At 38.2% G+C, this 72,089-nt stretch overlaps 4 protein-coding genes across 6 annotated transcripts in view; 3 read left to right on the top strand and 1 right to left on the bottom strand.

Annotated features, from left to right (window-relative positions):
- Window positions 1-10,698: 10,698 nt before the first annotated feature.
- Window positions 10,699-11,837, top strand: LOC141607224 (uncharacterized). The gene is made up of 2 exons (XM_074426584.1): window positions 10,699-11,331; window positions 11,448-11,837. The coding sequence occupies exons 1-2, from the start codon at window positions 10,699-10,701 to the stop codon at window positions 11,835-11,837; spliced, it is 1,023 nt and encodes a 340-aa protein (XP_074282685.1).
- A 14,236-nt stretch (window positions 11,838-26,073) lies between these two features.
- LOC141605296 (phosphatidylinositol/phosphatidylcholine transfer protein SFH8-like) lies at window positions 26,074-34,507 on the top strand. Of its 2 annotated transcripts, none has more exons than XM_074424002.1 (15): window positions 26,074-26,367; window positions 26,465-26,589; window positions 28,334-28,643; window positions 29,966-30,065; window positions 30,197-30,463; window positions 30,543-30,620; window positions 30,713-30,814; window positions 30,895-30,944; window positions 31,051-31,150; window positions 31,242-31,313; window positions 31,425-31,532; window positions 31,800-31,935; window positions 33,200-33,600; window positions 34,012-34,086; window positions 34,194-34,507. In XM_074424002.1, the coding sequence occupies exons 2-15, from the start codon at window positions 26,556-26,558 to the stop codon at window positions 34,212-34,214; spliced, it is 1,854 nt and encodes a 617-aa protein (XP_074280103.1). In that variant the 5' UTR covers window positions 26,074-26,367; window positions 26,465-26,555; the 3' UTR covers window positions 34,215-34,507. The 2 variants fall into 2 exon arrangements, with proteins under 2 accessions (XP_074280103.1, XP_074280104.1); XM_074424003.1 differs by having other exon boundaries at window positions 26,183-26,367; window positions 31,800-31,932.
- Window positions 34,508-35,279: 772 nt separating this feature from the next.
- On the bottom strand, window positions 35,280-37,293 carry LOC141605294 (bifunctional dihydrofolate reductase-thymidylate synthase-like). 2 transcript variants are annotated; one of them, XM_074424001.1, is made up of 5 exons: window positions 37,075-37,293; window positions 36,934-36,984; window positions 36,199-36,665; window positions 35,543-35,734; window positions 35,280-35,481 (listed from the first exon to the last, which is right to left on the bottom strand). In XM_074424001.1, the coding sequence occupies exons 2-5, from the start codon at window positions 36,982-36,984 to the stop codon at window positions 35,439-35,441; spliced, it is 753 nt and encodes a 250-aa protein (XP_074280102.1). In that variant the 5' UTR covers window positions 37,075-37,293; the 3' UTR covers window positions 35,280-35,438. The 2 variants fall into 2 exon arrangements, with proteins under 2 accessions (XP_074280102.1, XP_074280101.1); XM_074424000.1 differs by having other exon boundaries at window positions 35,280-35,734.
- A 34,408-nt stretch (window positions 37,294-71,701) lies between these two features.
- The window catches only part of LOC141607223 (protein FAR1-RELATED SEQUENCE 7-like), a 3,025-nt gene continuing 2,637 nt past the window's right edge, over window positions 71,702-72,089 (top strand). The window contains exon 1 of the mRNA XM_074426583.1: window positions 71,702-72,070. Coding sequence (XP_074282684.1) covers window positions 71,702-72,070 — 369 coding nt within the window. The remainder of the gene's footprint in view (window positions 72,071-72,089) is intronic.

Here is a 72,089-nt window from a genome sequence, read left to right as displayed (position 1 = left end):
TGCTATTGATTTAAAACTATATAGTATAGGTTATGAATGGATTCGACATAAAGAACAGAAAGTGGGATGGGCTAAGTTGGTGTGGAACTCCTGGAACTTGCCTAAGCATAGTTTCTTAGCTTGGTTCATTTTCAGAAATGCTCTCAATGTTAGGGAGAAGCTGTTCAGGCATGGAATTAGTACAATGGCTGATTGCTGCATTTGTCATGCTGCAGAGGAAACTGTTACCCATCTTTTCCAGCAGTGTGAATATGCTAAGCTGATTATTGCAGGTGTGTGTCTCAGAATGAACATTCTTGTCCCTACTGGCAATGGAGTCATTTGGTTTGGACGAAGGAAGTGGACTCAGATTAAGAAGAGTGTAAGCATTGGAGGGATACTGGCAGCTTATCATGCTATATGGTATCAAAGGAATCAAGCAAGACTTGAAGGTGCATTACTGAGACCTGAGATTGTAGTTTATCAAATCATACAGCAAGTGAAGTGCAGGATTAGTAATAGGCACGAGCTGATTAGTGGTAGTAAGGATGTGGACTGGATCAAATGTATTATGGAATCCAGTCATTGAAAGAAATTGGTTATCATTCCTAATGTATTATCTATAGCTTGTAATAGTTCTTGAGCTTAATGAAATTCTTACCTTCTACCAAAAAAAAAAACTATATAATATAATTAATTTGTATAACTTTCTTTAATTACATTGAAGTCCCTTGGTTTCTGCATTTAATATATAGTATTGATTGATGTTCAGGTCCATCGCACAGTACTATTGATTTAAAACTATATAGTATAATTAATTTCTATAGATTTATTTAATTACATTAAATATATTAAAGTCCCTTGGTTTCTGGAATTAATATATAGTATTGACTGATTAACATATAGTATAATTAATTTGTATAACTTTTTTTAAAGTCCCTTGGTTTTTGAATTTAATATATAGTATTGATTGATTGATATTGATTTGTAAAACTGCTTCCAAAAGTTATAGTCTCGTTACTCTCCGGGCATAGCCCCCGCAGGCTTGGATTGAGCTATGTCTAGGTAAACTCTCGCAAGTTTGGTTATTTCATTCATTTTTTTTAATCCAAACATTCAATGTGGTAAAGGAAGTTTAGGCCTAATCTTTTGGACTTTTAAACGATGGACTGAACTGAACTGAACTTAACTTATATGTGCTGAACTTATAGAAATATGGGTGTATGGATTGAACTAAAATTTTATGAGCTAAACTTATAAGAGCTGAATTGAACTTATAAGAGTTGAACTGAATTTAAAAGAAGTGACTTTAAGTCGAAAAGAACATGGTCTAAATCAAGTAACATGATTAATTAATGGTGATCTATGATCACAATCACAAATTCTAAAATAACGCGGTATCATACCGTAAGACGGTCTAATTTTATAAAAACAATTATTCATTTATTGCTAATAAATAAATTCTTTTTTTTTTTTTTGTGATGAGGAAAATACTAACTGAAGTGTGTAAGATGGTATTTCCTAAGGAATTCTGGATCACAATGTCTTGCGTCGTGCTACACTGAAACGTAAGGTCATTACTCATTAATGTCCTAATAGCAACAGAAAGTTAGCAAATGAGATTTGGTGTGAAATTAGGTGAAGGTCTCTGTTTAAGAATAATAATTGAGGTAAAGTTGAGGAAGAGTAGGCAATCAGCCAAAGTTTAGGAATTGATGAGAGTATACGAATCTGTTACGATCATTCAAGCATTTACATTTGACTTTGGCGTGGTTTGTCGGGTAAAATTATCGACTTGTAAAAGGTTATAGTGTAATGTTAGGGTAAGATTATCAGTGAGACTTATCAAAGTCTTAAAACTCTGTCACATCAGCTTTTCACTAACTTTTATTATTTTTATATTGTTCAGACTTATCTCAGACTCACTTTAAACTCCATACATTATCAGTCAGACTTACCTCAGACTCTACTTTTCCATTTTTTTTACACTTAAAAAAAAAGAACAAAAAAATATGACACATGAGATCCACTCATTGGATAATTTCATTTGAAGGTGGGGTTAAGACTCACAAAAAGTCTTAAGTTGAGTAAGACTTTGTTAAGACTTTGGTAGATTATTGGTAGTCTTAAGTGAGTCTTGTCTTAAGAGTTACCAAAGTCTTGTCTCAAGACTACCAATAATCTTACCCTTACGTTATCGAGTGGCATGTGACTTATACCCTCCCTTCCGCTTATTTGTTTATATTTAGTTTTAGCACAATTTTTAAAGAGAGGGGAATAGATCAGTTTTTAAGGATATTATTAAGTGATAAGTGGACAATAAATTATGTGGATCAACTAATTATCCTTCAAAAATATTCTCAATATAAAAAGGTAAACAAATAAATGAAACACCCGTAAATGAAATAGATAAACAAATGATCAGACGGAGTATATATGACATGTACATGTACGAAGAGTTATATATGGACTCAAAATACTTGAAGATCGGTGAATTGAGTATTAGCATTTTACAACGAGGGTTGATTTTTATCGACGACGTTTTCATTCCAAAAAATTGCACATTTAGACTCATTTCTCTCTCTCTCTCTCTCTAAAAAATTTTCTCTCAAATTCTAGTAAAAACCAACTAAATTTAAAAAAAAAACCTACAACAACAATTAACAAGATTAATTAACATGACGGAACCCGAATCGTAAACAACTTCACCGCTTCATTATTTGGTTAATTTTCCATTTTTTGCGAATCGTTAAATCTATTTGTTAGTTGATTTACGTCACGTATTGACTTAATTGTAGTAAACATTGCGGTTTTTTGCGTAAATCTGAAATTTGTGCAACCCAAGGTTCAGCCATGGACCAAACATTGAGATCCAATGTTCAACCATGGACTAAACGTTGAGATCCAACGTTCATCGATGGCCAAACGTTGAGATCCAACGTTGGACCATGGTGGAACGTTGATTCTCAACGTTTGGCCACGGTGGAACGTTGAATCTCAATGTTTGGCCATGGTCGAACGTTGAGCCTCATAGTTTAGCCATGGTCGAACATTGAGTCTCGTGGTCTGGCCATTGATTGATTGTTGAGTCTCAACTTTCACTCCGTGGTCGGACAAAACTCGTTTTCTCTTGTTTTGCTTTCGTTTAACGTAATTTATTTAGGTTATGTATCGTTTTTATTGTCTAACTATTGTTCGAATTGCTTGAAACAGGTTTCGTGGGAGAGTATTGGCGAGAATTCAATTGATTACAACCCGTTGTTCGTGACGACTTTAGATTTCGAAACTCGTGATGATGCTTTCAATTGGGCCAATAGTGTTGCGTTTGAGAATGAGTTTGCTTTGATTAAAGTAAATAACGGAGAAAAAAACAGAAAAGAAAACGGGTTGTTGGCAATTTATTTTCGATGTAAATGACATGGGCTACCCCCGCCAACGGATGATCCCGAGAAGCCAAGAGGTCGCAGAAGTGTTCATGCTTGTTCCGTATTCGTGCCATGCAAAATTACGTGGTTAAAAATGATCCAAGTGACGATAGTTTGGAACATTGTAACCTCCGAGGGTGGTGGACGACACAGCCACAACGTAGCAGTTTATAAGGACGGGGATCGACACTTCGCGGGATTGGATGTGGTAGAGAAGGCATATGTTAGGCAACAAACTATGGCAGGGGTTCAACTGAGGGATATTAAAAATGATCTTCATTTGAAAATCTCGAAAAAACCTCAACCGTCAAGCACCAGATATATAAAGAGACAAGGAAAATTAGACAAGAAGTTAGGGGTGAAAGGAACACCGCTCAAAAGATGTTGGCTCTAGCGGTACAAGCGAAATACGTGCATTAGCATGAGAGTAATCCCATGACAAAAATAGATCATACATGTTTTCATGGCACATCCTGATTCCGTGAAGTTGTTCGGGGCTTATCCTTATGTGGTAATCATGGATTCGATGTATAATACCAACATATACAAGAATCCAGTCATTGAGATGGTTGGTGTCACACCCACCGGATCGTCGTTCTTAATTGCATGTTCGATGCTTCCTACCGAGTCCGAGGAGTGTTACAAGTGGGTGTTGAAGAAGTTAGGTGACATTTTAGATTCCACGGGAGCGTCCCCTTCTGTTTTTGTCACCGACCGAGAATTGAGTTTGATCAACGCTCTTAATGCAGTATATCTCGGGGTTGATCATTTGTTGTGTCGATGGCACGTGAACAAAGCCATCAATGTTAAAGCTACCACTTTCTATAAAAGCGAGAGTTATAAGAAACATATCATGACAAATCCAGAATCGGGTTGGAATAAAGTAATCGATGCACCTACCGAGCAAGAGTTTCAGCATTGGTGGAGGATCTTCTATATCAAGTGGGGTCCTTTGGCCACTTATATCGGGAACACTTGGGGTGAGCACGTGGCGAAGTTGTTATTATGTTATACAAACGAGTGCTTCCATCTTGGTAACACGACAATTTCCCGTGTTCAGTCAGCCCATTCTCTATTGAAGGCTTGGTTGAAAAGCAGTCATCTAACACTTGATAACACGTGGTCCCGTATCCACGACATGCTAAAAGATCAACACTCCGGTATTAGAAAAGAGCTCGAAGATTCAATTATTAGACCAAGGATAATATCACGTACTTTCTCCTTGATGCAAGGGAATGAGTGTACTATGGCCATAGAGATAATTGAGAAAGAACTTTTGAGAGGCCTTGGTTTGGGTATCGGGTTTGAGGGACAATGTGGACACGTTGTAACACCCTCATACTCCAAGTGCCTTTCCTGGACCACTTAAGGCATGAGAATGCTACCATCTCGGTTGCTCGAGGCAATGATAATCCGCTCATCATTTCTTTAGCTTAATTTTTGTTTAGTTTGATCATCGTTTTCTTTCTGTAAATCTTTTTCTTACCAATATAATTAATCAGTATCACTATACCAGAAACAGAATCCGCCATTGGAGTTGATGATCCTCACTATATCCATAACACAGATCTTTCAGGTGTCAAACTTGTTGCAAAACCTTTCGAAGGATCTGGTTATGGAAATTGGAAGAGGTCAATGTTGATTGCGCTGTCAGGGAAAAATAAGTTAGGTTTCATTGATGGCACCATTCCAAAACCGTCTGCTACTTCTGTTACTTCCAAGAATTGGTAGCGATGTAATGATATCGTCTTTTCTTGGATTCTTCATTCTGTCTCTAGCGAAATTGCAGATTCAATCCTGTGTAGTACTTCTGCTCAAGCTGCTTGGGAAGAGTTGGAAGAAAGATACGGTCAATCCAATGGAGCTCAGCTATATGGAATCCAGAAGAAGCTTAATGATTTTGGTCAGGCAAACGATAGCATTGTCACGTATTTCACCAAATTAAAGGCTATTTGGGATGAAGTTGAAGGCATGGGTATGAATCCCAGATGCATTTGTGACTGTAACTGTGGAGCCAAAGAAAAACAGGCCAAGTTTCAAGAAGATCATTCAGTTTCTAATGGGTCTAAACGACTCTTACAATGTCATCAGAGGAACTCTTTTGATGCAAAATCCTCTGCCCAAGCTTGCTGTCATCTACAACAGTCTTATTTAAGAAGAAAGACAAAGGGAGATCCACAGTCAGTCCCCTTTTCAATCTGATTCTGCTGTTATGTTCACCAAGAACATGAATTACACCAACAATTCTTGGGGCAATCATAATAGAAACAAAGGTTATCAAGGAAATGATCGGAATTTTTCTTAGAATACCAGGAATTTTGGTCCTAACCAGTCTGTTGGACAGTCAAGCAACAGCTTCCATTCACAGGGTTAAAATACTAATTTCTCTTCTCAAGGACAAAATCCCAATTTTCAGTCTCAAGCTCAAAATACCAACTTCAAACCAACAGTCAATTTCTGCAAATACTGCAAAAAGGGAGGTCACACAGTCCAAAATTGTCGTCACCTGCAGAATATGAACATGCGTTTTGCTGCAAATGTTTTCTCTGAAGATAACAATGGGCAAGTTTCAGGTTCTTCTTCTTCTGATCAGCAGAGTGGTTCTTTAAATATTACTGCTGCACCTGCTGTCTCCAGTGCTAATTTTGCAGGTAACAACTCTTTCGCTAATTCAATTCCAAATTCTAATGCATTTTTGAATTCTTGGATTTTAGATTCTGGTGCTAGTAATCATTTCTGTTCTAATAAAGCACTATTCACTGATATGCATCATATATCTAAACCCTATTCTGTGACCTTACCAAATGGTCAGCTTGTTACTATTGACACTGTTGGCACAGTTCATTTTTCCCCTGATTTCTTCTTGACAAATGTGCTGTATGTGCCTTGCTTTCAATTTAATTTACTCTCTGTTAGTAAACTAAACAAACAACTAAACTCAGTAGTTAGTTTTACACCTAGTACTTGCTATTTGCAGGGTTATTCCAAGAAGCCCTTGGTCCTTGGTAAAAACTTCAATGACTTGTATCTGCTGCAATTACAAACTGCTGGACATTCTTCATGTAATAACATACACACTAATAAAGATGATGATAGTTCTACTTCTGTTATAGCTGCCAATGTTGCTGAATCAGTGTGGCATACTAGGCTAGGACATTTAACCATGTATAAACTGAAGCTCTTAAAGTTGAATAATTCCAATTCTACTTGTAATAATGATATCAATGCTTGTTCAATTTATGCTAAAGCCAGGCAACATAGATTGTCTTTTCCTGTTAGTGAATCAGTATCTTTGCATCCTTTTGAACTCATCCATATAGATCTTTGGGGACCTTATCATACCCAAACATATAATGGCTACAAATACTTTCTAACTATTGTTGATGATTTTACTCGTTGCACATGGACTCATTTGCTTTCCTGTAAAAGTAATGCTTTTGATTTCATTCGCACTTTTATACATATGGTTGCTACACAGTTTAATAAAAAGGTTAAGATCATACGATCTGATAATGCTTTTGAACTTGGTTCAAGTGACATCACTTCTCAATTTTTATTGGATAATGGTATCATACATCAGACTTCTTGCTTTCATACACCACAACAAAATGGTGTAGTTGAGAGAAAACATAAACATTTATTGGAGACTGCTAGGGCTCTGAAGTTTCAATCTAATCTACAAACTAAGTATTGGGGAGACTGTGTTCTTACTGCCACTTATATTGTTAATAGAATCCATTCCAGAAAACTGTAGAACTTGTCCCCTTTTCAAATACTGTTTGGCAAGTCTCCTGATTTGTCTCATTTAAGGTCTTTTGGTTGTCTAGTATATGCATGCACATCAAAACCTGGAAGAGATAAGTTCAGTCCTACAGCTGTTCCTTGTATTTTTCTAGGCTACCCTTATGGCAAGAAAGCCTATAAACTACTTACTATTGACAGTCATAAGATAATCAATTCTAGGGATGTTGTTTTTCATGAGAGTATTTTTCCAGATTTACATCAGAATGCTTCTAGTTACTTGCCTGTCCCTATAGAAGACATTTCTTTGCCTCCAACTATAGGTACTACTGATGATCTGCATTTTAATTCAACTGAAGTTTCTGTCAATACCAATGCCCATACAAATAATAATATTTCTATTACTCAAAATCATAATACATCAGATATTCCAAATCCTAGTAATACCACTATCACAAATAATACCACAACTAGACAGTCTACTCGAGTTTCTAAGCCACCTTCTTATTTACAACATTATGTTTGTACTTCAAAGAATAAAAATTGTAATGCTGTGATCTGTTGCAACACTTTAACATTACTTTCTGAGACATCCACTTCCTCCATCTGTTGTTCTGTTGTTCCTGCTTCTCCTCTACTGGCTGCCACTGCTATGAGCCAGCATCAGGAGCCCAAAACTTATGATGAGGCTGCTGCCTCTCCTGAATGGCAAGCAGCAATAGCTGCAGAATTTCAAGCTCTTGATACTAATAAAACTTGGTCACTGGTTCCTTTACCAATTGGCAAGAAGACCATCTCCTGCAAGTGGATGTTTAAAATCAAACATAAGTCAGATGGTTCAATAGAAAGGTACAAGGCAAGATTAGTTGTCAAGGGATACACACAAAAAGAAGGAGTTGACTATAATGAGATCTTCTCACCAGTGGTCAAAATGACAACAATACGAAGTCTTGTTGCAGTGGCAACAAAGAAAGGTTGGCCTATAACTCAGTTGGATGTCAACAATGCGTTTTTGCATGGAGACTTAGATGAGGAGGTCTACATGAGAGTTCCTCCTGGGTTACATGTCCAGGATAATAAATTAGTCTGCAAATTGGAGAAGTCATTATATGGATTAAAACAGGCGTCAAGGCAATGGAATGCTAAGTTGACACATGCTTTAAAATCAAGAGGATACAAGAAGTCTTTAAATGATTATTCTCTTTTCATTAAAAAGACAGATGGCAAGGAAGTCTTTTGGCAGTCTATGTGGATGATATATTAGTTGTGGGTGACAATGCACCTGAGATCACGGCTCTGAAACAGTTCCTAGATGAAACATTCAGAATCAAGGATCTGGGAAGACTGAATTACTTCCTGGGTATGCAATTTGTACAGACTTCAGCAGGTTTGGCAATGCACCAGGCCAAATTTACAAAGGAATTACTCTCAGAATTTGGTTATGAAAATTGCAGGACAGTCAACAGTCCATTAGACAGTAGCATTAGACTTGATCAAGACTCTAGTAACCTCATTGACAATCCAGCAGATTACAGGAAGTTAGTTGGCAAATTAAATTATCTTACCAATTCACGGCCTGACATTGCTTTTGCCACACAATTACTAAGCCAATTCATGGCTTTTCCAAGGCAACAACATTGGACAGCTGCAACTCATGTCCTGAGGTATATTGCAAAGGACATTTCTCAGGGAATTTTATTCAATAACAAGCAAGTTTACTCTTTGGAAGGTTACTGTGATGCAGACTGGGCATCATGCTCACATTCAAGAAAGTCAGTCAGTGGCTTTGTCATTTTTCTGGGAGGCAGTTTATTATCATGGAAGTTCAAGAAACAGCAGACAGTTTCTTTATCCACTGCAGAGGCTGAGTACAGATCTCTTCGAAGGCTTACTGCAGAATTGGCTTGGTTGAGCAGATTGCTCTCTGAAATGGAAGTTCCACATCTAGCTCCAATACCTGTCAAATGTGACAGTCAAGCTGCCATCCACATTGCTAAAAACCCTGTCTTTCGCGAACGAACTAAGCATATTGACTTAGACTGCCACTTTGTCAGGGAAAAACTGATGGATGGTCTGATAAGCTTGTCCTACATTCCAACTAAACAGCAACCAGTAGATTTATTCACTAAAGCTCTGACTGGTCCTCAACACAATTTATTACAAGACAAGTTGGGTATGTTCATCATATCCTCCAACTTGAGGGGGGGTGTTGGAGTAGAAAGTTAGTTGAGTCAGTTATAGGTTAGTTAGACCATAGTCTAACAACTATGGTTAGTTATATCATAGGAGTAAGTTGGTGTATCACTTAGTATAAATAGATACATCTCATTGATCATATGTACTGAATCATTCATAATATCAATACATTCTTACATTCAATCTCTTATATAATTCTCTCTCTTAATTCTCTCGTTTTCTCTCTCTAATTACATATCATATTCAATCTCATCAACATCATGATGATGATCAAACATCTTCATGGTATCAGAGCACTATGAGTGGAAGCCTGTTATTTGTACGGAATGTAAGGGTGTGGGGCATGTGGCTAGAGATTGCAGGACAAAGCAGCAGAAAGGGCAAAAGCAGGTTAGACAAAAGTGGGTTCCAAAGGGGAGGGTTCAGCAACAATCTGTTGTTGTACCTGAGCCTGTTGTGATTCCACCACCTGCTAGCTCTTTAAGGCTCCAACCCAGGAACAATTTTAGCCTTTTCAGAGGTTTTGTTACTCCCATACCTGTGTCATTTACTCCTTTCTCTCCAGCAAGAGTTTTGACTAAATTTACTAGGCAATGGAGTATGAGCATGGGAAGTGGCAGGAGAAATTTTTTGGAGGTTCTTGAGCATTCAGTGCAGTATAAAGTGATTGAGGAGGAACCAGAGGAGCAAGGCCTTGTCATTGAGAATGGGTAGTATAGGATTCTGGAACGTGCGTGGTATGAATAGTGTAAATAAGCATTAAGACATTAGATGGTTTTTGCATTCAAATAACTTAGGAGTTTGTGGGCTATTAGAAACTAGAGTTAAAATTTCTGCAATTAATAAAGTACATTAATGGATTGGTTCTCATTGGTCTTTGGTTCATAATAATGACAGCCATGATGGGGGCAGGATTTGAATCATCTGGGATGCAAGTAACTATGATGTGGAGGTTTTGAGAAGTAAGGCTCAGGTGGTGCATACCAGAGTTACTTTTCTACCAACTGGGAAGTTTTGGTGGTTATCAATGGTTTTTGGGTTTAATAGATTGGTTGATCGTTCTACTCTATGGCAATCTATTAAGAGTATGAAGAATTCTATTAGGGGTCCTTGGGTTGTGATGGGTGGCTTTAACAATGTGTTGGCTATGAATGAGAGGATTGGGTCAGAGGTCACTGATGCTGAGATAAGGGATTTTCAGGAGTGTGTTGATTATTGTGGGTTGTGTGACATACCTGCTCAGGGAGCCTTTTTCACATAGACAAATAAACATAAGATTGAGGACTTGAAATTCAGCAGAATTGATAGATCACTAGTCAATGATAGCTGGCTTTTAGAGTATCCTATTACCAATACTATGTATCATCTTGAGGGAATTTTTGATCACTGCCCGTGCACTATGAAGCTCACCTCTGAAGTAAGGCCACAGAATAGATGCTTTAAATACTTCAACATGTGGGGGAAGGATCTTGATTTCCTTGATACTGTTCAAGCTAACTGGAGGGTTCCTTTGTATGGGTACAAAATGTTCCAATTTGTTAAGAAACTTAAAATATTGAAACAGCCCCTGAAAGAGCTTAACAGAGCTGGATATGCCAACATTGAGACCACCACTAAGGTTGCATTGAAGCATCTTCATAGCAAGCAGCTGCAGTTGCAGGGTGACCCTACTAATATTGATTTACAGCAGGCAGTTAAGGATGCTGCTCTCCTCTATAAAGAACGTGAGACAGCTATGAGAAGTTTTCTTGCACAAAAAGCTAAAACTCAATGGCTGAGTGATGGTGATGACAATACTCATTACTTTCACAGTATCATCAAAGCTCGTAGGATGCAGAATAGGATCCTTGGAATAGGTGATATGGATGGCAATACTCATACTACCTCTACTGATATTGAAGAAGCTTTTATAAAATACTATAAACAGAGTCTGGGTACTCAAACTAAGGTGGTTAAGGTTCATAGGGGCATAGTCCAGAATGGCAAGTTGGTAACTAATGAGCATAAATTGAGGTTAACTGGTGATGTGACTGATATTGAGATCAAAGAGGCTCTGTTTTCTATACCTACTGATAAAGCACCTGGCCTGATGGGTATGCCTCTCAGTTTTTTAAAGATTCTTTTGATATTACTGGAGTCGATCTATGTAGTGCTGTGAAAGAATTTTTCTCTGCTGGAAGAATGCTTAAACAAGTCAACTCCACCACCTTGACTCTAATTTCTAAGAAGGACAGACCATTGACAGTGGCGGATTTCAGACCAATTGCATGTTGCAATGTGGTCTATAAAGTAATCTCTAAAGTGATTTGTGCCAGATTAGCAACTATGCTGCCAGATATCATTAGTGAGAATCAGAGTGCGTTTTTAAAGGGGAGGGACATTGTTGATAACATTTTGATATGTCATGATCTGGTGAGGCTATACAAGAGAAAAGCTTGCTCCCCTAGGTGTCTAATGAAGGTGGACCTCAAGAAGGCATATGACTCTGTTGAATAGGATTTCATTAGACAGATGTTGGATGCTATGGAGTTCCCTCAGAAGATGATTCAGTGGATTATGGAGTGCATTTCTACTCCTTGGTTCACCTTGTCACTTAATGGCTCCACTTTTGGGTACTTTCAGGGGAAAAGAGGGATTAGACAAGGAGATCCCATGTCTCCTCTATTGTTTACTCTTAGCATAGAATATCTTAGCAGGATTCTGAATTCAGTAACCAGTACCTTGGAATTTAATTACCATCCCATGTGTAGAGCACTTAGGTTGACTCATCTGTGCTTTACAGATGATCTCCTAATGTTTTGCAGAGGGGTACTCAGTCTATTTGCATTATCCTGAGAGCTTTTGCCACTTTTTCTCGGGCTTCTGGGCTGGTTATGAATAGAGAGAAATCAGATATTTACTTTAATGGTATGAGTAATGAGGATAGCCAGTATGTGATGAGAGTTTCAGGATTCAGAGAAGGAAACTTTCCATTCAGGTATCTTGGTATTCCCATTTCATATAAGAGAATGGCTGTTGGGAATTGTTCTAAGCTTGTGGAGAGAGTGGTTATGAGAATTCGTGGATGGGGAGCTAGAAAGCTCAGTTATGCAGGTCGTCTTTTACTTGTTCAGGATGTTCTTTCCCAGCTGCACAGTTTTTGGTCTCGTATATTTATCATACCTATCACTGTGATGGATAGAATTGAACTTATATGCAGGAATTATTTGTGGAGTGGGTCTGAGGAATTTCTGAAAACTGCCCTTGTGGCTTGGACTAAGGTTTGCTCTGTTAAAAAGTCTGGTGGACTTGGCATTATAAACTGTAAACTGTGGAATGTAGCAATGTTGGGCAATTATGTATGGTGGCTGGCTCTGAAGGCAGATCACTTGTGGATTAGATGGGTGAATCACATGTACATTAAAGGCCAGAATTGGTTGGATTATGTTCCTACTTCTAGTTCAAGCTGGGCTTGGAGGAAGCTTTGTCAGGTCAAGGACCAATTTAAACCTGCTTACTGTAATGGTCAGTGGAGGACTAATTCAGGGAGATATACTATTGCTGAGGGTTACTCCTGGCTGCAAGGTGATCAGGCTAAGGTTCCATGGCATCATGTAATCTGGAATCGTTTCAATGTGCCCAAGCATTCGTTTATTGGGTGGCTGACTATCCAGGGTAGACTACTAACTAAGGATAGACTGGTGCGTTTTGGTGTTATTCAAGATAGTACCTGTGATATGTGTCTGGTTCAGCCTGAAGACCAGTCCCATCTGTTATACTAGTGTAGTTTCAGTAGACAATGTTGGGCACTGCTTACTGCCTGGTTGGGAATTGATATGCCTAGCAAAGGGATTATTGAATGGTGTAGCTCATGGAGATGTAAATCCTTAATGAAAAAGAGGATTGTCAATGCTGCTATTTTGGCTTTGGTGTGTCATTTGTGGCTGGTACGTAAAGTGTGCAGGGTGGTTTGTTTTCTCCTGTTCCCTGCAGCTGTTGTCAAGACTGTGCAACATATAGTGAAAAGTAGAGGTCAATAATGGAAATGGACTTCTTAATCAATGTATGAGCTGGTCCCCTTGGATGTAAATTTTTAAGTTGTTTAGTAGTTTGTAGTAGGGGTGTTATGGTATGCTTCTATTGATGAATGTATGACACTTTTTTAATTATTAGTATAAATTTCACATTTCACAAAAAAAAAAAGTTCAAAGCGATACAACCAAACCGAGACTAATAAAAGAAAATACACCGGTTCTCAAAACTGTCAAATACTAAACAACTAAAAGTGTTCGACACAGCGGAAGACTTCTAAAACAGCAACGTGGTGACTCATCCCAGCTATCCCATGCGCATCGTCTCATACCTTCTCAATAACTGCTCACCACCCCCGAATGGATCACCACAGTTTTTAAAACAATTAACGGGGTCAATACTGATTACATAAAACGCCCAAAACTCCCACGCTTTCCGGATCATTGCTTAAGAACCAAGCGGTCATTTCCTTCTTCCTGAATTGGGAGAGCAATACCATAAAGGAACAATATCACAAACAGCTTAAACACCTCAAACAAATCCCCAGCCTCCATCTCCAATCTCTACACAACTGACTACACACTAGAGTGTGTAGCCCTGCCAGAGTACCCATCGCAACAAGTACTCCACGCCGCCAGTGGGGGACCGCATCCGTACCCACCAAATCCCCGTTCATCTCCATCGAGCGATAAACCCAAGTTCATTAATGTGCACATCCCCCTTGTGGCGGGAACCACAAGGGGCGAATCAAGGGCGTGAAGCCACTCCCGCAAGTGACTCGATCGGCCCGGGGACGCGCCCGAAGATCACGACGATTACACAATCAATCAACAATATACTATCAACATCACCAAAACCAATCCAACATTATAATTATTCAACAGTCACAACAACAATCACCAACAATTTATGTAGCCAATACTGAGTAGGGAAACCCTACCTGAAAAGCAAACACCACAGACGGTCTTAGCAGCTAATCAGAATCTTTCCTCAACGAAACCTCCTCCTATAACATACATACATACAATTACTACCACATTCATATAAATCACCCAAAACCCCCAATATCACCCAATTAGGGTTTCAACCAACTTTAATAAAACATTATAAAAATTATGTAAAAATCTTACCCTCGACACAAGGATCACAACGGCGTAAAGAACAAGATGATCCGACACTCCTAGCCTTGGGGATTTACTAACAACGCGGAGAAGGAGAACAACGTAACTCTTTTTCTGTCTTGAAAAGTTTTAGAAAAGTGAAAACTGATTAAGAAAGGTGACGGAATCCTTTTATACTAATCACGCGTTATTAACAAAACCCGGCTAAAATAACCCGTAAGACTCACTTACTCGATCGAGTAAGTGACTTACTCGATCGAGTGCCCCTTACTCGATCGAGTGCCACACATACTCGATCGAGTACCCATCAGACAGACTACTGTTTAGTATAAAAACATACTTACTCGACAGAGTAAGCCCCACTCGCTAGAGTACCCATAGACATAGAAAACCGTAGTATTACACACGTGCTACGAACGACTCATGGATTACCTTGTGCAAGTTGGTTTCTTTGAAGAACAGAGGTAGGAGGGTCCATCTTGAGGGTGTTCATGTCTTATGGAAGACATTGGTGTATGATAATCCTCAACAAATGCCGAAAAATGATGGTGATTTTTTTGAGGAATTAGTTGAAGGTGTGAGAAGCAGTGACCCGTTTTACCGAAGGGCAGTCATAAACTGGTTGCGTAACTTCTCATACTCGAAGGACGAAGAAATTTTGCCACCCCCTATTAATGAGCATCCGAAAGGTCGTCCGAGAGTAACTACAACTAGAAACAAGTCGGGTTTCGAGCATGCACAAAGGAAGTTCGGGACACCAAGTACTGACGGTTCAACAAATGCACAACCATCACAACAAAGACATGGTGATTTTGAGTCAGGAGCTCCCGGTGCTCCATTGTAAAGGAACTTCACCATTGGCCTTATATCATTATGGGCCAAATGGTACGGTTAATTTCCAATATATGTCCTATTGTTAATTTATGTCGAGTTTAAATTAAGTTGTAATTTAAATCGCGTTTTTCACTACGGGATTGATCAATAAAATTGATGGGGCATATTCTGCACCGCTAACCAAGTCAACATATTGAGCAAGGTCAAAGATATCCACAGCAAGTCAACGACTTAGACAAAGCCCTAGCCGATGCGGCCGTCGGCTGTCACTGGTCTCGGCATGGCAACCTGCCAGCCGGGGCACATATCCGCGTACTCATATCCAAGAACCCTCGGTCGGCCTGCCATAGGTCCATCGGCCGAGGGTAGAATGGTCTTTTCACCTGCTAGCCACTTGGCCACTTGGCCACTACGTGACAAAAGGTGAAAGTCTATAAATACTCCTCAACCTTCATTGAGGAAAGGATCCACATTTTAACCTAAGAAACACTATTCATCTGGTATTATCTTCCTTATCTCTCTACAATATACATTTAGTCAAGTAACAACAACTTATCCCATAAGTTTACTGACTTGAGCGTCGGAGTGAGTTCGCTCGGCCCCAAGACCGAGCCCTCGCTTGTTCATCGTTTCGGGAGACCGAAAGGAGGATTCAAGCAAAGACGTCATTCTACGAGCTACGAGTGGTAACAAATATCTGCTCCGAAATTACACGCGGAACAATTGGCGCCGTCTGTGGGGAATCGCTACTAGAAGCTAGTCACATTCATTCCCAAACAAAAAAAAAAAAACAAAAACCCACCCAAAAAGCTAAGAGGATGTCGAAACAACAAGACGATCGTGACCGACGAAACCGCACTCTACCAAGATGATACCTTCAACAATTGAGTCGTGCGGCCCTCCACCGGCGGAGTAATCCAACCGGAGTTCGGGATGCCAATAATACCAGACACGCCGCCGCTTCGCCAACCAGGTCACCATCATGGGACATGTGGTTGACGTAGCAAAACCGAAAATGCTCCTGGACCTAATTGGTAATACGCCCGCTTTGCTCACCGTCACGCCGACAAGAGCGGCGGAAACCGTCCAGGAGACCAGGGCCGAAATGTGACTCGAGAAATTTGAACGGAGCACTAGGAGAAGCCGACCCGGTCAAGTCGCCTGGGAGCCCAAAGTGGGCGTGGTAGACCTAAGTCCTTCCCGCACTCATGGGAGGATAGCGTCCCCGCTGCATGAACGAGGCTTACCCCAAAGGAGCGGAGAGGAGTCCGACTCGGCAGAGTTGGAGAAGAAGCCCGAGTCGAAGAAGGAGTCCTTCCCGCTACGAGGGGAGGAGCCGGACTAGGAACGCGAGGAGCCGATCGCCGCGTGTCGTTTGACACGTGGTCAGACAGCCCCTCAGCGCCTACGTCCTAGAAGTCCAGGTGTCAACTAAGCTCAAGTTGCCACCCATATCATACAAAGGAGATAGTGATCCAGCCGACCACGCCGAGGCTTTCGAGTCTTACATGTCGGTATGGGAGCAGCCCGATGAGGTCTGGTGCCGAGTTTTCCCAACAACTTTGCATGGGATGGCTCAAAGTTGGTACAAGAGGCTCCCCGACGGCTCGGTATACTATTACGCCGACCTAAGGGACGCCTTTCTAGCCCAGTACTCTTGCAACAAGAGGAGGGCCGTGGAGACGTCGGACCTCCTAACTATCAAACAGGAAGGAGGCGAGTCCCTACGAAGCTATGTGAAGAGGTTCGACGGAAAGGTCCAGCAGATTCGAGAAATTAATCCCGAACTGGCGGCCTTCGCGCTGATGAAGGGCCTCCCAAGGGGAGACTTAAAAAATGAGCTCATCAAGTGCGGAGGCCACGGGTTTGGATGCCGCCGAGAAGATGGCCGACCAAGCCATCAAGGTAGAGGACTATCACAAGACTTGGTTAGGCCCGCCGAGGCCGAGCACTCGAGAAAAAGAAGAGCGCCGGGAGGACAACCCGGATGAAGGACGCCGTGACAACAATGGGTCACGGTCCGATGAAAGACGCCATGACAACAACGGGTCACGGTCTGATGAAAAACGCCGTGACAATAATAGGTCACGGCCTGACAAATCTGCCAGAAACGGGGGCTCGACCGGGCGCCGGGTGGAGTTCGGGAACGTACCACCGAGGCGGTATAATGATAAAACCCCTCTCGTCGTATCGCCGCCGAGGTCTTCGCCCGAGCAAAAACGAGGGCGAAGTGGGAGAGACCTCCCAAGCCAAAAAGTGACGGTGACACGAGCCGATCGTGAGTACCACGGTCACACCACCGCCATTTAACCAACGATCGCCGACATCCGAAGAATGCCATTGAAGAGCCGATCGGAAGGGGAGCCTCGGCAAGTACGTTGCCAAAGGCCAAAAGACCGACGCCGGCGATTCAGATAAGAAATCCGTCTTGAACGGATAGGAGTGATCCATGTTGTCATCGGGGGCAACGAGAACGGAGGGTCCGCTCATGGGCACAAACGACACCTGAACGAGCTATATCAGGCCATCAACTTTGTGCCCAACACAACGATCCTCTCTTCCAACATCCCCGACATGACTATTGGAAGGAAGGACTACGAAGGAGTCATCGCTCCTCACACGCCGACCCACTTGTAGTCAATTTGGACATATCCAACCACCAGGTCAAGAGGTGCCCGATTGACACAGCGCATACACGAACATCATGTTCGGGAGTGCTTCCTCGGCCTCGGCCGAAAGTCAAGGACTTGAGCCCCCGCACCAACCCACTATACGACTTCTCCGGGGCCACTGGTACCACCGGGATCAATCGGACTCCGGTGACGTTCGGCGAAAGGAATGCGGCTAAGAATGTCCTAGCTGAGTTCGTGGTCATCGACGGCTCGTCCGCCTACAACGTTCTCATAGGCCGAGTCACCCTGAGCGAGGCCGACGCAGTGATGTCCATCCGGGCCCTAACACTGATGTATGTCTCGGACCGGGGGGAAGCGCATAAGCTCGTCTCCAAAGACGAGAAAGACGAGGTGGTCAACGTCCGGATAGCGCAGAGGATGCAACATGCAATCCCTCAAAGTGGCAAAGAAATCAGAGAAAGGGAAAAGTCTATCCTTACAACAGGAGGGCGACCTCATGGATGTAACTAGCGGCTGACTGGGAAGGTGTGCCTTTGATAAACCATTAGGACACTGGTAATCTCGGGAAAACTCTGTGTAGCGGCGGAGGTGTCCAAAACAGCTGTGGGCACCCCGACGCATGTTTTTATCTAATGAAAAATCGTCCAAGTCTTCCATCAAAATGTTCATTTTCCCCATAGTCACTAGGAAGCGGCAGACGCCGCTCACACCGTCATACCGACAAGAGCTAGTCTTTATCGCAGCGACGCCGGCTCACACTGTCATACCGACAAGAGCGGCAGTCTCCATCAAGAAGTAGGCACCGTCGCAGTCACCCCAAGTAGTAGACGCCACGGCAGTCACCCCAAGAGGTTCGACGCCGTCGCAGTCACTCCAAGTGGTAGACGCCACGGCAGTCTCCATCAAGAAGTAGGCGCCGTCGCATCACCCCAGTAGTAGACGCCACGGCAGATCACCCCAAGAGGTTCGACGCCGTCGCAGTCACTCAAGTGGTAGACGCCACGGCAGATCTCCATCAAGAAGTAGGCGCCGTCGCAGTCACCCCAAGTAGTAGACGCCACGGCGGTCACCCCAAGAGGTTCGACGCCGTCGCAGATCACTCCAGTGGTAGACGCCACGGCAGTCTCCATCAAGAAGTAGGCGCCGTCGCAGTCACCCCAAGTAGTAGACGCCACGGCAGTCACCCCAAGAGGTTCGACGCCGTCGCAGTCACTCCAAGTGGTAGACGCCACGGCAGTCTCCATCAAGAAGTAGGCGCCGTCGCAGTCACTCCAAGTGGTAGACGCCACGGTAGTCAATAACAAGGAGCAGACGCCGGCTCACACTGTCACGCCGGCAAGAATGGCAATCACCCTCAGGAAAAAGACACCTCGACGGTCACGACCAGCGCAGTTGATGCTCGCAAAGCGATCAAAATGCCTTAGAAGCGTTAAACACAGTTGAGGAACGCACTCTAGACTGCCTCGGCCAAGCCAAGGCGGAAACAAAAGAGACGCTCAATTAATAACATAAGAGAATAACTCAGACGAAGACGAGAAAAGACCTCGGCCAAGCCAGAGGCAAAGTGAAAACGCTAAGTACAGATTGAGACGCTCAACTATTAGCACAAGAAAAAGGAATGAGGTAAAGACCTCGGCCAAGCCGGAGAGGCGTAAGAAACGAGCTCTTATTAAAAATGTTCAACAAATTACAAGAAATGCAAACGACGGCCGTCCCCATAAGGATAAGCCAAAAGACCACCTACCAAAGTTGTACAAAATATAAAGAAAAGAAAGGCAAAAGGTTACAGATATCATCTCCCTATGTCTGTTGCTGCTCGCCATCAGCAGCGGTAGCGGCATCTTCTTCGATGGGCAACCCAGCAGTTTCCCTAGCAGCCTCAGCTTCAGCCTCAGCCTCGGCAGCCTCAGCTGCCCTCATTCTCTCGGCATCCTCTTTGGCCACCTTAGCCTTCTCAGCAAGGGCCGCTGCCTCCTCGGCCGCCTCTTTCTCTATCTTCACCCTCACCGCCTCCTTGGCTTTCTCCTCCACGGCATCCTCCTTAGCTTCGAGCTTATCGTCAAACAGCTCGTTAAATTTTCCCCACGGAAAGGAACCATCAAGAGGGAAGAGCTCCCCAATCACTTCCCTGGCAGCTTCTTCGGCCAGATCCCGGAATTCGGCGCACATGTTAGGGAGCATGACGGTTTGGAACATATCAATGTCATCCTCCTTTTGTCTGATGATGGCTTCCTTGCTCCGAATCACCTTCCCCTGGATCTGAAACCGATCCCTGAATTCATTCCTCTGCTGGAAATAAAGGTCGGCGTGCCTCTGAACAAGGTCACACTTCGCCAGCAGCTTTTCAACTTCGGCCGCAGCAGCCTCGGCCTTGGCTCTCTCAACAAGGACCTTCTTTTCAGCGTCCTCCCGAGCTTTCTCTCGCCCAAGAGCGCTTTCTCAAAGCATCCCCCTAAGCCTCTCGCTCATTGAGGAGATCCGGCTTCGCCTTCGCGGCCACCTTCTTAGTGGCATTAAGCTCAAAAGCGGATTGAGCCACGGCCTTCTCCTGCTCCATGATACGAGCACCGGTCAGCTCGTTCTACCTCGCCGACCTCTTGATCAACCTCGCGCTTTCCGCTACAAGTCGGGAAGGGGAAGCCTTACGGGATGAAGAGTCGGCGGTGACGTTTCGATCACTAGCTGCAGTAGGGAAAGGGAAGCCTTGCGGGATGAAGATTCAATGGTGACGGCATGATCACCGACCGCGCGGGGTTCTCCTCCGATTCCGCTCAATAAGAGCGGCGGCCGAAAGCGGCCGATCCGCAAAATTTAAAGAGAGCATCAGTATCAACATACATGGACATGCCGGAGAGCCTGTCATCAGCAGCGCCTAATGAACCGGCTGAATCTGAGCCACAGGATAGATCAGTACCGTGCTTGGCCTTCTTGGCCGGAGGATGTATTTCCTCGCCGGCAGCAGAAGCAATGGCAGCGGTAAAGGCTGTCTCCTTTCTTTTACGGACAAGGGGAGACCCCTCCTCATCGGAGTCATCCCCATTGGTGATATCAACGATCTCCACCGTCTTCTTCTGAACAGGGGGGATGGGGGGTGGAGCCGACGTCGACGCCATCGCCGCCGAAGGATTTGTTTTTCGCGTATGGCGCGGCATGTTACTAACAACCTTCGCCTGGGCCTCCACCACATTCAAGCTTTTCAGCTGCTGATCCATGAGATCATTCGGCGACGTCCTGCGGTCATGGGTCAGAGTCTTGGGATGCAAGTTAGCAACGGTTTTGTCTTTGTGCAGCCCCATTCTCCGGAGGATATCCTCAGACAAGTCCGGTCCAAAGTGATCTACGAAGGAAACAAAGCAAGGGTTAAGTAGAAGAAATAAATCGAAGTTCGAAAAACAGGAACATTGAGAGCGGTGATGGGCCTCACACCGACCCTACTCACCCTGTGCTAGGGCCGGTATAAGGCCGACATGGCAGAGCGGCTCATCTTGAAGAATGATCTGCGTTGGGGGAATCCATCTTTTCGGCACCCCACTCTTGTCCGCCTCAAAAAGCCTCATCGCGCCTTCTCATCCTCTTTGAGAAGGACCTTGCTTGGCATCCATCTTGAGCTTTTTCCGGTGACCCATCCGTCATGCTCCGCCTTAGTCTCACACCGCAAATTAACCTGGTCTTTGAAAGGAGCGGGCGGCGGATAGTCATCCAAGCACCTTAACGTACACCCACCGATCTCTCCAGTCCTTGCAAGAAGTAAGTTTGTCAACAGAGACATAACCCTTCTCCATGTGCACACTGTACCATCCGACGCGGCCAGAGATCGACGGCTGGAGATGATGAAGCCGGCGGAATAAATTCACCGTTGGGGCCTCCCCCTTGAAGAGACAAAGCCAGACAAAGCCGACTATGGTCCTCATAGCCAACGGGTGCAGTTGGGCAACGGCAACGTTCATGGCCCTAATGATGGCCATAACGTGCTCATTTAGCGGAAACCGGAGCCCGTACTCCAAGTGTCGCATGTATACGCCGATGTAGCCCGGTGGAGGGCAACAGACGGCCTGACCCTCCTCGGGGATAACAATTTTGTATCCCCTGCCAAAGAAGAAATGGCCTTCGAAAAACGTCTCGCCGGAACAACTGGCTAACTTATGGGTCCAAGCACGGTCAACGCGTACCTTACAGGCGTCACCGTGATCCATAACGTACTGCCTCCCCTCTTTAGGACGAGCCTTTTCAGCATCATCACCAAAATCGTCTGCGTCATCATCGACGTCATCGTCATCCTCCCATTCCTCCAAAATTTGAGGATCAACTTCAGGAGAAGGAGACCTAGGGCCCCCAGGCCTTATCAGGAGGGCGTCCAGCTTCTCCTCCTCATCAAGACGCGACGGGGAACCCCCCGGCGCCGGTTTGCTAGTCCCGGCATCAGCAGAAGACATGTTTACAGTAAAAACTTACAAAGTTAAAAAATTGGAAAGTTTGTTTGTTTACCTTGAAGAAAAACACCCGCCGGAGTAACAACTCTGAAAATTAGAAGACAAAGAAGCCCTTGAAAGTTTAGAGAGAAGAAAATTTTGGAGAATGAAATTGGTGGCCAATTTCACGGAATAACTGCCCTATTTATAGGGAAAAGCCCATAAGGAAGGACCAATCGAACGACCCCATGAAGCGTCAACCAATCAGCGTGCAGACACGTGTCGGACATGCAACCACGGGATGTCAATCGTTGCAACAGTTGAACGTCAATCAATGCAACAGTGACCAAGCGTCTCCAACACGCCCATTCACATCTCTCCGCCTATTCACCTTCCTCAGCAAATTCCCAAGCATCTGTCCTCCGCCGGCCACATGATCAACCAAGCTAGGTAGCGCCGGCCGGGGGCAAGCAAAAACAACCGGCTCTCTCAACCCTGGTCTCGGCCAGCGTCAGTTTCTTTTCAACATCGGATGCCCTTTACACATCCATGTGGAGGGGGGATATGGTACGGCCTAAGAAAGACCAGGCCGAGGTAAAAGAAGCCGACGCAGTAGAAGAAGCCGATGCAAAAAAATTTTTACAAATTACTTACGCAGAATATACGCTCAAACATACATCGGAGCCCATACCACGGCATAGACTACGCTGGGGGCAAATTGATGGGGCATATTCTGCACCGCTGACCAAGTCAACATATTGAGTAAGGTCAAAGATATCCACAGCAAGTCAACGACTTAGACAGCTTAGCCGATGCGGCCGTCGGTCGGTCGTCACTGGTCTCGGCATGGCAACCTGCCAGCCGGGGCACATATCCGCGTACTCATATCCAAGAACCCTCGGTCGGCCTGCCATAGGTCCATCGGCCGAGGGTAGAATGGTCTTTTCACCTGCTAGCCACTTGGCCACTTGGCCACTACGTGACAAAAGGTGAAAGTCTATAAATACTCCTCAACCTTCATTGAGGAAAGGATCCACATTTTAACCTAAGAAACACTATTCATCTGGTATTATCTTCCTTATCTCTCTACAATATACATTTAGTCAAGTAACAACAACTTATCCCATAAGTTTACTGACTTGAGCGTCGGAGTGAGTTCGCTCGGCCCCAAGCCGAGCCCTCAGTTTGTTCATCGTTTCAGGAGACCGAAAGGAGGATTCAAGCAAAGACGTCATTCTACGAGCTACGAGTGGTAACAAATATCTGCTCTGGAATTACACCCGGAACAAAAATGATTACTAAAATTAAAGTAAGAGAAAAAAAACAGAAATGTAAATATCCATACAAAGAGTTAAAGACAAAAAAAAAACTAAAATAAAATTATCCATACAAAGAGACAAAGATAAAAAATAAAATAAACTAGTCGTCATACACGTCTTCATAGTAGGGACGCATGTCCGCAAACAAATCCTCTAGACTCTCTCTCTCGGGTCCATCTCCTCATTGGATTGTTGGAAGACGGTCTTAATTGGCGACTAAGAGCTAGGCGACCTCCGACTCCTCATAAAACTCGACATTACGAAAATGTAGGCGATGTGAGGGGGGTAGAAATACGGATGTGAAATCTCCACATACCAACTCATGTACTCCTGAGCATGCTCGAAAAGCATAACTGCTTTAGTTGACCGATGCCGGAACGATATGATTGAAGTTGGGATCCCCCATGTCCTATGGGGCTCTTCCCCGAACTAAAGCCTGTAATTCCCGTTCGCCGGGCAAAACTCAAGAGACGAATACGGGATAGTCTGACGATACCCAAACTGATGCATGCACCGATCAGGCTGGTACGGCTCTACTATATCAAGATGTCTGATAAAACCCGAGTAAAGCGATACCCTACAAGATACTTGGGGACAGTTCCCGTAGGGCAACCATCGGACATGCTCCGACCTACGATCGTCCAAACTATGGCGATACATCTGAAAACTCTCAAAATCACCTTTAGCCTGAGGCAAGCGGGCCCAAGTCTGAACTAAAGGTCGGTCCTCGAGATAGAATCCTGCGCCGGGTCGGAACTTGGGAAAGTACTCGTATATCCATGCCTGGAGTAACGGTAGGCACCCATTAACACCACTACACTAGTACTATCTCGACGCGATGCTATCTCTAACTTTCGATACAAGTAAGCCAAACAAGCGGCACCCCAAGCATAATAATCAATCCGATCAAGACTATCAAGCAAGGGCAACAAGTGAACGTTCACCCTATCACCACTCTTATCCATGAAAAGAGTATGTCCCAATAAAATCAGGAGGTAAGCCCGGAACGAGTGATGCTCGTTGCCTCGCTCAATAACATTCCTCAGCTCTGTCGTAAGTAAACCACCATTCTTATAGCGCGGTGGTACCACCTCGGACTCAAGAACTCCATAAAACCTAGCAATATTCCCCCTCAAACCACTATCATAGGTCTCGGCTATACCGTCCACAAACACCCGATCACCACTAATAGGTAGCCCAAGAATCTGCTCAACATCGTGGAGCATGATACTAATCTCTCCAAAAGGCATATGGAAAGTGTTAGTATCCGGGTGCCACCTCTCGATAGATTCACTAAGGAGGTTATCGTCTAGACCGGTGGTAAAACAACCCCTTAAAACCCCAAGCCAGCCCACCTCTACTCTAGCGGCAACAACCTTGCGGAGATATATCTCCCTAATCTCCCTCGCAAATTTCGGCCTCTCGTAGCACTTGAGCCACGATCTCATATTCTCCAGGTTAGGGTCCAACCAACACTTGAACGCAACGTGTCCACCAAAACTCCGTAAGACGGCAATGTTACTAGGACCACCAAGAATGTGTTCTCTTAGGACCCAAGAAGTATCCCTCTTCGGCCTCGCCCTGTCCGTGCTCGAGGATGTCTCTCTAACATTCGAATAGCGTCCTCTACGATTCCGGGCCAACCTCTCAGTCAACACTCTCTGGGATGACGGGTTCTCTACGACCCGATACTTTCCAACATACTTGTCCTCCGACCCCTTATCCGACGGTGTTTGGAAAAAAAAAGTTTTTAAAAGTTGTGTTTGACAAAAAACCCTAATATAAATAGTCCAATCAACGATAAAAGAGACACTTTTATTATAAAAACATACTGCCAAATGAAAGAACTAATTTAACTTAGACCTGACAACTTGGCCAAATGCGGTACAAATCAGTTCGGTTGCAACAATTCGAGTCATTTTAGGTTCAATTAATATCGAGTTCTTTAAGATAATAATGACCATTATGCATAAATAAACATTTAAATAAGATCAAGCTTGGGGTTCTCAATTCAATTATCACTCATATTATCATATACAATCAAATTATTCACATAAACTCATTTAAATCGGATCTATTTTACCGAATCTACTGCAAGTGATGAATAATTGTACTCGAGTTGTGTTTAAAACTAAGAATGAGAGAGCGTATTAGACGGGTGGATAGCGTAGGCGGGATTGGTCAGTTGAAGGATGAAAATTCAACAATAGCGAAAGAGCGGGAACTATAACGGTGAAGACTTCTGTTCTGTTTTTCAATAATTTATTATTAGAATATTCAGTTTATTTATCATTACCGAATTAATTAATTATTCAATCAAGTAAGCAACCAGTGAAGGAGAAACGTGTAAACAAAATAGATACGTCAGGGACCCACATATGAGTGCGTGGCAGCTCACCATGAAAGAATAAGCCTCCTATTTTTACACCACACAATACAAACATGAATACCATAAACCCTCAATTTTATTTTCCTACAAAAAATATCTTAATTTTTTAAATTTAGAATGTATTCGTCGAAGAAATAAAAATACTTTTCCACGTAAAACAAAAAAAAAATCAAATTAATTCAAAATTAGAAAAATAAAATAAAAATAAAAATTGAATTGGGGATTTCTTCCTTCTTCGTATTCATCTTCATCCAACCTTTCCCGCTCCTCCAATTTCACATTGCGGACCGTTTCGTAAATTCACCTCTACGTAATTTTTTTTTTGTTTCATTTGATAATAATTAAATAAATATTTGTTGTTTATTATTTTATTATTTTGTATGATTGAATTGTATTTATTTTGATAGGTAATTATGGAAGTGTTGAAAATGTTGTGTTGAAGCTGGAATTGAAGGCTGGAATTTCATTTCCAAGTTATAATTTTTCTGAGAATTTATTATGTCGGGTTCATTTGATCGCATTGTTCGTCCTCGTAAGTTTATTTAATTCTGTTTTTCTATCGTTTTTAATATGGATTCTTGTTTTCAATTTTTCAAATTTGTACAATAATTTGTGTAAAACGGGTTTTTAACCGCTTTTCACGAGTTTATTATTATTTTCCGTTTTACGCAATATTAGTATAAAACCGCCTCACAGGAGACTAATTGATGTATTGATGTCATATATGGATTTTTACTTTGTGCTGGAATTATGTGTCGTCGTTTTTGTTTCTATTATGGGTGATTCATTATTGGAATAAATTTTATTTTTTTTGCTTTGTTTGGAAGTATTCTGTTTTCTTCAGTAATTTGTGTTCATGAAATCGTTTTCAGTTATATTTTAGGATGTTTAAGTTGGATATATGATGACTTGGATTGGAAAATTGACTAATATGGGGTTGTTCATTTTATCGAGAGGCATCAATTCAGGACCTTTAATATGCGGGATTTGTTAGAATTGTTAGAATTCAGGAGGGAGAGCTTTGTTCGTATTTGTTGACCTACATAAAACCGTTTTACATGATAGTACTCCGTAATAGTGTATGTAGACCATAAAACAAAATTACAAAAACGACTACATCGCTGAAACAACTTATGCTACTTATAAAACACTGGTTTTAAAAGGATATTTTGGTAAATTAAGAGGTGGATTTACACCAAAATAACCAAATGCTTGTGCAACACCACCTTATACAAGTATTTGTGTAACTTTTGTTTGTGTTGTAGGGTTTTGTTGTTAGTTTTGGTATGTTTGGTTAAAGACGATGGGTTTGATCTGTTGAAAGTGTGCGACGATTCTCATTTGGGTGTCTGTGTAAGAAACTTAGGCAGGTAGATGACTATGTGTATTCTTACATAACTATCTCGTCCCTCTGACACAAACCTTAACCTAAGCAGGCATATGGTTACATTTGTGTATCATTTTCTCTTTTTGGGGAGTGAGCATAGGGTTAGAACACTATTTGTGGTAGAAAGGTAAAATTTTGTTTAAAAATGTAGATTTGCATGTTGCGGAAAGGTAATTCTCTCAACTAGGCTCGTCCTGCTCACATCACAGTTGAGAGAATCCTGCATTTTCTGCTGCTAAGTGTTTGACCTCTTTGACATAGACAATATGAAGGATGGATTAATATTCAATTTAATGTGTAAAGAGTTGGCCTGTCTCATAGGTGTGGCCGTGTGGGAATCCCTATACAGTAGAGATTGCATCGGTTTTCTCCATGAATTATCACGAGAAGCAATGTGGAAGCTTAAGTTATGTGTTTTCACCCTCATGGTGTTTGTTGCTTATCAGGTTTAGTGAATGTTTTATTTCTTGGTTGAGATGCTTTTGACTACGAAAAAATTAGGCTATCTATATATCAAGCTTAGAATTGCGGTCCCTAACAAGTGGAGCGGATAAACTAACTCCCTGTTTTTCAATTTGGAAGAGTGAAAGAAAAGTGGAAAAATATGCCCTAGAAACAAGTATTTGGAATTAACTAACTATAGGTAGCCCACTTCATTAGATTTTTTTTGTTAGAAACTGCTCATGAGGGCAATGCTTGTTAAATATTCCAATATGGTTATATAAAGTGCAATGATTTCGCCTTATCTGCCTGTGTACTCTTATGATTTGTACTGAGAAATAAAGGAAAATGTGCATCCATCTTAATCTGTTAGTTTCTGCTTCTTCTAGTGTGTAAAGATATTTTACATGTTGGATTGAGTGATGTCTGATTATGTTGTTACTTTCAGGCTTTGAACGATCATCAAGTTGTGTTGAAAGAATTGAGCAAAAGTCAGATGTTGAAGTATCCGAAGATGAGAAAAAGAGGAGTGGAAGTGGGAGTGGTCTAAAGAAGAAAGCCATTAACGCTTCGAGTAAACTTAGGCGTTCACTCACCCTAAGAAGAGGGAGGAGGAAAGTTGAGGGCAGAGGTGCTTGTGTCTCTATTAAGGACGTGCGAGATGATAAGGAAGTGCAGGCTGTACAAGCATTTCGACATGCGCTACTTGTGGATGAATTGCTACCTGCAAGACATGATGATTATTATATGTTGCTGAGGTAATTTTGTCCAGTAGTTCAATTTGATGCCAACTTATGGGAACTTCATATGCTGTTAACAACCAGTTTATCGCAATCATGAATGTGGTGTTTTTTTTATCTTTTTTATTTTTTATATTAAGCGACTCTTATGGGCGAAAGTACAGCATATGTCAAGTGTCTATCTTGTCTTGCAGGTGGGGACTTTTACGACACCTAATTCCCTTGTGTTGCGTAAATTTGGATCTAAACTTTAACTGTATTTTGTAACTTGATGTAGACATAGCTGCAGCGCTTTATCTCTATAGCATCTATTCATTATTCCCCTCAAGTATATATGTGGAATCACCGGAAGATATGGTTTTACATTTCTGCAGTCAATCAATTTAACTAATGAGTCTCATATAAAAGGAGGATTTATTGAAACATATAGCCTGGGATCGACATGTGTCCCAGCATGGTTCCAACTTTCAAGGCTCTGAATGTGCTACCATCAACCTTTCCAACTTTGTTGAACACTTGAAATTGTACACACCATGGTATTACATCTAGGGCACAACACCGCATTGACCGAGTTAAAGAAGTTTTGAATACCTCAACCGCATTATAGGCTGTGAGCCACATTTACAGTGTAATGAAGGAAATAAGGTGTCAATAACCAAAGCCGTGGTCAAATTTCAAACCGTGATTTGGTACCATTTTACATATCCATCTATTTTCTCATGGTTTTCCAAGAAACCATTACTATCTCCCTTGAAAAAAAATCTGTGTAGTTTATAAGAGTGTCAGTAAGCATGTACATTATGATATGAATTTCTAGTGAGAAGTTAATATAAATTACTATATATTAAGGGATCGTGGCTAGAGTTGTAATACAGTACGCAGTTCTACAGTTCGCTTTTGCTATTCATTAAAGGTGATTCGGCTAAGCTCGTAGTAAATGAGAACACAAGATAACTGTGAAAATAAATATTATTGTAAAATGTTTCTGTTTGCTTGCAAATTATGACTTGGAGCTAAATCTTTGATACCTATAACAACAACCAATCTTTGGTACTTGTTTGGAAGGAGGGAATTGAAGGGAAGGGATAGGATGGCAAGGGAAGGGAAATATACAAATTATCTCGTTTAGTTCCCAAATGGGGTTGAAGGGAAATGTAGGGATCCATTTTCCCTATTCCAGGCCAAATCCAAATCCGTCTAACATAGGAATGATTTGGAGGGAAAACTTTCCTGCTCCTTTCTCCCCCCGTTCCCCTCCCCTACTCTTTTTGTTTCCAAACACACCTTTGAGAAAAAAAAAAATATATCCCATGTACTTGTCTCAACATTCAACCTTGCAGGTTTTTGAAGGCGAGGAAATTTGACATTGAGAAAGCGAAACAAATGTGGGCTAATATGCTTCAATGGAGAAAAGAATTTGGTGCTGACACTCTTCTGAAGGTAATTGTCTAGATTGATAAGCCAACCTAGTCGGCGTTCAGTCAATCTTGTTGGTGGCATGAACTAATGCAATTTAGTTGTTCAGTCTACTTTGGTGCTTTGACAATGGACATTTAGCTTCTTCTTATCAGGATTTTGCATATAATGAGTTGAACGAAGTCTTAAAGTTTTGTCCTCAAGGTTTTCACGGGGTTGACAAAGATGGGAGGCCCATCTATATTTATCAGTTGGGAAAAGTTGATGCCGATAAACTTTTGCAAGTAACTACTATGGAGCGATACTTGAAGTACCATGCACAGGACTTTGAAAGGTGCTTTGCAATAAAGTTTCCTGCTTGCTCCATTGCTGCCAAAAGGCATATTAATTCAACGACGTCTATTTTGGATGTTCAAGGCGTGGTATGCTGTCTTACCTTCTGTGATCTACATATGGACCATGGACAGACTTTATATTCTCATTCTTATATTGTTTTTTTAGGGTTTCAAAAACCTAGCTAAACCTGCTCGTGATCTCATAATGCAAATACAGAAGATTGATAATGACAACTATCCGGAGGTATGGGTGTAATCGAAAACTGCCCCTATATATGGATGTTTAGTATTTTATATTTTTGGTTAGATGTGTTACCTGCTGATAATATTTTGCAGACGCTACACCGCATGTACATCATAAATGCTGGCAGTGGTTTTAAGATAATCTGGAACACAATCAAGACCCTCCTTGATCCTCATACAACGTCCAAAATCCATGTATGTTTCCGAGTGTTCTGAATCTGCTAGCTGAGTGGAGTAGATGTGGATCTCTTTTGAATGATTTTTTTTCTTATCAGGTTCTTGGGCAGAAGTATCAAAGCAAATTGCTAGAGATTATTGATAAGAGGTACTTTAATATTTTTCACGGCTTACCTATGCAACATTATTATAACGTACTCTCTGTCTCGTCCGTTTCTTTAACATTTGATGTTTTGACTTTCTGTTGCTTGCAGTCAGTTGCCTGAATTCCTTGGTGGTACATGCAATTGTGCAGACCAAGGAGGTTGTTTGAGTTCCGATAAGGGGCCCTGGAAAGATCTTGATATTTTAAAGGTTGTCACAGATGAACACTTGTTTTACGGTTTAAGTCGGATAAATATTGCTCTACTAATCTGACTTATCTGTTTCAACTTATTGTTTATAGACGATTAAATCTGGTGAAGCTGAGGTGGCTATTTCAAATAGTGAAGGAAGGTTGATTGCTTGTGACAACATGGTATGCTTGATTCCTTGAACAACTTCTAATCAAGCACTGAAACTATGGCTTGGTTCTGTTTTATTTCCACATAGGTTCTTCTGTTGATTGCTTCTCTGTTTTCTATGTCAGACGAAAAATAATGACACGTCCACTGCCGAATCTGGATCTGAGGTTGAAGATTTTTCTTCTTGGAAAGCACATGGTTCCTTGAAATTACAATTGATGCCAGTAAATGAAGTAAGTGTTTCAAGAGTAACTACTGATTGAATTTAATAGTGATATTATTATATATGGTACTCCATGTAAAATACTCCGTGGCTTAGATAGCTTTGTAGAAAAGAGAACACATTGAGTTACTTTTTGATTATTTACCTTTGTTTTCTCCTGAATTTTCTGATGATACCTTTGCTCAGCATATGTAGGCTATGTTAAACTTCTTGAATACTCCTACTTAGATAGTTAAATGAGCGAATGAAAATTCATTTTCTTAATGTCTTGTTATAGGGTAAGGTTGCAGGAAATGTTTGTTCTACCTGTAGTGTGCATGATAGTGATGAGAAAGTGCCAGTAGTTGTGAAAGTTGTGGATGCTGCATGTAACGGAGTAGCGTCTACGGCACAAACAAATTCATTGGGAGGAGGTTAGTATAACTAACTTATTTATGCTAAAACCCACAGGCGTACCAGACTATTGATAGATTTGATAGTTTTAGACTTTGCATCATTATGGTATTATGTGACAAAGCAAACTATATAAGGATGGTGACAAATAGATCCTGTGCCAGTTTAATTTATGCAATTGGTCTATCAATAGTGGTCTGCTATTGCTAAAGCTCAAATCAAACTTTCATTGTGGTTTTCGTCTTTGCCTGCGTTGTAAACCGCTAAGTTACATGTCAATCATATAAAACAGGAACCACGACTTCCTAGCATAAAACTGCCCTCTGAAGTATTTTTTCTAGATTCATGAAATCAATAAATTACTCACTAAAGTGACTATGCTTCTTTTTATGGTGAAGTAGTTGTCATTCGATGTTGTTCTCACGCAATTTTCAGCCTATTTGTGTGTAAGATTGTGTACATCTGACCCCTTCTAACCTCTCAATTTGCGTGAGTCCTTGAGGCACTGAGGCAATGTTTTTTTTGTTGTAATAATGAGGTCATTAATATCTTCGCTTCTGACTAAAAAAATTCAGGATAGACCATTATCTTATCAAGTTATACCTAATAGTAATCGACTAATGGTTATGAAAAAATTACATGGGTCTTCCCTGAGAACACTAAAAATATCTTACTACACTGTTGATATATTTTTATACTAAATCTCTAATATCTGGCGAAGTTCATCCCGACGTGTAAAAAGAATAACCGAGTAACCTCTTAAAGAAGCCTGTCACTATAAAATGATACGGAGTAAATGTCATACGCGGGAATCAAACTTGAAACATCCCTCACTTTGCAACATGAACTGCTGCCAGTGAACTTGTCTTTTCAGCTGATGTTATGAGTTTTCGTCAATACGTAACATGTTTCTTTAGCAATATGGGGTTTCAGTTGAACCCCGTGTCTCCGCCTCGTGCCTATGGCCCATCTGTGAGGTCAGATACCATGCAACAGTGCTTCAGTAATCTCATGTTCCTAAAAAAATGTTAATATATGGTTGTTGCACGGCTACATATCTAGAAGTAGATTATGTGGCTAATATATTAAGGAGTTGTCGGTCACTTTTCATTCAGTTTGATGATCATAAAAATTGTTGGCAGTAGGCACATCATAACTCGTGTAATCCGGAGCTTTCTAAAATAGTTTCAATTGTGAACATAAATTTTTTCAAGTAACATACAGTGGGTCTTGTGTTAATAATGATTTAATTATTTTTTATTTGTGTACTGTGACTTTCTGCAGAGAAGTGTATTCAACAACCTGGTGAAGATTGTCGAAAGTGGCAGCATTTTAGGTTTTTGTCTGTGGTCGTGACATTCTTTATGACTTTGCTGGTTTTTGTTCGTTCTGCAACTGTAAAAGCGTCTAGAGGGACTACCAGATTCATTGTAAATCTGCCTCAAAGCATTCTGGGCTTGATTATCGGGCCAGACTTTGAGGAATATTTTAGATCTCCAGCATGTCCGCAGCTCGCAGATCCAAATTTGTTCTCAATTATACTCAGAAGGCTTAACGAAGTTGAAGAGAAGGTGACCAATTTGCAAACAAAATCTATCAAAATGCCTTCCGAAAAAGAGGAGCTACTAGATGTTGCGATTTATCGCGTCGATGCATTAGAAGCAGAGTTAATTTCGACCAAAAAGGTAGTCATCTTTTTTCAGCCACTTCTTAAGAATCAGATAAGAATTCTATTTGCTCATTCCAGATGTCTTTCAATGTCTCGATGAGCTTTTAAGAAATTTATTGTTTATTGACAAATAGTTTGAAAATATATCACTTAGACACTTCTCTTTGGCTGTCTGTGACTTTACAGACACTCCGACCTTCGCCATAACATGACCTCCTGCCATGACAAGGCACTCTTAACACTTCATTTTAGGTCAAAAACATGACACTGTTCAAAAAATTGTGCCTGACACTCGTGGACTTCAAATTAAATGGCCCTAAAATGTTGGTAATTGTCTCTGTGAATGATTATGAGAGAGTTCTATTTGTACACTGGCTAAAGCATGGTTTGGTTTCATGTTGAATTTATTTGTTTTTTCGACAATCAGGCATTGCATGAAGCTTTGATGAGGCAGGACGATTTGCTAGCATACATTGATGCACAAGAAGCAGCTATGTACAGGGTGAGTACCGAGTCCTAATAGGCAAAATCCCATGGCTAAATCCTTGGTTTACATTCTAAACGTTTCTAGATTTATGCCACTAAATATTTATTTTTATTTTGTCACAGAGAAGACAGTCGTGTTGGTGAAAAATGAATTGTTGCCGTTGAAGATGATATTTGCCAGTTTTGGAGAATAGATTACCAAATCCTACCAGTCATTGTATATAAAGTTCAGGAACTTGAAGTTTCACTGATCTCAAATTTGTATATATGCATATGCTAGACTGGTAGTATTTCTTTTTCTGGGTATGTAAGATTTACGTCGTGCTTACTGCTTACTACAGTCCAAGTGATTTATCTCGTATATCTTACATCTTGGTTTTGGCACAGCAGTTTGAATTTTCCTTTCTGGAACTAAACACGGCAGTTTGAAGAGTGTACATAGTTATGCTTTTGTTGCCAAAAATTGTGTTGAAACGTTTAGCGGTTTTTCTTGTTACACGCTTATTCTTATTGTCGTTGGATCAACTCGCTACTCGGCTTGCCACTTTGCCAGGTTTGAAAATTCATCTTCGTAGAACACTTTCTGATGGATTTTCAAACATGAAGGCCTTGTGAAGTTGTGTCATCAGTATATTGGGTGTTATCATTGTGCATGTCATGATTTCACGAGTATGAAAACTACCGGCAGGCGGCGTATGGAAAAGAACGTTATAGGAAGATGTGATGTTCAGTGTCCCATGAATTGGAGCTGATGTATTGATTTCGTACCGCAACCCCCTTTTTGTTTTTACTAGTAGTGTTTGATCTTACGAGTTTTTTGCACCCATCCTCGCTTTGCTGGTCTACAACCGCAATCAATGGACCACTTCTTTTTTAAGAAAAATGAAGCTGTTCCCTTTTTTTGTCGGTAAGGAAGCTTTCCCCAATTACACCCTTGTGGTGGGACCCTTCCCCAGACCCGGCTAGACGCTGTCGTGCACCGGGCTGCCAAAAGGAAGCTTTCCCCAAGAAAAGAAAATGGTAACCTAACAAGCGGAGTCCATTAGAGGAGAAACCAAGGTTCCCAGGCTATAAACATGTGGACTTGAGAACATTAGCAATCTAGTACCATGGTCCATGCTGAAAGATCCGTCTCAATCAAAAGCTTACCTACGGAACTTGAGAACATTAGCAATCTAGTACCATGGTCCATGCTAAAAGATCCGTCTCAATCAATCAAAAGCTTAAATACCCGGATTGTTTTTCTTTTCAAAGGAAAGTAAGTTTAAGCCATTAATCCGAAGGATACACAGAGTTTGTTTCACTGTCTCAGTAATCAAATCTATCTGTCAAATGTATCTGAACCTGTTATCCTCTCCTGAATTTGTTTCAGATAATCAAATTCAGCATGCATTTCCCTAATAGCTTTCGACTTCACTTTGTTGGTCTCCATGCTGCAAATGGACCCGGAAGTATTTTCTGAGGTGGTCGACTCTTCAGCAGAGTTATTCATTCGGACATAGGTCAGGAAAGAAAATTGAATGTTGTTCTCCACAATCTCCTTGGATGAAAGCAATGGAACAAATGATGACGAATCAATTCGTGGAATGAAAGTGTCACATTCGACATTTGTCTTGATATCAGTCAAGTGTATGGCTTCACAACCAGTAGCGTTCAGAGTCTCCCTGTGACATACACCGCCATCCGAATTCAAAAACCTTGAATCAACTATCAAAAGCAACGTGACTGATGCAAACATATCCTCCGGAAACCAATATTAGACAACAATAGATTTCAGAAACCTTGAATAAACATCACCATCAGAATTCAGAAATCAAAGCTAATCTAGTATACAATAACATTATCCCGGTGTATAAAGACACTCGCCCATCGCAGGGTGCGGGTGTCTGAGTGGCGGTTCTACGTATGCAAACTTGTTCCTTAACACAGAGAGAAAATTTACAAAAGACCAACAGTGCAAATTGGCCCGATATTTGCATTGGCCGATTCACAGAAATGAAACACAATTACACAAACAATTTAGTGAGACTACTATGATGAACACCTTCTCCACATTTCATCACATTTCAAAGCCAAAGAACAATAACTCGAACCAAAGCCAACATATCTCGAACTTATTCCAACTTACTTTAGAACTTGGCCACCTCCTATGATGAACACCTTCTCCACAGACAATGAAACTGGAGGTTCTGCCAAGAACTTCAACGCAGAATTCAAGTCAGTACATATAACTAAATCTTCCAATGCTGCTAATCCCATTTTCCCTGAGCGAGACAGTACAACATTCAAGCGACCAGGTAAAGGCCGATACTTAAGAGGGATACTTTCCCAAGTTTTCCTTCCCATGATCACTGCATTCCTCATTCCAGCAACTGATGTAGTTGTGGTGACCTCCTTAAAGTATCTGAGATCAGAGGGAAGAGTCCATGGCAATTTGCCATCTTTCCCAATTCCCATATCTCGAGTTGCAGCAACAACAACTTGGTAACGCCTTATAACACCACGCGGCATTGCACTGGCCTTATTCACAAACATGGGCAGAATAGGCCCTGAGATGCGACGGGCATGCCTAATTCTATGGCAAATCAATGGACCCTGTAACATTTCATATGTTAAAGCACATTAACATTAAACGAGTAAGTCTCCTTTAAGACGGGCCATTTTCATATGTTAAAGCACTTGTATGCTTACAACACAGTTACTGTTATTATGGTTATATGAGGTCTGTAACATTAAACGAGTAAGTCTCCCTTAAGACGGGCCATTTTTGTATATCATTAAATGAGATACATAACATTAAACATGGGCTTTGTATGCATACAGGTCGCATTACAGGAACAGCGAGTAGCTGAAGAAATTAAACCTGGCAATGCTGCAAACTCCGCCATGAAAGGCAGCATTTCTGAGTAAACATCTGCAGAAAAAAAAAAATCAGATTGACAGATTGTATGAAAGTCTGAAAATGGACAAGTCAAAATACCCAGAAAATGGAAAGAAGGAAAACCTTGAAGATAATCAAGGGCTCTCAAATTCTGCAAAATCAAAATTTTAAAGCCATTTTTTCAGCAGAACTATCGCTGATAGTGAATTTGGTGTTACAGATTACCACTCTCCGCCCTTTCCCATTTTTATTGTCGATATTTACAATTTATGTTAATTTAGAAGAGTAAGGAGAATGAGAATTCTATAGGGTAGCCTTGTACATTTTCGAATTCTATGTGGTATGTTAGATTTAATCCGAATAGAGATTATAAACTTTATACTAAATTACTCAGTAAATAATAGATGCGAAAACGTATTTGATTACATGACGAAAGGTTGGGATGAACCGCCTGAAGGGACGGTCTTCGCCTCTTCGGGATTAGATCTTCTAGGTCTTCTAGTAGACACATACCAGCAGGATATCTATAGTGATGGGAGGCGGGGAGATTAGATTATTGTGTGCTTAGATGACCATAATCACATAAAGATTATTCTATGGCACATCAAAAATATAAGTGGTACTCCTAAACTTAATGAAAACATCTTAAAACGGGGATCTGGCAAATTACTCCCATAACTTAACTATGTGCAAATCAGCGAAGTTTCACTTGTAGCAAATTAGCCCCATAACTTTCCAAAAATGTGCAATTAAGCACAAATCAAGTTTTTTTTTACCATTTTTAACTAAAACCAATTATAAAAACTATTATAAATATATTTCTTAAATAATTAAATATAATATTTACATTTTCAACGAAAAATGCGAACTAAATTTAGTATAAACAAAAATTTGGTCATGTAATTTTTCATTGTAATTTCATTAACAATTCTCATATTATGAACATTTTTCACCAAAATAAATAAAAAAAAATATTTGAACATGCTTTTTAATTATCAAAAAGTTAGGATTAAAATCTAATCAATAATTTTGATTTTCAATAATAGTAAAATATTTAATTAGCAAATTTTATTATTCTAAATAAGATATGTGGTTAATTGCACATTAAGAGAAACTTATAAGGTTGATTTGCTATATTTATAAGTTAAGAGGTTTGATTGCACATAGTATCATACTTTATGGGGGTGATTTGCCATATTTCCCCATCTTAAAATGCCTAAAATGTTTTAGTTTATACATTTTGCATTGATTTTTTGGCAATAATTTATCATGCCATTAACATAAACATCGTTTAGTTAGTCGTAAACATATTTTCTTTACAAAATTTAACTGTTTACAAATGTGATTTTTAGTAGTTTGGGTATTTTGAGAACATTTTACAAAATTTAGGGGTACCATTGATGTTTTCAAAAACGCAAGGGTACCACGTAGAATTCGAAAAAACACAAGGGTACCACATAGAATAACCCATGATTTATTGAGCAAGTCTCCTAAACCGGTTTTTCAATAAAATATTATAAAATCAACGGTCCAGATGGAAATTAATTATAGTAGGTTATTTAGTTATACGCCTTGTTTGGCAGATAGCAGAAGCAGACTTATAATAGCGGATAATGTTAGCAGAATACGGTTAGCAGATTTTAATAGCACGTTTGACGAATTCGTTTTTAAAATAATGCTCAAAAATAAAGTAGTTGTCGTTTTGGGTTGGTTTTGAAAATAATTGTCAAAATGGTGTCCACGTAGGCTCGGATTTTCAAAACCTAAAAATTGAAAAAAACACGCTAATGGTGTTTATAGTGACTAAGAAAGTGTCAAGTTTGAGCAGCTACTGGACTCAAACACGGCAATACGAATGACGTGTCTTGTAAAGGAAACCCGCCAACAGGAGTGACGTGTCTATACAGCTTTATTTTTTGAGGGACTTGAAAAAATGGAAAAAATGATACACATGAAACATGCCAATACGAATGGCGTGTTTACAACACAAGAAACGTCATTATGAGTGGCGTGTTTGTTCAGCTTCATTTTTTTTAAATATTTCATCATCGTTTTCCCTTACTCTCTACCTAATTTCACTGCACAACACAAATACATCAAGTTCCCTTCCTCCTTACTTAATTCCACTGCACAACACAAACCCAATTACTCAATTTAAACATAAAACATGGTCTATTAAAATTAAAATAGAGTTTTACACACCAATTTGTTTAGCATAAGGGGTTTAGGTATTAAGTCTACGAACTAAAAAGTCTACTCCATTCATTGTCTAAACTATTACATAACATCAATTTCTTCAAGTCTTCTTCTTCCCTCGAAGACGAGTCATTAACAGTTTTCCCTTTGAAGGCTCCGGGGTACCTTGTTCATCGATGGGTGACATGGAAGGATTAGTGCGTCTAGATCGCCGAGTGTAGTGTCTCAAAGGTAAATCTTCATCCAATTGCATTGAGTTGAGCGACTCATCCTGACCCATAGATGAACTTTCTTCCCTTGCTTCTTCGGTTGTTGGTTCTTCGGTTGGTTGAAGAAGATGAGAATAGCCAACATGTTGAAGAGATTGAGAGGAGTAGTCACGGAGGTTAGAAACCATGGAGCGGAAATGAGGGGGCACCTTAAGAGACATCTGTTGAAGCTCCTTATCACACTTCATATGGACATTGCCAAAACCTTAAGCCTGAAACAAAATAATAGTATCACAAATAACATTTTATGCAATAATGGTTTAAGTATGAGTAATAGACATATATAATAAGTATACTTACAAGAAATTGTGAGGCTCTAAATGGTTATTGATAAGTAGCTTGTGCTTGTTGGGAGAAAGGACTAATGAATAGATGAGTGTGATCCCGGTACCAAACCATGTAAGGGTCGTAGTAGGTCATTTCATTGTCATCCTCCACACCACGGAACCTAAACATCCCCTTCCTAGCCCACATAGACACGTAAGGTGCATGTTTTTCCAACCAATTCCTTGTATGGGCACCTCTTTTGTCAAGTTTGTGCAACTTTGGTTCATTGTCAGAAGGTTCAGGGATATCTTGTTTTCACCCAAATTGACGAGCTACCCTATTAGGAAAATGCCACTCAACAATGTCGAAACAAATCACAGATACCATCACAACCCAATCATCCGAGTCATCATGACAGAACTCGGGTAAAAAGGATAGAATTTGTTGGGTGTAAGGTTGCCATATAAATTGATCTTGTCGCATGGTATCCAAAGCATCCAATACCCAAGTAGTGTGGTTGTGCCTTGAGATCTCTTACAATTTAGACTTATCCACCTACGACCCAATGAGTCAATTCTTAGTTGATGGTGAGAGCCTAATGGGTTCGTTCCTTGATGAGTGGGTGGGTCTTGGGGCCCGTGACTATAGGTCGACCAATTGTAATCCGCTCCCATGCCCACAATTGTAATAGAATAAGGGGACCTCTAATGTCTCTTGACTTGTGGTGGCTTACTCTACATAAATTGCGATATAAAGTAGCAAGAACGACACTACCTCAAGAATATTTGTTTATGGTGGTCAAATCCCTCAACAAAGGCAAATAAACAAGTTGTATGTCATTACCACTCTTGTCCGAAAACCTGATAGTTGCCATTAAGATAAGCAAATATGCTCTCACATATTGATGAACACTTGTTTATTTGCATCTTCCGGAAGACCAATAAACTTTTTTAACAACCAACCAATCCTTAACGAAGCCCCTTTAATGTCATCATCACCCGGTGTTTGACCTAAGAGTTCACTTACCAATGCTCGCCAATTATAAGCGGTTGTTCCACTAACAACATCCCTTATAATCCCTAGGCCCAACAACACTTGGACATCTTGAAAGGACATAGTAGCCTCGCCAATAGTCAAGTGAAAGGTATGGGTCTCCGGCCTCCAACTCTCAACCAAAGCGGTTATTAAATCCACATTAAGTTTCAAACCTATTATCCTATAAATAAAGAAAAATTGTGACTCCCTAATGAAATCTACTACACGATTACTGACCAAAAACCCCTTGTGCGATACTATGCGTGGACAAAATCAGGTCCAATGACCGAAATTTTGTATGTTAACAGCCATGTTTTTGCAACATAAAATGGTGAAGCACAATTGCAAGATTCTAAGCACAAATGACAACAAGTGGACTCTCTTTTGTCTCCTAAAGAAGCCAAGACAATTAAAGAGCAATGAGCAACATCACAAGGCTGCCTTACATGCCTCACTTGCTGCCATAAGTAGTCCTTTTGGCCTCATATGACTAGTTGTTAGGTGTAATTTTCAGCTTTTGTATTTTTATTTTGTTCCTCTTTTAATTGTAGCCATTAGATTTACTTTTAGGTGAAGGGCCAAGATGTATTTAGAGCCTCTATATAAAGAGCTCATATCCTTGTAATAATTTTCAGATTTGTTGAGATGAATATATGAGGTTTTTGAAAATCCTAAGTTTCTTGCTTAGTGCTTGGACATCTCATCTTTGCTTAGTGCGAGAGAACCTCCATTTGCTTAGTGCTTTGGAGCAAAGTTGAGTCCTTGCTTCGTGATCTTGGAAGAAACTGCTCCTAAGCTTAAACTTGCTTCGTGTTCTTGTTTAAGTCATATCCTTCTATTTTTCATTCTTATGTTGCACAAAAATCACAAATAAAACCCCAAAACAGCCCCTTCAACACTGAAATAATACTTCCCAAAACAGCATGTTTTGTCTCGTTTACAACAGCCCGTTACACGGTTGCCTTTGTTGTCATTTTGGTCTTGTAATGTTTCATTTGTTAGATTGATTGTTCTTGGTCGTAGCTCCTCCTCCGTTTCTCGTGCGCACATGCTAATACGAGGGCGAGGACAAGCTAAACAGTTTTAGGGACTGTTCTATCTATGCTTCTTTTTATCTTGTTTTTGTGTCATGTGAGTAATAATAGATTTCACCTTATATCCCCAATCTCTCTCAACAAGGTTACGAATCTAAAATGGGAACCGAGCATAGCTGAGAGCATGGTAGCGAGATATGGGATACTAATGGCTAGGAGTAGGGTGTTGAACGTTTAATCCTTGAAAGCGATTCGGCGTGTTGGGAAATGTGTTCTCAACAATAGTGCGATTACATGATTTAAATATCATTATTAAATCTCATTTTAAGAATACATATGGGATGTAATATTTTACAGTCAACTGGTCCACACATATCGGTAATGATTGGCTGACTAGAGCTTGACATTCTTGTCGTGCGGGTGGTGATCGATTGATCCCCTTAGGTCATACCTATAGGGAAATACTCTTAATGGATTATTTAATTAATCGTATACCGATACGAGTTAATTAAATTGCTTAAAATTGACGGATGATTTTGTGAGTATAATTTACGTATCTTATTGTAAATATGATTAAATGAGATACGGTCTAAGTAATCGAATTATTTTATTACTTAGATGAAATTATTGTTTACAGAAACAATTGAATCGGAATGAATAAATTATTATAAATAACAGAATGTTGTAATTTATAATTCGGAAAACACTTTTGGTACAAGTAATTATGAATTACAATGATAATTTTTATAAGTGACATATTTTATTAATATGTTGATTTTTAATGGTTAAAAATACATTTTATAAATAAGATGCCATGAAATATGTCACATGTGACATATTGACAAAATCACAAATAAAATGGACTCATCCATTTTATGTGAGTGTACCGAAATAAATGGAGGGAGTTAGTGGAAATTGTGTTAATTGTTTAAGTATAAACATAATGATAAAAGCTAACAAGTAGGCATGCAAAACCTAAGCTTTTGAGAAGAGCAAAATGAAAAGGTATTGGGCATCCTACCCAAGCCTAATTTTCGGCCACTCCACAAGAAAAGAGAGAAGAGCTTTTCTCTCAAAGATAATAATTCATTCTCCCCATCCAATTTTCTAGTGTAAGAAAATTCATCAAAAACTCTCTACAATTTATGATAATTCTAGAGAAATAAACTCACAAAATTACTCCATCTCTTGACCGAAATTTTCAAGAGCAAAAATACAATTTATTTTGTATTAATTTTATAGCAAAAACTAATATTATTACTAGATCTAAATAATATTGGTTATTAAGATGTATTCCTTGGGTATATGCTTTTGGGAGGGATTCTACATTTGAATCCTTGTTCTTCCATTTGGAGAGCTCAAGAACAAAAGAGAAGGAGATCTCTTTTGTGCCCATTTGAACCGAAATTATATTGTAAGGATATTATTTCTTCCTTATTTTGATTTATTGTTTGCATGCATAAGACCTTTATTAATTTTATGACAAATTAATTTTATAACATATATGAATATGTTAGTAATGAGATCTTCATTTCCTTCAATCGGTATCAAGAGCCATGGTTGTTTGCATGCAAATCGGTTAAAAGTTTTTCCGAGTTATAAGAATAACATATAAAACTTGTAAAATTTGTGTTATTATGATATATCACGAAATTAATTCATGCATGTTAATATTTCTGGTCCTAAAATATTTTAGGATATTTTGGTTAATTTTACGGATTTTTATTGTTCATATTATACAATAATGGCATTTAAATATGATTTTATGAGTAAAAATGTCATTTTCGGTCTAAAATTAGCTATACTTCGAATTTTCCATTGATTTTTGGATATGTTGTCACATATATTATTTTGAGATAACCTGTAAATTTTCATAATTTTTGGACTTGTTATGCTCGAAAAATGGATTTTTCATTATTAAATTCGGATTTAGGTGAAAAATAGGTTAATATGAGTTAAATTTCGAATCTGGTCATAGAAAATTAATATGTTGTCACATGCAATTTTACAAGATGTGTGTAAAATAATTGGCTATAAAGAAGTCTTTTTGCATGATTTATGGATTTTTGAAGAAAAATAGCATATATAGTGACATTATTAGTGAAAAATTAATAAAACATAATCTATGACTTAGGAAAAACGTCTAATGTTGCATTTTATTATCTTTTTCAGATCTAAAATTGAAAAGTTTATGAATATAATTTTTCCATGTTTTTATGATTATTTTATTAAAAATCGATAAACCGCAACATTGTTTTTCCGGAAAATTTCGAAATTTTTAACCTAAGATTTTGAACATTATGAGTGTCATGGTATTTTTTCCAGAATGTTCATAAGTTTAAATTTTGAATTTTGAATTTATTTGAAATTTTGTGATTTATTTGAAGTTTATAGCTTATTTTTGTAATTTTTGGTCCATTTATGAACAATTTTATAAAATATGGGTTAATTATGGTCAAATTATTAGTGAAGACTAAATTTTGAGTCCTAAGAGGTTAGGGTAATTAACTTATGCATAAATATGAGTTTATGTATTTTTGTGATTATAAAATGTTGAAATCACGCAAATCCGTAAAAACCGAAGTAATATACGATATTGGCTAATTAAAGGCGATTTAGCATAAAATTGAGCATGTTCATACATATTATAATGCTGCATTTTCTTTATGATTGTCATAATTTTAATTTATGTAATTTTGAATTATGTAATTTTACTTAGTATGGCCTTAGATTTTAATTGGTATTTCCCGAAATGTATGGGAATATCGATTCGGTTGTAATTTTATTGTGATCTCGTATCACCGTTTTGTAATTTAATAGATTTATTTTTATTTTAGTTACAAATGTATAATAGGAAATTATGTAATTTATTATGTAATTTTATTCATTCCGGAGTTCCCAAAGACGGATTTCTTCAAGAATGGCGATAAATAAAGACGGTGTTACCTCGAGATGCGTGCCACAACCGAAGTTCAAGGGACCAATGGAGTTGGTTTCCGAATATGTAATAGTTAAATAGTTTTTCTATTTTAGGAAAGGCCATACTAGGATTTATTTATTTTTACGCTTGCATTTTATTTTATGTCACATGCATCGCTAAATCGCCATAACTAAAACATGCATCCTTATTTTATCGAGTTTATCGACCGTGTCAATTAAAATTATCGTAGTTCACCGCTTTAGTTCACTTAAAACGTGATAGATAATAAATTGACATGACCTCTCGCTAAAACAATTAATTGAGACATAGCCTTACCAAATAGTAGAAACCATGAAAACCTATTTCGCGAGGGAGTGCGCTCGGCCCCACCGGGGTACAAACCTTGTTACGTAGGGGAAGTGGGTGATAAATGTCTATCCACCGAATTCATGTTGATAAGGGATGTATCGGCCACACCGTGCCCAAGTTAATGTGGGTTTGGATCATGGACACATTTATTCGAAATTTGGATTGAACTCAACAAAAGTTTTTGATAAGGGATGTATCGGCCCCACCGTGCCCTTGTCGAATGTGTTTTGGGCTAAAGATAAATGTTAATGTAATATTATCGACCAAGAGTTCTAAAAGTAGAATCGATTAAACGTTAATCCACCGAGTTATATTGATAAAGGATGTATCGGCCCCACCGTGCCTAAGTCAATATGAATTTGGGTCTTGGAATCATTTATCATAGTTGGGTAGAGGTCACTATGTAAATGCTATACTTGTTTTTCAAGTATTAATAAAACGATAAATGTTAAGTTTTCCACTATTCCGTTTTTTATATTGTTCTATTTCTTTACCACAATTTATATACGATATCATTTCGATTTTTGATTCAAATCTCCTTAAAAGATCGTAACTAAAGACAAATATGAATTTGCTTCTAAAACCTCAAATGAACCATTGATAAGGATCTCTTGTAAAGAGTATAGATTAAAGTTATTCATTATGAAACAGGTTTTTGATTCATGACTAACACTTCTACTTACAATGGACTATGTTTCATATGCTTAATTGAATTAAGTACCTTGAAGCGATAAATTGTTTTGGTGATTAGATTTTCAGAATTCGTAATTGACCAAAATAACGCAACCACTTCAATGAAAGTTTTAAGACTAAAACGAACAAATGAAGAGTAATCTTCATGAATTCAATTTTGCTTCTCAAAGCAAAGACTCATTGAAATGAGTGGGAGCATTCTCTTAAACCGTTAAGATGAGGACGAGGTTAAAGAAGTAAAATTAGAATGGAATTGATACAAGGTTATGTTAAAGGTAAAGTTGTTGAGAATGACGATACTAAACCTATCAATCCCGACCGATAAAGTTTCCATTGTCTTAAATGTTGGACACGAGAAAGGAAACTACCCCAAATTATTGAAGAATCAACAAGTTAGTTGTGGGACATCTAATGGGATCTTCTTCTTTAAATGTTTATATGATTGACATAAATTTTGCTAGTACTACTTCGTCAATATTAGAAACCAGTGGAGGTTTTTATCATTGTACTTGATACATATGATGATTAGAATATGACGACTAGCAACAATAATGTCGAGAGATAGAGTAATTGTGTACTCAATCTAGTTTTTGGATTTAAAGTTGTACTTAATTATGACTATTAAGTGCATAAACTCTAAATAAGAATATATAAACTTGTTAAGATACAAAAGAGGTTTTCACTTTTGTGACCCTATACACCACGATTTGATGTATGGCTAGTCCATTATCAAGGTGATTATATTCTAAACCAAACTAGAATGATATATCATGTAGATGATGTAAGATTCAAATTGGTAACCCAAGATTAAACCTTAAATTTTGGAATGATGAACGCAAAGAGTTATCGAGTACTCTTGAAACCATTAGATTGTTAATGGTATATGCGTATCTTGTATTCAAAGCAAGATGTCTCATGCCTTTTGGTTGAAAAGGAGATCGAGGTTGTAAATCATCTATCCAAAATAGGTTGATCATTATCTTTTACCAACGATTTAAGTTGACACTAATATGTTCACTTAATAAGGTAAATAGAGACATCTTTGAAGAATTTCAAAGAGTTCAAGGAATCACGATTTAGTCGTGATGGGATTATCAAAGTGAAGACTTTGATATAAGCCAAATGAATTGTGATATAGTATCACAAATTAATCTCTCTTAACACGCATTATGGGATAATGTATGATTGGATAAGAATTCAAACGCTATTCGATAAGGTTTGGACTTCGATCAAGTTATTTTGAGTTACTTGATCCTTTTGGGGATTTTATCATTTTGTCTAAATTATTTTTCCACTAAATCGAATCATATGAGATATGAAGTGGTAAGGGTACCATGTTTGTAAGTTTTCACAAGAAACAAATGCTCATTTTTCCCTCTTCAATTATCACGAGTACGACGGGTTTGCGGCTCGTGAAACTGTCTTTCTAAAAATACAAGTTTATTTTTAGAAGACAGAGTGGGAGAAATTATTCAAGAGCCACAAAGAATGCCACAAAGAATGTTATGTCGCAAGAAACTGGTCTTTCTTGGCTACATGAGACGTTTTGTGTAAGACGTTGTTTCTTCAAAACCTAGGAGGTTAAATTCGTCACTTGTTATAAATGATGAATTTATGCTACTTTTAAGAAAGTAAAGAGCTTATAACTTACAAAAGAAATTGTTTGATTCAAGTTGATTACTTCTGGAAAATAATCGACAAAGGACTTACATAAGAGTGTTCAAGTCACAACTCAATACAAGGCTTAGAGCCATGAAAATCCGAAATAAAAGGCTTGATTAGTGACAAAGGGTTTTGCACTAATAAAGAGATATTTCATAGCAAGATTAGTTGCAAAGGGTTTTGCACTAATTGAAATGCTTAAGTCTATTTGGATCTTCTTAGGGATTGTGTTTCATTATGAGGTTATGAAATACATAGCAAGTGAATCTAAAACCCACTTCTTCAATAGAAGCAATGTATTCAATGCATGTCATAAGTTTTATAGATTCTTGCAATCCTAAGATAATGTGAAACTTAAGAGAGGATCTTAAGTAGGACATCAATGAGTTGGAATCAACATTTTGATCATGTGATAAAACATTTCTCGATAAGTCGAGAAGTTGTGTTTATACATGGAGTTTAGTGGGAGTTACGGAATTTTTTAATTAGTCCGATATGTGGATGACATATTGATCATTGAGAATGATTTAAGACTTTTGGAGTATTATAATACATCTTGAATATCCGGATTTATGAAAATAAATCCACATGATATTAGCGCCAGTAAGAAGTCTTATGTTGATAAGATTCATGACTAGTTCAATTAAATTGAACATATTTGATTGATTTCATTTGTTTCCGCTGCCGAATCAATTAAAAAGAAATGATGTATAACACTTCATATGCTTTGAGTATGATGAATTGTTTTCAAAAATCGAATTTAAGTAATCTTTATCAAGTAAGCTATAAAGATTACCCTTAAGTGCTTGCAGAAGCATTAAAGAAGTAAAACAAAGTGTTTATGATGCAATTTTGTGTAAGGGTGTTACACAAGTGACAATTAACAATTGAGATTGCGCATGGTTTCCGACAAAACCATAATCAAAACACATTAAGATGGTTAAGATACCATTGTGTCTATGTTAATTAAGAAGTAGATTTTCTAGAATCGTTCTAGGCAATGAAGAACAATGAGAGATATTTATAACGGAAATTGAGTACACTTGCGATCATGAGATGTGCAAGAAAGATGAGTCCTGCACACTGTGAAAACAGTGGGAGCTATTCTTAGGCTAGAGGGCCAATGTCTTGATTGGATCTCGACACGTACTCAGAAAGTTTTGTAATGCAAATGTATACATTACAAAGGAAAACGAGTATGTAGTAAGGTTGAGTAAGGTACAAGAAGTTGATAAAACCTACTAACCAAAGCCTTCTCAAAGGCTAAACATGATGAGTCATGTCATTTCAATTGAATTGAAATGAACAACTACGTACAAGATCAAATTAGATTATAGAATATGAAATAGTAATCAAGCATTGACTTTTCATATGTGATAATCACATTTGTCGTTCGAGTTTTACTTTAAAACTCTTTTATTATACTTTGTTACATCCAAACGGGTTGTAGAGACAATTGAACCCCGTTAAAGTGAACACGGATTAGCATTGTATTCGCCCATAGTCATTTGTATGAGGTGACGTCTCGAAGTGACTAGAGTGTGATGCGATTGATGGCAAGTTCAAGTGCCATACAGTCATGTGAGATGACTAGTCGATCACATAGGCAGATTGTTAGGAACACCTTGTCGGGCCTTATGACCGCTTATAGAGTTCTGGCAATTTATATAGCCTGGTCGTGGCGAGAGCTACTATAGTATTCTAATGAGTCGATTCTTTTGACTAAAGACTATTCACCTAAGATGGCACGATTTTCATTAACTTTGATTTGTGTTACTACGACCTTCGTAAATGGGGTCAAATGGGCATATTTTGGGTTATGATGACTGTGGCTAGTCGAAGGGAATAAGTGCGATAGGAATTGTCCATCCCCTTGTCAGGGTTAAAACCATATCTCAGGGCCACTCGAGGAGTAATGAACTGGAAATGCGTGGCCACGCTCGGAAGGTATCCAGAGTGGATAAATCCGGTCAAACAGTTATTCTCCAGATCGAGGAAACCACTCTCGATATGATCACTTGCAAGTACGACCTGAAAGACACCTTGCATTGAGTGGGAGATAGTAATAGGACAAGAGAATTGGTGACGCACACTTGTCGAGGACAAGTGGGAGATTGTTGGGAAATGTGTCCTCAACAATAGTGCGATCACATGATTTAAATATCATTATTAAATCTCATTTTAAGAATACATATGGGATGTAATATTTTACAGTCAACTGGTCCACACATATCGGTAATGATCGGCTGACTAGAGTTTGACATTACTGTCGTGCGACGGTGGTGATCAGTTGATCCCCTTAGGTCATACCTATAGGGAAATACTCTTAATTGATTATTTAATTAATCGTATACCGATACGAGTTAATTAAATTGCTTAAAATTGACGGATGATTTTGTGAGTATAATTTACGTATCTTATTGTAAATATGATTAAATGAGACACGGTCTAAGTAATCGAATTATTTTATTACTTAGATGAAATTATTGTTTACAGAAACAATTGAAACGGAATGAATAAATTATTATAAATAACAGAATGTTGTAATTTATAATTCGGAAAACACTTTTGGTACAAGTAATTATGAATTACAATGATAATTTTTATAAGTGACATATTTTATTAATATGTTGATTTTTAATGGTTAAAAATACATTTTATAAATAAGATGCCATGAAATATGTCACATGTGACATATTGACAAAATCACAAATAAAATGGACTCATCCATTTTATGTGAGTGTACCGAAATAAATGGAGGGAGTTAGTGGAAATTGTGTTAATTGTTTAAGTATAAACATAATGATAAAAGCTAACAAGTAGGCATGCAAAACCTAAGCTTTTGAGAAGAGCAAAATGAAAAGGTATTGGGCATCCTACCCAAGCCTAATTTTCGGCCACTCCACAAGAAAAGAGAGAAGAGCTTTTCTCTCAAAGATAATAATTCATTCTCCCCATCCAATTTTCTAGTGTAAGAAAATTCATCAAAAACTCTCTACAATTTATGATAATTCTAGAGAAATAAACTCACAAAATTACTCCATCTCTTGACCGAAATTTTCAAGAGCAAAAATACAATTTATTTTGTATTAATTTTATAGCAAAAACTAATATTATTACTAGATCTAAATAATATTGGTTATTAAGATGTATTCCTTGGGTATATGCTTTTGGGAGGGATTCTACATTTGAATCCTTGTTCTTCCATTTGGAGAGCTCAAGAACAAAAGAGAAGGAGATCTCTTTTGTGCCCATTTGAACCGAAATTATATTGTAAGGATATTATTTCTTCCTTATTTTGATTTATTGTTTGCATGCATAAGACCTTTATTAATTTTATGACAAATTAATTTTATAACATATATGAATATGTTAGTAATGAGATCTTCATTTCCTTCACGGCGAACTTGGTTAAAGCAATCATCAATCAAAAAAACCAGTTTAGATCCCGGTGGCCTGGTGGTAGATGATATTTTGGATTTATTTCAATTATTTACTTTCGTTGATTGTATGCATGTGAAATGGGATGGCAATACTGTAGCTGTTGAACCATATAGAATATATGTTTATGTTTTGATGATGTCAAGAGTGCTTTGTATTTTATATACTCGTTGTGCGTAATTGTTTGTTTAGTCTCTTCAGATTAGACTTACTATTTGTCAAGCTTAGAAAATTGTGATGAACGTATACAAGACTATGTTATGATCAAGCCCTCAATTATGAATCAAGATTGTGGAAGAGTTATTCAAGCAACATGAGAAGACGAAGCTCGTCTAAAGATTAATCACGCTTGGATGATGAAGTAGCCTATGCTCGAAGATCTCCTAAGAAGATTAGAATAGTATAGGTGATTATCTCGTAATGGTAACATAAGAATGAATTTCTTATACTGGTAAAGTTATAGCATGATAGCTATAACATTACTTGTGAAAGAGCTCAATGTTATAGCTCTTCTACTATAACATTGAGATGCTGAGTTTATACTACGCGACTTAAGATGTTTTCAAAATTGTTTCTGAAAAATGTTTTTGTTTCTTTTAAATGTTCTAGCAAAAGTATTTATTAAAGCCCATATTCATATGAAGTGTGGTTTTGTTTTATACTTATAATTAGTAATTATATTGGGTCAACTTATGAGTTGAGCCATATTACTAATTAGGGTTTTAACATGGCATACTCTTAAACCCTAAAATCTAACCTAATTTCAAGCTAGGGTTTCACGAATCACGAGGCATATGTGCCATGTTATCTCGTGTTACCTTAAGGAAAAAAAGATTGTTATTGTTAAGATTTTATTCTCTAAAATTATTTTAACATATCTTTTATATTTAACTTGATATGGTTATTTATGATAAAGATATTTTTGTTATGGAAAATCTTATCATATCTTAAGATTTATGAAAAAGATAATAGAAGAATAATTTATATTTTATCTTTTGGAATATTCTCTATTATCTCTTAGGGTTTTAAGGAAAGAAATATTAAAGATATGATTTACTTACATATCTATATTTCGGCCTCTAGGGTTTTTGAGAAAACCGTGTGCCTTGCTTCCTAATCTACTATAAATACTTTACACTCTGCAACATTTAAAAAAAAAAAAAAAAAAAGACCTTCAAGCATAAATTGATTTTATTTTTAAAAACAAAAACCGTGTGTTTCAAAACAAGAAAACCGTTTTGCTATTTTCGAAAAAGGTCGTGTGTTTATAAACTTGTGCATTTTTTCTTTAATTATCGTTATAAGAGTGCTCAATCGATTTCTTACTCGTTCATTAACGTGAACTTTATTTAGTAGAATCATTAAGTGCTTTCTTATAAGCGTAAGTTAGTCAGTCGAGTATTTAACGGTACTCAATTGAGTTACAACTAGGGTTAATTGTACGAGTTGGGTTAGTAAATTTATAATTTGTAGAAAGGTACTAAATTTATTAATCGAGAATAGTGGACGTAGGTTTTGATTTGTGAAACTGAACCACTTCGAAAACCATGCGTCTCTCTCTTTCGTTCGTTTGTTTATTTCATTCTTGTTCGTTAATTAGTTAAAGTTTTATCAATAAACTTTAAATAATTAATTATACATATACAATCGAAAAAGTAGGTAAAAGTTTTTAATCCTCAATTCACCCCCTTCTTGAGTATTTTGGATTGATAGACTCTTCAATTGGTATCAGAGCCTCGTGCTCTTGATTGCCTAACCGCAAAGAGGATGATCTATCTTTTTCCTATTTATCTTATCGTTTTATATTCCGCTGCCTATCACGTGATAAATGGACTCCAAATACCTCAAGTGTCCCGTCTTTGATGGGAAGAATTATGGGTTATGGAAAAACATGATGACTCACTATGTGAAAGCTTATGATTGGGAGTGTTGTAGGATTATCCAAAACGGACCGCACAAAATCCTAGTTGCATCCGTTGAAGGCACTACTTTTGAGAAGAAAGAAGAGGATTATGTCGAGGCCGATTACAAGAAGGCTGAAAAGAATTCTAAAGCCATAAGTCTATTACAGAATGACATGACCACTACCGAATTCGACCGGTTCTCTTCGTGCTCCACGGCCAAGGAAATGTGGGACGGCCTTGAACTAGCTTATGAAGGCACCTCCATTGTTAGGAAGCACCGTATAGATCTGCTAATGCAGAAATATGAGCTAGTATGTCCGCACGTTTTTCAAGTATCATAAATGAATTGAAAAACCTAGGAAGAAAGTTCAACACCGAGGACATTGCAAGGAAGGTTCTCAGGAGCCTGACTAAAAAGTGGCGTGCCAAGGTCACAACAATGGAGGAATATCGAGATCTTGAAAACCTATCCTACCAAGAACTCATTGGTACTCTCATGGCCCACGAACTCACTCTAAATGCTGATGAAGCAGAACCGAGTAGAGGTAAAAGTATGGCCTTGAAAAGCGAAGATGTTAACTCCGACATAGAAGATGAAACCGTTTTGTTTGCACGTCGTTTTAAAAATAGAATTTCTCGAAACAAGCAAGCAAAATCTTCTTTTAACAACAACAAGTCTTTTAACAAGAAAGCAACAGAATCAAAATCATCATTTGCTAACAGAGGTTGCTTCAAGTGTGGAGAATCTGATCACATGATCAAGGATTGTCCAACTTGGGAGAAAATCAAGGACAAGGCAAAACGCGAGAAGACAAAGAAGGAGTTCAAACAAGTAATGATGGCTTCGTGCTGGGGAGATCTTGACTCAGAAGATTATGAAGGATCCGAAGATGACGAAGTAGCCAATCTATGTCTCAGCAGCGTAAGTCTTAACCTAATCTCCGACAGCGACGATGATAGCACGAACTCTCATTCAAATTATTGCTTTCTGGGAGAATCAGACGAGGATGACGATGAAGAGGTAAGTTATCTGAAACTCAAAAAACGTGTTAAGAAATTATCTAAAAATGCCCTAATTGAATTTTTTGAGCAATCCCTCGATAAATGCCATGAACAAGATTTGGAACTAAAGGATCTGAAGGAACAGATTCTCGATTTTGCTGAGGAGAATCAAATTCTAAAGGCAAAGGCTAAGAAGTTGAAATCTAAAGTTACAGCTGATAAAGCTACAACATTTGACACTTCTAATACTCAAAAGAAGGAATTAGAGTCCAAAGTTATAACTAATGGAGCTATAACCTCATATCTAAAGCTTAATATTAAGCACCTTAAAGCTAAAGTTATAGCTTGTGAAGCTATAACTAAAGAACTTAGAAAAGACAAGGAACTTTTAGTAACTAAAATCACATTTGATGAAGCAGTGACTTTAGAACAAAAGAAAGAAATTGATTCTCTCACAAGGCAATTGAAAGAATCTAAGACTGAGATGATCAATGTTAAGAAACAACATTCAGATGTTGTATTTATTCTTAACAAAAGGTTGCAAGACTTTCGTGACAATTATAAGAAGGAAAATTACGTAGATCATACGAAATGTCTAGAAGAAATTAAGAACCTAAAAGACTTACTTCTTCATGCTAGAAAAGTCCATGACAAGTGGGAAGGTAGTACAAAAGTCCTAAATTTCCTAACCGAACAATTTGACAATAATATGAAGATGGGATTAGGACATGAGTGCTACAGCCGTAGAGATCACTCTTGCAAATCAACACCTTCGGATTATGATTTAAGAAAAAAGGAAATATGCCGATCTTTCTGAATATCTGATTTGTAATTACTGTGGTCATACGGGTCACATCCAAGACAATTGTGTCAAACGTGCACATGATATACGAAAAAATACCGAATTTGTAAAAACGGTTGACACAACAGTCGTGGATGATGAATCCCCTATAGATGAACCTAACGAAGAAAGGAATAATAACTTTCGTTGGTTCTATGACATGGCCTTTGATTACACCAAGAAACCTAGTACTTCACAAAATCCTTGTCGACCTAAATAAAGCAAGCCTAACCACAAGGAGAATAGTCGTGTAAGACCTAGAGAAATCCCTAGACCTAGAGAAATCCCTAAACCTAGAACTCCTTCTAAGCAAAACTACCCAAGGTTTAGAAATACGACCATTAGACAAGTTTGGGTACGAAATGACTTAGTATATAGAGTAACTAACCGTAAAGGACCCAACCTAGCTTGGGTACCTAAAAACTGTATCTAATCCTTTTGTAGGTAATGGTGAAAGAAAACAATCAATGGTATCTTGATAGTGGATGTTCAAGACACATGACCGGAGATAAGAATTTGTTTCTTTCACTCAAGCCTTTCAACAGAGGAAAGGTGACGTTTGGGGACAACAAGAAGGGTAAAGTGATTGGTGTGGGCAAAGTCGGGATTTCTAAATCACACGCAATCAGTGATGTCTATCTAGTGGATGGTCTCAAGCATAATCTGCTTAGCATATCTCAACTATGCGACAAAGGTAACAAGGTTGTTTTTCATACTGATGGTTGCCGCATTATAATCGAAGGTACAAGCAATGTTATTCTTGAAGGACATAGGAAAAGAAACGTGTATATGGTAGATTTAAATGCTGTGTCTACTAACTCTTTTACATGTATGAAAGTTACACTTGATGATCCCTGTTTGTGGCACAAACGCTTTGGTCACATTAGCTCACTAACCTTGAACAAACTCAAGAAATGGGACTTGGTTGAAGGATTATCTAAGATCACGTTCGACTAAGGAAAAATGTGTGACACGTGTGCTAGGTGCAAACAAGTGAGATCATCATTCAAACCTAAAAGAGTGATAAGCACGAATCAAGCCTTGGATCTGGTACACATGGATTTATGTGGTCATATGAAGGTAAGAAGTAGAGGAGGATACATGTATGTCTTTGTCCTCGTAGATGACTACTCAAGGTATGTATGGCCTATCTTCCTTCATTCAAAAGATGAGACCTTTGATGAATCTGATTGTCTTATGAAACTTGTTCAAAATAAATATAAGACTAATCTTGTGTATATTCATACGGATCATGGCACTGAATTTGATAATCAAGCCTTTATTGAACATTGTAGAGTTAATGGTGTAGGACATAAATTTTATGCACCAAGAACTCCTCAACAAAACGGTGTCGTTGAACGTATGAATAGAACACTAGAAGATATGGCTCGTACAATGCTTTGTGGTTTACCTCGTAACTTTTGGGCTGAAACTATCAGTACTTCTTGTTATATCCATAATCGTGCTATGATAAGACCTGTCCTTAAGAAAACCCCTTATAAACTTCTAAGAGGTCGCAAACCTAATATCTCCCATGTTCATTGCTTTGGGAGCAAGTGCTTTGTTCACAACAATGGTAAAAATAGGTTAAGTAAGTTCGACCCTAGAAGTGATGAGGCTATTTTTATAGGGTATTCGGATCATAGCAAGGCTTACAAGGTCTTCAATAAAAGAACACTTTGTATTGAAGAAAGTATTCACGTTATTTTTGATGAAGATAACGTGTTTGATAAGCCCTTACAGGATGAGGAAGAAGACTTGGACAAACCTGACTTTCGTCTTTCTAGAGACGATCCCCCAGAATTAGAATTGGAGGATAATGAGATTAAAGGGATAAATGATGAGCTTGATCATTCTTCTAAAGATAAAAAGGAGAAAACCAAAGTTATAGTTGATGATATTATAACATTGTCTCAAGATAAGAATTCCCAATCTAATGTTATAGGTGATGTTACTATAACATTGAATCCAATTCAAGGTAATGAGTCTGGAGTTATAACAGATTCTACCACAACACCGGGATTGGATTCAGGGGGAACTTCTTTAAATCCTGAGCCAAATGAAGTTGGGTCAAGTTCAAATAATGATGAAGAGCCAAGTACTTCAACTAAATGGAAATACAAGAATTCACATCCAATGGATAATATTCTTGGCAATATTAAGAAGGGAGTTCAAACGAGACGATCCTTGAACAATTTCTGTTAGTTTTATTCGTTCATATCTACGATCGAACCAACAAATATCAAGGAAGCTCTTGCAGAATCAGATTGGATTATAGCTATGCAAGTAGAACTTCAACAATTCGAACGGAACAAAGTTTGGCACTTAGTTCCTAGACCCAAGGATCGATCTGTTATTGGAACAAGATGGGTATTTAGAAATAAGCTAGATAATGCCGGAGTCATTATTCGAAATAAAGCAAGATTAGTGGTTCAAGGTTATAATCAACAAGAAGAAATATATTATGACGAGACTTTTGCACCTGTTGCTCGTCTTGAAGCTATTAGACTTCTGATAGCATTCACAGCTCATAAAGGAATGAAACTCTTCTAAATGGATGTCAGGACAACATTTTTAAATGGTTATCCACAAGAAGAAGTCTTCGTAGAACAACCCCCTTGATTTAAGGATAACAAATTTGAAGACCATGTCTTTAAATTAGACAAAGCACTGTACGGATTGAAGCAAGCACCAAGGGCTTGGTATGACAGATTATCAAAGTTTTTACTTGACAGTGCATTTAATAGAGGATCTGTTGATAAAACCCTATTCCTAAAATACGAGGGTACTGACCTTTTGGTTGTACAAATCTACGTTGATGATATCATCTTTGGATCGACCAACCGTAGCTTGTGCAAATATTTTTCGGAGTTGATGACTTCCGAATTCGAGATGAGTATGATGGGAGAATTGAAATTCTTCTTAGGTCTGCAAATTCAACAAACTGGGAAAGGCATTAAAATTCATCAACAAAAATATATTAAGGAATTAATTTGAAAGTTCGGAATGGAAAATTCCCATGCTATGCCTACTCCGATGGTCGCAGACAAGAAGTTAAATTTAGATGAAGACGGTAGACCAGATATCATGTTCAGCGTATGCGTTTGTGCTAGATATCAATCATCTCCTAAAGAATCTCATATGACGACCGTAAAAAGGATTTTACGATATCTTATTGGAACGGACAATCTATATTTATGGTATCCAATGGAGTGCAATTTCGATTTGGTCGGATATTCAGATGCCGATTACGCAGGATGCTCTCTAGACAGGAAAAGTATGTCAGGTGTTGCCACGTTCGTTGGACCTTGCATTATTACGTGGGGTCCTAAGAAGCAGAATTCAGTTTCCCTTTCAACAGCAGAAGTCGAATACATTGCAGCAAGACTGGTATGTACTCAATTATTATGGCTTAAGCAACAATTACGTGATTATGATGTTGACGTAGGTTGTATTCCTATTTTGTGTGATAATACGAGTGCTATTATTATTTCCAAAAACCCCACACAGCACTTACGTACCAAACACATTGAAACTAGACACCATTTTATACGAGACCATGTTGAAAAAGGGAATATAAAACTCGAATTTTGTAGTACTGAAAAACAATGGGCAGACATTTTGACAAAATCATTAGCTAGAGAACGATTTGAGACTTTACGGTTGGAAATTGGTTTAATCAGTGGTACCTAAGCTTCTATATATGTTTAATCTCTCAATGATTGATTAGTAAAGATAATATTGTATGACTGTGTCCGTATATTACATTGCATGAATATTTACGTCTATATAAATTTGTTTATCGTATATATTCTATTTGTATTTAAGAATTTGTGTGGCATACAAACTTTATCTTTTACCAAAATTGAGATACACCATATTTCTTTTATTTTCCAAATTTTATCAAAGTCTTTCCTATATTCCTATACAAAATTTCGTCTAAGTATGCTATTCCAACTCCTATATTACATACATACCATAATTGATCAACTACCACTTGTTTACCTAAACCTAGACTCAATCTAGACTTATATCCTATATTTACCTCTAACCGTGTAAACATTGATCACACAATCCACTTGCATTTACTTTTTCTCTTTACTAAATCTTCACTCAATCTCCATAATCATCATCATTTTCAACCTTTCACCATGACTCCCTCACATGCAAAAACACGGTCCTCTACCCGTAACCAACACCAACGAAATCCGTGTAATCAACCACAATAACAACCATCTCATCATCTTAATTCCTCTACTTTCACTTCAACAAACCCACAACCATCACCTCCCCTGTTTCGTGGTCAGGATGATGCGATTTCCGAAGGTAAAAGGCGTCGGCTTCTCAAGGGTAAGAATAAGGTGATAGTAGATGATGTTGAGGAGGCTAGTGAACCCGAGGTCATTGTTAGGAATGGGGTTTCAATAATTCTGTTTCGGGAAGCTTCGAAAAATGCGACAAAGGCTGGTTTGAACCGTGTTCGAATGACAAAAGACGAAAGTATTCTTGTTTCTTGGGTTTTGCCATACTCAATTCATGGAAGAATGTATTACCCTAAATTTTGGTTGTCTCAAATTCCATCTCTTAATTTCTTTGTCGACTTTCTTGATTTTCAAGGTTGGGGTGATGTGAGTCGGTTTTCGGGCCCTACATACCCGGTTGAGGTTGTCCAATTTTTCGCCTCAGTCAAAGTTAAGGATGATGTGTTGCATGCAACTGTTAATGGTGTAGATGTTACCGTCTCTATTGATGATTTTCGTTCGGCCTTTTCGGTTCCTCATGATGAAATCGATATTAATCTAAGTTTGGAATGGTCCAATGTGGATGATGATAAACAATCATTCATTAAAAGGTATTTTGATGAAGTTGGGTCAGATAATGGTAATATTGTAGTCCGTCCTCTCTCGGCAAAAATTAAGTTTCTTTTGAACTTTTTGTGGAATACGGTTATGCCGAGAAGGGGTGGACGGGATAAGGTGTCAAGTTATGAAGCAATCATTGTGTATTCTTGGTTGGAGGGTCGAAAAATCAATTTGTCTATTCTTGTTCTAAACTGTATTGTTAAAACGAGTCTAACCGTCACCAAGGAGAAATTTTGTATCACTCTTGATCTTCCATATGGGATGTGGATATCAAGGTTGTTTAAAATAAAACAAGTTGTGGGATGGGAAAGTTACGGTGTTAGTGCAAAGGATTGCATGTGTGATTGTGTAATCAAATTGATGGGTCTCGGGTTTGATGGACCCGAATTGGTCTTTGCTAATAATATTGAAAAGAATTCGAGTGATGTTGGTTTAGTAGCTATGGAAGCTAAATTGGAAAGTTTTATGGGTTATTTGATGACAAAATTTGAGGAGCAAACCACGACATTAGCCACGGTCATGTCTCGGGTTGGGACTTCATGGTCCTCGGACGGTGGATTGGATAGTGCTCGGGTTTATGAGTGGATGTACGGGGTTGATAAGAGGCTTTTGGGTTTTAAGAGGGAGTTGAAGGCAATTCGTGGGGAAGTGTTCCAACACGGAGATCGTCTCTCTTTTCTCACTAGTCAAGGAGGTGCGTTGGTTATGCACGGGAAAGCAATGGCGGCCGATCAATCTCTTACTTTGGAGGCGACAAAAGCTTTGTCGTTGAAAGTTCTTAACTTTGAACGGAGCCTTCAAGCTCAAACTACGCTTGTGAGGAGCTCTTTTGATCGTCTTGATGCCTTGGAACATCGCACTCGTCCCGATTACGTTAACCCGTATAAGACTCGTCAAATTTAACCTTTCCTTACCTATCACCTATTTTAGCACTTTCCTTTATTAGCTTTTAGTTCTTTTGATTTTCTAATGGTGTATTTTGCACAACTCTACCATTCGGCCCATTTTGGCAAATCTACTTGTGGTTATGGCCCAAGTAGCTCTAAACATGTTGTTCATTCGGCCCATTTGGCTTTAGACATGTTTTCTTTTAAGTTTGTGTGCTACTTTAATTCCTAGGTACTTATGTTTATCTATGGTCTATTAATTTCTTATATCGTTCTTATCTCTTGTCTCGTCTTATATTATTCTAGTCATTTTATATTTGTTCTTATCTTTTCGATGATGTCAATAGGGGGAAAGAACGTCTATGGTAAGCATTTACCTAAGCTTGCTCCTTGTCAATACCAATTGCCTCTTAAAGTCCTTTAAGTTTCGATCTTGTATTAATCGTTTGATCTTGCGCTGATCTTTATCTATAAAGATGACAATATTATATTGAGGGGGAACTTTATACTTAGTCACAATTTTAGGAGACTGCCATCATCAAAAAGGGGGAATTTGTTGAACCATATAGAATATATGTTTATGTTTTGATGATGTCAAGAGTGCTTTATATTTTATATACTCATTGCGCGTAATTGTTTGTTTAGTCTCTTCAGATTAGACTTACTATTTGTCAAGCTTAGAAAATAGTGATGAACGTATACAAGACTATGTTATGATCAAGCCCTCAATTACGAATCAAGATTGTGGAATAGTTATGTAACACCCCCTCATACCAAGGTACCTTACCAAGGACTACCCTAGCATGAAAGACTGTTACCATCTCGGTTTCCCGAGGTTAGTATATCAAAGTTACCAATTCCAAACAACCTTTATTAAAGTATAAAGAGTTAGTGATTACATGTTTCCAAAACCAAACCAAAGTATAACTGTGAAAGGTCTAACAACTACAAAGAATGCAAGCTAAGTCTCTTGACGGCGGAAGCTAGACTCGAGTGATGACTCCCCATGACTGTCTCATAGCTAAACATCTGCATTACCTGTCACAATCTGCTCACCATCCCCGAATGGATCACCGCAGGTTTTACAAAACAACAACAATGGGGTCAGTACCATTTAAATCAATGTAAGACAAACAAACAATGTAACCGGCTGATCATCCTCCATAGTAACTGACTACACACCGAAGTGTGTAGCCCTGTCGGATTACCCATCGCAACAGGTAATACACTCCACCGGTGGGGGACCGCAGCCCATCCCCACCAAGTCCAGCTCATCAACGAGCGACTAATCCCCGTCCCTTAATGTGCACATCCCCTCCCGTGACGGGTTCCACGGAGGGCGAATTAGGGTGTGAAGCCACTCCCGCAAGTGACTCCACCACAATCACACAACACCACAGTATCACAGCTGTCACAACACCACAACCGTCACAACACAACCACATCACCACCGTCATCACAACACCCATACTCCGATGATCAGCAGATAATAACAATTACAACACAAGCACAGTCTTAAATCAATTAACAGTAACTGAGTAGGGAAAACCCTACCTTTTCGCAATCCCCTTACGCTGCAATCAACCATACAAATGCATAAAAAATACCACATCATCACCTACAACAACAATCACATAATTCCAATCACTAACTGCAAAACCCCATTTCCCCCAATTCATGATTAAAGGCAAACCCTAGAATTAATCATCAACAAACATGGGAATAAAGACTTACCGACGAAAGGATGAAGGATTGAATGCGATTGCTAAGATTGTCCACACATACATAGAGGAGAGATTGGGAGTGATTAGAGTGTCGTAAGTTTGATTAGGTTTTGTAAAATGATGTTTAGAAACTGATTATCGAAATATATAACCTCTAATTACACCCGAATCAAACCGCTGAAATATCACTCGCGGACAGGATACTCGGTCGAGTATAGAGTATACTCGGACGAGTATCCTCTAATCGGCCGAGTATTCATCATACTCGGCCGAGTGTTACTCGGCAGTAGCCAAACAGACTCCACGACACACACTACTCGACCGAGTAGACCATACTCGGTCGAGTACCAGCCTATAAAATCCGTAGTATTACAGTCTTCCCCCCTTAAAAAGAACTTCGTCCCCGAAGTCCCAACCCAACCTATAAAACATGGACACCTAACACTACCTCCACCAACCACGCTTACTAGTTAACATATCCTTTCGATATAGACTCCATAATATTATCGAATAACCACAATATAATGTTGCCAACCTTGTCTCACTTCCATAACACTCACTTGCAACTCAATACCAAGACAATTCACAAAATAAGATCAACCATCAAAATGGAATGTTACATTCTACCATCCTTAAAACGAACTTCGTCCTCGAAGTTTACTCACACACATAAACATCCTCCCACAATCCGTTACTCACACTACTAATCATCATACTACTACGAGCACTGCCATTACCTGTAATAAAATCGACCATCACACAAATCCATCCTTATTCTACACCAACACTCAAACTTCCAATTGCCACCTGTATGACCATCAAACTCTCTTGTCGCATCCTACTCCTCTTAAGATAACCGTTACGTCCTCGTAACTCACTAATACTAGGTCCTTTGCTATACCTCCCATAATCCTCATTACTACCGCATGACAACGATAACCCACTATAACCTCAACACCTACAACCATTCCTATGTCCATGACTCTCTTTTTCTAACAGTTCTCGTGCCTCCAATTATTCTGTACTCCCATAACATATAACATAAAATCCCCAGTATAATCACTACTCCGTATCTTCTACATTACGACAAAACGACATACTTCTATATACATATACACTCATCTCCACAATCTTATCTCAAAATCCTCAAGTGTTACACATACTTACATTAGCTTCTCAAGTTCATCTCCTTTATTACCACAAAACTCACCCTTAACTTGACATGATGCTAAGTCCCAAAACTCCGTACTCGCTGTCCCAAGAAAAGGTGCTAAACCACCTGCAGTTCCAGTTCAATACCATACACGCTCCACAATTCTCTTGCCACAACTATGTCCACCAATGCCTCATCTAACACAAGATCAAAAGTACTCCAACAACCTCTCACAACGGTGTCCCATTAACAGAATATTACTTTACCATGACAACAACATAACCATACCCAACTCTCTTTCATATCATACTCTATACAAACCAATAGGACCCTACCCATACCGACACTGGTAAGGAACATCGTGAAACAGCACAACGGTCTATATGCCCCGACCGACACTGACAAGAAATAGCAGTAAACAAACAACGAGTTATGACAACACGAAAATGCTCGTATCACAACACGAATTACCGTGCACAAAAACTACATCGATAGCCATCACAACTTTTACAATCTCATAACACTGACTCAACACGACTTCCTTGACCACAAGACTTTCTTAAAACTGCTCTACCAGATTACGAAGCAGCATATTAGACGGGATCACAAATATCAACCTTAGGAATATTATCCAAACATGGGAATAAAGACTTAACGACGAAAGAATGAAGGATTGAATGCGATTGCTAATATTGTCCACACATACATAGAGGAGAGATTGGGAGTGATTAGAGCGTCGTACATTTGATTAGGTTTTGTAAAATGATGTTTAGAAACTGATTATCGAAATATATAACCTCTAATTACACCCGAATCAAACCGCTGAAATATCACTCGCGGACCGGATACTCGGTCGAGTATAGAGTATACTCGGTCGAGTATTCATCATACTCGGCCGAGTGTTACTCGGCAGTAGCCAAACAGACTCCACGACACACACTACTCGACCGAGTAGGCCATACTCGGTCGAGTACCAGCCTATAAAATCCGTAGTATTACAAGTTATTCAAGCAACATGAGAAGACGAAGCTTGTCTAAAGATTAATCAAGCTTGGATGATGAAGTAGCCTATGCTCGAAGATCTCCTAAGAAGATTAGAATAGTATAGGTGATTATCTCGTAATGGTAACATAAGAATGAATTTCTTATACTGGTAAAGTTATAGCTTGATAGCTATAACATTACTTGTAAAAGAGCTCAATGTTATAGCTCTTCTACTATAACATTGAGATGCTGAGTTTATACTACACGACTTAAGATGTTTTCAAAATTGTTTTTGAAAAATATTTTTGTTTCTTTTAAATGTTCTAGCAAAAATATTTATTAGGGTTATTTAATAATAATACTCTGAACTTTGGAGGTGATTCTCAAAATACTACAAACTATATTTTAACTGCCAATAAAACGAACAATTACAACATTTCTCTTATATTAGAATTGGTTAACCGGCTACCAACTAAGAAGGTGAACAAATTTTTTTATACCTTTTAACCCTTTTTTTCTCTGTTAACCCCCTTCTTCTTTTACACCTCTTTTAGCCCTTCTTTTTCTTTTCCCTTACCTCATAAACTACTAATCGCCATTAAACCTCTACCTCTTCTCCAAGCTTTTGTTCTTCCCACAATCTTCGTTCCAACAGTAGCAGGATCTTTGATGTAGGCGATAGTGAAGAGGAAGAACAACTTTTCGATTAACGAATTTGGTAACGGTTGTGCTAAGATCCCAGTTTATTAAGAAGTTCAACAATCTCTACAATCTTCACTCTTGCAATTAATATACTCCCGAGTTTCGATTTTATTGATTTAGGTATCCAAGACCAAGAATTAAACTTTTTGATTCATTTCTTTACTTTAATTTCATCTATAGGATGTAGGTGTAAAGCTCAGATTCTGTACAATTCATAGATTGTTGTTTTCCTATTGTTTAATAGGTTTAAGTTGTTTGTAGGAGTATATTATAGTATTCTGAGTAATTGATTCTTGAATACTTAGAGCTTTGGGGTTGCTAGTATTTAGGAGCTTTGGATTTGAGTAATTGATTCTCTTGTAATTGATTCGTTCTTCAGTGTATTCTTAAATCTTAAATAATGGATTGTGATTTGGGTTTGTGTCTTCTTTTGATTCTCTTCTTAGGTATGCCCTTCATTCTATTCTTCTAATGTAAGATCGTTACCATGACGATTTAATTGTTCTATTAACATGGCCTGGATTTGTACATATTTTGTTGATGATGTCTATGATTGTTTTGCGATGGTCACCAGTTTGATATGAGTATACATTTACAATTCTTCGTTTTGCTTCAGTTTGATGATTTTGATTTTGATGTTGTTGTAATGTGGTTCATAAATGAGTTTTGTATTGGATTGTCAAATCGGATTTTTTGTCATATGTTATGATAAGAATATACATGAATTTGAGGAAAGATGGAAGAGAGATTAAATTTGAAAAAAAAAAGCACAGTTGATTAGTTGAATACAGATTAAATGAGGAAGATGAAGACTCATAAAAGTAAAAAGAGTGGGCCCGCTTATGCTTATACTTACCTGCTACAACAAGTCATAAAAACACCAATTCTAATATAAGAGAAGAGGTATAATTGTTGGTTTTATTAGTAGTTAAAATAAAGTTTGGAGTATTTTGAGAAGCATCCGTATAGTTCAGAGTATTCTCATTAAATAACCCTATTTATTAAAGCCAATATTCATACGGAGTGTGGTTTTATTTAAACTTATAATTAGTAATTATATTGGGTCAACTTATGAGTTGAGCCATATTACTAATTAGGGTTTTAACTTGGCATACTCTTAAACCCTAAAATCTAACATAATTTCAAGCTAGGGTTTTCACGAATCACGGGGCATATGTGCCGTGGTATCTCGTGTTACCTTAAGGAATAAAAGATTGTTATTATTAAGATTTTATTCTCTAGAATTATCTTAACATATCTTTTATATTTAACTTGATATGGTTATTTATGATAAAGATATTTTTGTTATGGAAATCTGATCATATCTTAAGATTTATGGAAAAGATAATAGAAGAATAATTTATATTTTGTCTTTTGGAATATTCTCTATTATCTCTAGGGTTTTAAGGAAAGAAATATTAAAGATATGATTTACTTACATATCTATATTTCGGCCTCTAGGGTTTTTGAGAAAACTGTGTGCCTTGCTTCATAATCTACTATAAATACTTTACACTCTGCAACATTTAAAAAAAAAAAGACCTTCAAGCATAAATTGATTTTATTTTTAAGAGCAAAACCGTGTGTTTCAAAACAAGAAAACCGTTTTGCTATTTTCGAAAAAGGTCGTGTGTTTATAAACTTGTGCATTTGTTCTTTAGTTATCTTTATAAGATAATAGTGCTCAATCGATTTCTTACTCGTTCATTAACGTGAACTTTTAGTAGAATCATTAAGTGCTTTCTTATTAAATTAGCGTAAGTTAGTCACTCGAGTATTTAACGATACTCACTTGAGTTATAACTAGGGTTAGTTGTACGAGTTGGGTTGGTAAATTTGTAATCCGTAGAAAGGTACTAAATTTATTAATCGAGAATAGTGGACGTAGGTTTCGATTTGTGAAACTGAACCACTTCAAAAACCGTGCGTCTCTCCTTTCGTTCGTTAGTTTATTTCATTCTTGTTCGTTAATTAGTTAAAGTTTTATCAATAAACTTTAAATAATTAATTATACATATACAATCGAAAAAGTAGGTAAAAGTTTTAATCCTCAATTCACCCCCCCCCCTCTTGAGTATTTTAGATCGATAGACTCTTCAGTAGCGCATAGTGTGGCAAGATTATGTAAATCGGTAGGATAAGAAATTGTATGCTCCTTAGACTTTCCGCTAGCGATCTTGGCGCTAGCGGATCTTGACTTAAAATAATAATACCTTCCATGTTTTCTCTCTCAAAAAAAAGGTTACCAATCTCATGACTTATGAAACCTCGTTTCAAATTAAAATGGTCTCGAGGAACCATGTCACCAACACTAGACTCATCATGAGGACCTTTGTATGTGACAATGGTAAAAGCTTGAGAATTATAATATTTTTGTGTCGCCCTTAACCGCCATTGCATGGTGTAGGAGATCGTCCAAATTTAATAGTATTAGGCTTGGATTCAGCAACTTTGAAAAATTGATTTGCTTTAACACTATATAATGTCACCTCATCGCTTATTGAAACTTTGTTTGGAAATAATTGTCCAACCACAAACTCTTTTCCTTGTTCATGTCGAACAATATTCTCCAAAGTTCTCCAACTATTTAATTCCACCTCATCTAATGGATCAAGCTTATTCAACTCAACAATGGGAGCACTAGCAAAGACAAGATCAACATCTTCTTTATTTGCCATGAAATACTCATCAAGTGCTGCCAAATCCTCATCAATCTCATCACCATCCGAGTTACCCTCAAATTCCCCATCATTTACGTCATTAGTTTCAAGAAATACAAATTGACCAACATCATCTAGCCTAATAGGAATACTTGGTGTAGGATTGACAATATGACTAGTGGAAACTTCAACAAATATGTCCATTGAAGGAGCATTTGAATGACAAATACTTGCTCATACAACTTTAAAGGCTCCCTCATCATTAAGGGGTACAACTTTAAAATATCCGGAACCTGGAAATTTCATCTTCACCCTCAATTGAGTACTCAAATTTTGAAGGACAATTCTCTTATATATCTCTTCAAGTAATTCCAAATACGTCATATTTGAACTAGCTAAAATAAAACATTGATTCCCTCCTCTATAAGAAACACATCCATTTTGCTCCAACACTTCTCCATCCCAATAACACATAAGAGAAAAATCACAAATTTTTATTCTATACAAGATTTAGTATAAATCAATAATTTATAAACTAACTACAAAGTAATTTTCCCAATAAACATAACTACACATAATTTAGTAGCCATTACTAGAAATTCACTAATTTAGGGTTTTAAAATTTGGGGGGTTTTGTACAAATACAAAAATTAATATATGAGAGCTAGATCTAAGCACAAAACCAACATAATTAACAACAATAAACACGAAATAAGTTAGATCTAACAAAAAAAACATGTCACTAAACAAATAAAAATAAATAAATTACCTTGCTAATTAGGGAGGGTGAGGTGAGACGCCGGAGAGCCGCCGAACAAGAGGGATGGGTGAGGTGAGATGAGAAGGAGCGGTTAGGTGTGGTGAGGTGTGTCGGAATTAGAGGTGTTTGTGAGGTGAGATTAGGGTTTTTAATTGATAGAAATTAAGAAGGGTGTCGGGACTGTTTTGTAAAAAAAAAAAACGATACTCAATAAACACGCCACTCGTAATGGCCTTTCTTGTGCTGTAAACACGCCATTCGTATTGGCGTGTTTCATGTGTATTATTTTTTTTCCATTTTTTCAAGTCCCTCTAAAAATAAAGCCGTATAGACACGTCACTCATGTTGGCATGTTTCCGTTACAGACACGACATTCATATTGGCGTGTTTGAGTCCAGTAGCTGTGCAAACTTGACACTTTCTTAGTCACTATAAACACGCCATTGCTAATGGCGTCTTTGTCCAATTTTTAGGTTTTGAAAACCTGATCCCACGTGGACACCATTTTGACAATTATTTTCAAAACTGACCCAAAATGACAAATACTTTATTTTTTAGCATTATTTTAAAAACGGATTCCACGTTTGACTAGCAAATTAATTTTAGCAGATTTCAGAAAGAGTGTTTGGTAATCTATAAAATCTTATTAAAAGGCTAGCCTCAAAAGGCCACGCAGACAATGCCACGTAGGATAAGGAAAAGCCACGTATGCATTTGCAATGCCACATCTTAATCCACATGTCACTCTAATCTATAAAATTTTATTAAAAGTCTACTTGAAACACCTATTAAATGTCACGTAGACATCGATTAAAAGCCATCTAGGATTATAAATGTCACGTAGACATCGACTAAAAGCCACCTAGCAATAAATTATTTTTTAATCCACTCTTTTCTCCTTCTTAAAAAAAAAACCAAAATCGGATTAGTAATCCCTATTTTTTTACTCCACCCACATATGAATCAACTACATATACAATTTTCAAAATATCATCTTCCCCAATTTTTTTTGCCAAATTGCCTTTGGATTGTCGATGTCCGTGTTGAAATATATTTCTATCTATACAATATAGTTAAATGACTAGCTAAATCATCTATAAAATACCATTAAAAGACTAACTTGAGTAGTATTTAATTGTCATGTGACAACTCTCAAAAACCTCCTAATATGCTATATATTTCATATTTAATTAAGTTCTAATAATAATAATAATAATAATAATAATAACACATTCAAGATGTTTTATTATGCATTTACTCCACTTTTGTTTTTCCTCTTCTCCCATTCATTGTAAGTTCGTAACCTAATTTCAACCTTTCATCTTATTCTTGAATTCTTAATCTTAATGAATGTTATATATATATATGTATATATATATATATATATATATATGTATATATATATATATATATATGTATATATATATATATGTATAAATATATATATATATATAGGTGTTAGGTCCCTCATTGCGGAATCAGATTCGCTGGTGCTCATCAATACGCTCAAAGCTAATGAGGCCCCGGCAAACTACCTCGGAGTTGTGATAAAGGAAATTATAGATTTAAAGTCGAGTTTTGAGTCTTTATGTTTTGCCTTCGTAAAACGATCAGGTAATGAGGCGGCACATGGTATGGCTCACTATATGCCGTTGGACTTTTCGACTCGGGTGTGGGTTGAGCTTTGTCCTGAGAGGATTGTAGATGTTGTCCCTTCAGACATAATGTCTGCCTTTATTTAAATCTAATACACCTTTTATCCCTCAAATATATATATATATATATATATATATATATATATATATATATATATATAAGAGAGAGAGAGAGAGAGAGAGAGAGAGGATCTAATGAGTCCCTTACCTCATTTGAGTCCTTAAGTCCTTATAAGGACCTTAGGATTGACAACATCTAAGGTGGAGATTATTTACAAAATATAGGCCAAAAAAAAAGGGAAAAGCTTGGGTAGGAAAGAGGAGAACAAACCCTGCAAATAGTCCTTCCCAATGATCAAACTGACGGACAAAAGGATATATCCTTTGTACTATGTTTACACTCCCACATTCTTCCTTCCTCAACACACTTATTTCCAACTTTCTTTCTTCTCTCTAAAACTGAGTTCTTTTTTTTGAAAACGTACTTTTCAGCTAAATTTCTCACTAAATCTTGCAAATCAGCGGAAACATGCAAATAATAGATGGCATCAATGGTATTTCTTCATTTTATTCATTGTTTTCAGTTACATTTTAATATTTTCAGTTGAATAGGATGGATTAAGCTCATGGTAAAATCTGCATGTTCATTCTTGTTATTGTTATTTGTTACTGGGTTTGAAATGAAGATTGTTGTATAGCATGGTAAAATCTGCATGCTGCATTTTCATATATTTGAGTTTTTAGTATCAACGCATTCTGACAACATTTACATTAACACTTACAGTTTTTGTTAGACAGTATTTCTTCGTATATTTGTTCATTCTTGTTATTGTTATTGTTATAGTTTTAATTTGAGTTAGAATTCTAACAACATTTACACTTTTGCTGACATTTACACTTTCAGAGCAGCACATTTACACTACATTTCTCCTGACATTTACACTTACATTTTTGGATGTTTACATTTACACTTATACTTTTGTCCAGATCAGCACCCTATTGTTATTTTTATTGTCATAGTTTTAATTTGAGTTAACATTATGACAACATTTACACTTTTGCTGACATTTACACTTTCAGAGCAGCACATTTACACTACATTTCTCCTAACATTTACACTTACACTTTTGGATGTTTACATTTACACTTATACTTTTGCTATCGTTATTTTTATTGTTATAGTTTTAATTTGAGTTAGCATTCTGACAACATTTACACTTTTGCTGACATTTACACTTTCAGAGCAGCACATTTACACTACATTTCTCTTGACATTTACACTTACACTTTTGGATGTTTACATTACACTTACACTTTTGTCCATATCAGCACCCTATTGTTATTTTTATTGTCATAATTTTAATTTGAGTTAGCATTCTGACAACATTTACACGTTTGCTGACATTTACACTTTCAGAGCAGCACATTTACACTACATTTCTCCTGACATTTACACTTACACTTTTGGGACATCATTATTTGGACATTTATACTTTTGGAACATTTGCATTTATGGAACATTTACACTTACACTATATGTATGGAACATTTACACTTCCATTTAACATTTACACTCTGATTCCCTTGACATTTACACTTACACTCTGTGGACATTTACAGACTCACTAAAACAAAATGGAGTGCAACCTGACAGGCAGAAGCTGTGCGGGGAGGTCGAGAACAGGTTTACACCATACATCGGGCAGGAGTTTGGGGGGGTTGAGGACGCGATGACGTTTTATAAGATATACGCCATTGCTTGTGGGTTTGATGTGCGTAGGTACACAACAACAAAATGGCGTGGTGGTGAGATAAAGTCAAAACTCTTCGTCTGCAATCGAGAAGGTTTCACTCACAAGGCGCCAGGTAAAAATCAGGATGACGGACTGGTTGGGGAGAACTCACAGAGGATATTCAGGGTCACTAGAGTCGGGTATAAAGCGAGGATACAACTATATATGAAGAATGGTCTTCTAGTAATTGACCGGTTCCACGAGGGGCACAATCACGAGCTGATCTCGCTTAAGGACAGAGAGCTCCAGAAATTGTCGCGCAACATAACAGATTATCACAAGATGATAATCGTTTTGAACTCAAGGGTTTGTAATATATAATCAC

The sequence above is a fragment of the Silene latifolia genome, chromosome 10 (genome assembly GCF_048544455.1).
Source record: "Silene latifolia isolate original U9 population chromosome 10, ASM4854445v1, whole genome shotgun sequence".
Classification (NCBI taxonomy): domain Eukaryota; kingdom Viridiplantae; phylum Streptophyta; class Magnoliopsida; order Caryophyllales; family Caryophyllaceae; genus Silene; species Silene latifolia.
The sequence above is the reverse complement of the archived record's forward strand: the minus strand, read 5'-3'. Positions and strand labels throughout refer to the sequence as shown.

Coding starts and splice junctions, on each gene's coding strand:
- LOC141605296 (XM_074424002.1), top strand. CDS start 26,556: ATGTCGGGTTCATTTGATCGCATTGTTCGTCCTC. Junction 31,151..31,241: donor AAGATCTTGATATTTTAAAG/GTTGTCACAGAT, acceptor TATTGTTTATAG/ACGATTAAATCTGGTGAAGC. Junction 31,533..31,799: donor AATTGATGCCAGTAAATGAA/GTAAGTGTTTCA, acceptor GTCTTGTTATAG/GGTAAGGTTGCAGGAAATGT.
- LOC141605294 (XM_074424000.1), bottom strand. CDS start 36,984: ATGTTTACTCAGAAATGCTGCCTTTCATGGCGGAGTTTGCAGCATTGC. Junction 36,666..36,933: donor GGAGTTTGCAGCATTGCCAG/GTTTAATTTCTT, acceptor GAAATGTTACAG/GGTCCATTGATTTGCCATAG. Junction 35,735..36,198: donor GGAGGTGGCCAAGTTCTAAA/GTAAGTTGGAAT, acceptor TGTATGTCACAG/GGAGACTCTGAACGCTACTG.
- LOC141607224 (XM_074426584.1), top strand. CDS start 10,699: ATGTATCATCTTGAGGGAATTTTTGATCACTGCCCGTGCACTATGAAG. Junction 11,332..11,447: donor TAGTCCAGAATGGCAAGTTG/GTAACTAATGAG, acceptor TATGCCTCTCAG/TTTTTTAAAGATTCTTTTGA.